Source organism: Lytechinus pictus, chromosome 5, assembly GCF_037042905.1.
Source record: "Lytechinus pictus isolate F3 Inbred chromosome 5, Lp3.0, whole genome shotgun sequence".
In the NCBI taxonomy this organism is placed as follows: domain Eukaryota; kingdom Metazoa; phylum Echinodermata; class Echinoidea; order Temnopleuroida; family Toxopneustidae; genus Lytechinus; species Lytechinus pictus.
In genome coordinates, this window is record NC_087249.1 from 14,543,838 (window position 1) to 14,604,785 (window position 60,948).

General features: G+C 36.3%; 1 protein-coding gene across 2 annotated transcripts; it reads left to right on the forward strand.

Annotated features, from left to right (window-relative positions):
* Nucleotides 1-50,369: 50,369 nt before the first annotated feature.
* Nucleotides 50,370-59,229, forward strand: LOC129262376 (uncharacterized). 2 transcript variants are annotated; one of them, XM_064099869.1, is made up of 3 exons: nucleotides 50,370-50,586; nucleotides 54,408-54,546; nucleotides 55,983-59,229. In XM_064099869.1, exons 1-3 carry the CDS (start codon nucleotides 50,584-50,586, stop codon nucleotides 56,732-56,734), a joined length of 894 nt encoding a protein of 297 aa, XP_063955939.1. In that variant the 5' UTR covers nucleotides 50,370-50,583; the 3' UTR covers nucleotides 56,735-59,229. The 2 variants fall into 2 exon arrangements, with proteins under 2 accessions (XP_063955939.1, XP_063955940.1); XM_064099870.1 differs by having other exon boundaries at nucleotides 50,488-50,887; nucleotides 55,983-57,654.
* The last annotated feature ends 1,719 nt before the right edge of the window (nucleotides 59,230-60,948 follow it).

The window sequence follows — 60,948 nt, forward strand, 5'->3', positions numbered from 1 at the left end:
TGTCCACTGTATTGGAGGTCAAAGATCATGTTTTATCGTCTTGATTAGGGGTGGTTTAAACGGGAATACTGAAATTCCTGTACAAGTATTATGGATCATCCATGGTATAGGACAATAAGTAACATTATGTGAGCAAACTTTGCATTTGATGATATCTGTGCTCTAATGTAAGTATACTGTACTGTATGAGTTCATATTTGAGTTCAAATTGTAATTTATGATAATGATGCGGAATCATGGGCTAGTTTTTATTTTGTAGGCCTATAGATATCCGATTAGGGTTTTGCAAGTGGATATTTCATTGTGTAATAATGTAATACACCAACGTGAAGACGCTCATAATTATGCATCAAGTATTCGCATTTACTCGACTGGAGGTCGTACAACACTTGCACATGTGCTAGCGACCTACATGTACAGAGACCTGTCTTGCGACTGGGTGCGATAATATGATGGGCCATAAGACTGTTGCAAGACCGATCGCAACGGCTTACAACATTGCACTACCGTTGTGTGCGACCGTTCCCCTCGCAATCCCTCGTGCAACACTCGCATGTGATCGCACGAGCACAATAGGATCATAAGCGACTTACTCGTGCAACGGGTTTTAATGGTTGTTTTTGTTGTACGACAGCTGTTGCAACTGTGAAAGCCTCTGTGCGATATTATGAGATGACTGGCGATTGATGCCTGTTGCAGCCTGTCGCACGACCAAAAGGTCGCAAGTGGTCGTACGTCAATTGTGAAAGGGGCTTTAGGTGTGCGGTGACCTTTATGTACCATGTGTTTGTTCACAAACTGGTTCCAACCAGATTTCGCAAATAATGAAATTAGCTTTCAAAATCGGCTCCTACTGTGCAAGCGTACTAGCAGAAATATGACCAATATTGCCCTCTGTTTTTGTACAGTATTCCTATGGGCAAAGCACGGGGGCCGCATAGCAAATATTTTACCCGTTTGGTCTCGGATTGAAAGAAGCAAGAAAAATATTACATTTTATTTATCTATGTAATAATGATTATCGGACTATACAATGCACGTGTGAAAGCAATTGCTAATACATTTTACACTAGACATTTTTTTTACTTATGAGCAACGTTAACACAATCATAACAATGTTTAACCTTAACAAATGCTGTAAATTTGTTGTATTTGAAATCTTCTAAAACTTATTTTTTGGAGCATTTATATTGTGTAATATGAAGATTTCGATTTTATTAATTTTCCATTACCTTGTTTGATTTTTTTATGTGCCTGGCCTCAGTACTACACCCAGAGTTTTTTTTTAAAATGATGAACGACCTTCGAAAAATAATACAAGTTCTGGACCACGATCATGGCTCTAAAAGGGTATAGCTTCTGAACTATTATCGGGGCGAGAAATTTTGTCAATCGGAGAGGAAACATGCGAGGAAGCAAAGCAAGCGAGTTTTCGAAATATCCCTTTACATTCTTCAATACCTAGTTTTAAAGGAGTACTTCAGACTTAAATTAATATGATTTGAACAGATATATATATAAAAAAATCAGACAAACAAAACACTGAAAAAAAAAAAAAATCAGTCAAGGAATAAGAAAAAGTTTTTACATTTTAAAGGTCTTCATTATTTCGCCTTTTACGCTCTTCAAAGAGCAACATTGGGCCACTCAACCCTACCGCCTAGATTCACAACTTTGTCTGGATTGGTGTATACCTTCTTTAAAAGCTCCATATAACAATGTAGTCTTAGCTAAGTGAGGGATGCAAGTTAATTGCGGCAGACGGCATCCTTGTGGGGTTTTTTTGGCATGCAATTACCAGTCCAGTCAATAGTTTTAAATATACACTGTAAAAAAAATGAAGTGCTAATTTAGCACTTACAGTGCTTGTATAGTGACTGCACTACGAGTGCTGATTTTCTAGTTCAAATTTAAACTAGAAAATCAGCACTCGTAGTGCAGTCACTATACAAGCACTGTAAGTGCTAAATTAGCACTTCATTTTTTACAGTGCAAAGTGCCAGTTTGCTCACGAACGTCTATTAATGGGCTTCGAAGCTGGGTGACCGGATGTCCTGGATATTAAGGGATAGCCAGGGCCATGGGAACGATTTTTTCCTACGAGCCTTTTTATCTTTCCGAGTTTTGTAATCAGCAGTAGATATGAACATATCGTATGTGCGTGCGTTTGTCTGCTCGTTGACATGAGGCGGCAACGAAACACCAGTGGTACACTGTAAAAACTGCGGTGTTAAAACTGACACCAGTTGGTGTTAATAGAGGACCACACCCTGAGGTGTTAACATTACACCCTAGAGATTGAACATAACACCAAAGAGTGTAAATGTAACAACCAAAGGTGTTGTAATAACACCTATAGGTGTAAAACTAACGCCACCAATTTAACACCGGTGTAAAATAACTGGTGTGGTCCTCTATGTACATCAGTTAACACCACAGTTTTTGCTGTGTAGCATGGGATAGGTCCATGGTGGTTGTGAAGTGCCTTTCTATTAAGTGTATACTTATTACTTTGGCTTGAAAGCCTTTGTATCTGCATTTGGTATCTAGTGCAAAAACTTTTCACCCCAGCTAAAACTGCACAGGAGCAGAAAGGTTGAGTATGCCCACAAAGTTTAGGTATATTTTCAACTGACCGTGATGCAAACCATAGACCTATCAGCTGGTAGTGTGCATCCGTAGAATTATTGAATTAAAAAAGAAACTATGATTATTTTCAGCATATAGGATCCTCCATTTTGGTTCTTGTTATAGTAATCTATTCTCCTAATATTGCTATTCTTGTCATTCTCTCTGGTTTTTCTCACTTTTACTCGGCCACGTTTCCAAATCTTTTTATGGCAATTTAAATTTGCTTCGCGTGTCATAGCCTAATTACCTCAATGCTAAACATGCTTTATTATGAGTCATGTGGAAAGTAACATCATTTTTTGGGGTCATTGTTGACTTTGGCTATTGTTGACTGCCTAATAGCACAATGTTTTCTAATGAAAATTGACACTTGGCACTTAAAAAAAATCCTGTTTATGGCCTCGTGAGATTGCAGCACTTGCGTCCTGTGGCAAGGCGTTTATCTACATTAAGTACTCTTCACCCAGGTGTAGTAAATGGGTACCCGGTAGGAAGAAATTCCTTGAATGCTCGAGTGCCCGATCAGGGTAGCAGTGCTAAAGCCAGGGTAATATTATGTAGCGCTCAGAAATATTTGTATTAAGCGCTATATAAAATGTTGCATATAATTATAATTATTATCATTCATGACACCATGTTTTGTAGGGCTACTGACATTTTTAACGCTTAAAAGTGGATTTAATGAAATAAGCTGCAACGATGATACAGAAAACCCCCTTTGCCCTACACTTGCCCCCTCCTATTTTAAAAATTATGGTACTACCAGTGACGTATGATAGTTAATATATGGCATCTCCTGTCAGTAGTTCTTCACTTCTTAATCGTACAGCTTTCCCTCTCGGTGGTGGGATTTCATTGGCCGGTTTTCCTAATGACGCCAGGCAGACAACAATCTCGTCGAGAAGAATATAATCATTCGTTGACCTAAAAACTCTCATTACTCACTTCTCAAGTCGTCGACCTCGATTATAATCGGCAATCTAGCTTTTCTCTAAAGACGTTGAATTGTTGATCAGCGCGACGATCCCATCATTTTACCGACCAGATAATTTGTGTAGATTATCGCGTAAATGCACTATCTACACGATTTTCTTAATCTTTACTGTTCCTTTTCCCCGAAGTTTTTACGGTATACAGATTTAGGATTGAATGGTAGCCGAAATGGAGTTGAATACTACCATATCATTTGTTATCGAGATCATTATCACAGCAATCAGTTTACCAGGCAACATCCTTATCATCGCCGTATACAAACGAAAGAGAAGGACATCGTTCTCGGTCTTGGCAATTGGACTCGGAATCATCGATCTCCTGATTTCTTTAACAAGCCCAGTACGATTATATAATTATTTGTTTTTCGGAAAACATACCAGCAAAGCGTATTGTCAGGCATGTGGTGCTATATTTTACCTTGGCTTGAATTCTTCTATTTTCATGGCGGCTCTTATAGCATGCAATCGGTATTTTGCGATTTGTAAGCCGCATGACTACAGGTTTTCCCCTCGAGCCTCAGCAGTGTCGGTCGCCATTAGCTTTGGAGTATCCGTCTTGGCCAGTCTACCACTAAGCGTCATATTTGATGTTGTTACATATCCCAATGACAAATTCGACTGCAACATACCAAAGAGACTTCATCTTATAGCTACAGTTTACATTTGCTTTCTAACGACTTTCCACGTCTTGACGATAGTCGTTACACTTACCATGTATGGTTTCGTCCTGAGGCAAGTTCGACGGTTAAAAAGAGTTGGTTTCAATAGAGCTAACACGAGTGATTTGAAGCATAATCATCGGAGGGGAGGAGGGATTGAAACAAATGAAACTGTTTTAGATGGTCAGGCAGTCAATGGAAAAGAAAAAGATTTTATTTCGTCCCTCCCTGATGTGAGCTACCCTAGAACAGGTAGGCACGTTGTAGCCAATGAAACCACGGCGACTGGTCCTGTATCTAGTGTTCACATCACACAACAAGTTGGCCCATCTATGTCAGAAGGCCCGTCCAACAATGCCTTGTACAACCTGACAATCCCGAAAATACCAACACGGCCAAACAGAAACGGAAACGTTGCTGCCATCGTTCCAAGTCCAACAGCGGACGGAGTTCTGGATATTTCTTGTCGACGAGACGTGCCGAGACTAAACGGTGATTCCCCGAGAGCAGAAGCAACAAGGAAACATTTAATCGTCATCATGCTGCTCTACCTCATAATGTGGATCCCTACCCTTTTCATCTTGATCTTTGGCTACAAACCGGAATTCCGAGACACAAACTACGCAGCATACACTGCCTTCATGGTCGTGTCTAGGTTCCCAGGTCTGAACAGAATCTACCATTTTGGTATTTCGTTTATATTACGGAAATCATTCAGACGAGATTGTAAAGATTTGCTTCTCAGTGTGAAACAAAATTTATTTTGAGATATTTCATGATAGTGAGTTTCGCTTGATTTCACAAAACAATTATGTACATGTCTAAGCAGGGGCCTGTTAAAAAAAAACGTGCGATTATCGTAACTTTGCCATCACAACATGACATTTGAACTTTTGAACATTTGAACGTGACCAAACATTCGTGTAAAATGATCAGTGATATTTGATTATCCTATGTCTAAGTTTGATGCAATAAATTCATTTACATTCAAAGTTACAAAAAAAATTGACAAGCAAAAAAAAAAAAAAAAAGCTATCACCCAAAATATAAGGTCATTTCGTCCAAAATAAATTTGACAAGCAAAAAAAAGGTCTTCACTTTCGGAACAGGGGGGGAGGGGGGACACTTCTGTTTTAACGGCATTTTTACATTACAAATTTTAATTGTGCCTCTGAAAAGGGGGGCCCGGGTCGACTGTGCCCCCCCCCCCTGGATCCGCCAGTGGTCCAAGTTTTACGAACTGGGTCTGTACCGGGTCAGTATACTTCCTAACATGGGCGGAAATCCCAGGGGGACAGGGGAGTCGCGTCTCCCCTACCATTTGGAAGGGGGGACTCGATATTAAATGTCCCCCTAATGTTTGTGGTCTTTTAAGATGGTAAAAAAATACATAATTCAGATACATCATTTTGGACGAAACGACCTTACATTTTGGGTGATAACTTTTTTGTTGGTTGTCAAATTTTCCGGGAGAAAACAACCTTGATCCGCCCCTGCTCCCTCTACCTTTGGGGAGAGATTTCTGCCAATGCTTTTTGAGTTATATTGAAATTTAAAAACACACTAAACCTTGGTTAAGATTTCATTGTTGACTACGAAAGTCACTGTCTGCTATGCAGGCGAGACACACAAAAAAACCAATTTTGATCGGCTGAAGATGGGTTTTGTTACCATAGTACTTACCATAATTACCATAATCGTAAGTCTTCAATGTATGAAAGAGGCCCCTGGCCAATACGTTAATGAGGCAACTGTTATTTGCGTCGCCCACTCTCTATTTCCTCAGCATTTTATGATGTGAAATATGGAATATTGATTTTTTTTTCACTTTCTTTTACCACTTAGCTTTGTTGAGCAGCCATGCCTTAATTAAGGTTTGTATCAAGTGAATAGTTTTTTTAAATTTGTTTCAGGAAATTATTGATCATACGGCACCAAGCTTTAAGTAAACAAAAAAATGTAATTTCTTGCACATCAGCAGATGTGAACTTTCCAGAAAATTATTGGTTATCAACTTCTTTTCAAATACTTTTACTCGCTCGTGTGCGAATATACTAAGTTGCTTTATACAAAGAATTCATCATATGGAATAATCTCATTGTAATTCAGTTATGATAAAACAACTATAATTGCTAAGGTTTTTTTCTGGGAGACAGTGTATAACGAATTTTCGTGATGTGCATCACTGATAGACACGTTCTTACAATACATTTACAGTAAGATTTAAAGTGATTGATATATGTGTGTGTTTTGATTATCTATGTCAATTTGTATTTGTGTTTGATTTGTTGTATTTTGATTCTTTGTCTCTGCTTGTGCTAGTATGTTCATTAATTGCCAGCGGAGGCCTAATTTCCTGAATCTTAAATCCAAGTTGTACTGAATAAACATGTAAATGGGCGGATGTTATACACACACACACACACACACACACACACACACACACCCTCTCACACACCCTCATACACACACACACCCTCACACACACACACACATATATATATATAATATAATATAATTGCAAGGATGCTAATACAGCAAGAAAACATTGAGACGTAGCCTGGTCTTTGTTTCATCAGGTTTAAAACTGTGATGTATATACATGTATATATATCATGTCCTAACTACAACTGTACGATATTTATGCCTAACTATAATATATGAAACCATGATGAATCAACCAACTATTGTCAGAAACCTTTGTAACTTGTAAATAAAGATCACTCCTCATCAGTACCTCAACCAAGTCAGACGTGTATTTTAGCCCCCTTGTTTTCTCGTAGTAGAAACATCACATGGTGACAGAAGTGGTCACAGTTTGAGTGAACCTTTTACAGGTACCTTTATTGAAACATGTAAATTGAATTTGAATTTTGAAGTCGTCCTAGTTTTGATTTTGAGGAGTCGACATGTCGGGATTAAAACTCCCACGACCCCTTCCATTTGCAGGAAATGTGTCTTGAAACTGGAAAGACAGGTTGAGAGCCTTCGAATTTTATGAGATGGCTTCCGAGCTGACAAGGAAACCAGAAAGTGTGAGATACACAACATTTAGTCAGGTTCACTATGTTCATATTTTAGCTTTCGCCGGATTTTTTTTTGGGAGAAATTGAAAACTATTTATTTTCGGAAAGGTTATTGTATGAGTTATCAGAAAAAAATGTTTTCATTTGCACCGCCCCCTCAAAATGGCCGCCGTGAAAGGTTTTTTTTTTCAATATCTCGGCTTTTAAATAACCTAGAATCAAAATTTTTGCACCTAAACCACCATTTATGAGGACAAAGAATCTAGTGGTATAAAAATAATTTACCTTTGTGGAGAAAAAACATAATTTTTAGTCTTTTTTAACAAATTACCAGACTCAAAACTTACGTTAGATGTCATATTATGTGTTGCAAATGATGTCACTTTTCAGTAAGGTTAGTGTTAGACCAGGATGTCGTATACGCTTTCATTAACCATTTAGAGTGTTTTCCGTTCATATGATCAAGTTCAAAGGTCAGTTAGGTCAATAACCTATGACCATGTCGGGGTATTAAATTTTAGCTAGGTTACTATTTTTAATGTCATCTTAACTTCAAAAGTATACATTTCATGAAACTTGGGCATGAAATATCAAGCATTGGTGATCATCTTGTATGAAACTAATAGGTTTCATTACCAAAGTCAAAGATCATTTAGGATCAGTAAAATTTTACCATGTTGGGGGCATCAATGCCATCAACATTAGAATCTTATAATAAAGGTGAAAATTGTAAAATGTCATAGGTTTAAAAGTAATAGAAATAAATGGACATAATGTCATGAAACCATGAAATCAGGACATTCAAGTATCATTGACCAACACTTTCCTTTGAATTAACATGAGAATTGATATATAAAAATTTGTTTCGAAAACATTCCCGATGTTCATTAAGAACGACATATACATTGGGCGAATACATTGAAAGAAAATATACATAAACAATTCAAACATATATTGCAATACAACATAGAAGGGAGATGTCAAATAATTTACCCATTAAAGACAAAGAGTGAGAAACGGCTGAGAGTTAATTAAGAGATAGATGGATCATGGAAGAGACCATGCAAGCAAGAAGAGAAAGAATTAGTTGGATAGAAACAAAAGTGGACACAGTGGAGAAGGAAAGTGAGCGAAGAAGATAGAGGTAAATCATAGCAGAGAGAGACAGAGAGAGATAGAGAGGGAGAGAAAAAAGCTTAAACGGAATGATAATTAGGCATTACAAAATGGCAGCGAAGATGCACAGCTGTATTCATAGTTAAAAGTAATTACATAATAAGAAAGAACACATTAAAAACCGATTTTGAAGTGCTTAACAAGCTGGGAAGGTCAGAGGCAAGAATGGGCTGGAGAGCGATTACAAGTGTGTTCGAATTGAATTGAATTACTTAATAATAATAATATAGGGTAGACAGGCAAAGACGTTGTCAAGGATTGAATGCTGACATGCGTGGTTACAAAAGCCTCAGCGTTTAACTTTGTCATTGTACAAACGATTGTGTGCTCTTGGGTGCATGCACGGAGGCGAATGCCTGAGCGGTTGAATCCAAAGAAACTGTGCAATGGATGTGATGAATCATTCATGATTGTATGTAGTATTTTCATACAAAGTACTGATGGGGGGAAGATCCGAGTGAATCAGTCTTTGTGCGGTTTTCCTGGGTCTTTCGATTTTTTTCAGATTTTTATTTGAGAGATTACCAAAAATGCACAAAAAAATGAAAGTGAGGATACTCTGAATAAGAGATTGGTAGAAAAGAACCAAGATCCTATTATCGACACGAAACTTCTTGAGTTTCCTCAAAAGGTGTAACCTTTGACATGCCTTGCCTGCTACAATTTGTGAGTTCTTGTTCCAGTCCAGTTTATCATCAATAGTGGTTCCAATTAAAAGGTACTTAAATTCAGAAACTTGTTCAATCATTTCATCGTGAATAAGTAATGGTTCATGGGGTTGAGAAGAACGACGAAAATCAAATACCATTTCCTTAGTCTTGTTTACGTTAAGAACTAGGTGATGTTGATCACACCAGTTTACAAATTGATCAACCTCCCTAAGATATGACCTACTGTCTCCTAAGATGAAACCAGTGATGACCGTGTCATCGGCATATTTAATTATTGAACAATTATCGTGGGTGACATTACAATCGCTTGTATAGAGAGAAAAGAGAGTTGGTGAAATTACACAGTCTTGAGGAGCACCTAAACTCAAACATTTTTATTTTGATGACAGAATTCAAATTATTGCACTTAACCCATTGTGGTCTGTCTATAAGGAAATTGTAAATAATTCTGACAAGACAAGGTGAGACATTCATATTAAGTAGCTTATCTATCAGTGTGTGTGAGGTACGATGGTATTAAAGGCGCTTAAAAAATCTATAAAAACAGACCTGACATAAGACTTGTGTATATCTAAATGCTGATACACGCCCTGAAGAAAGACTAACACTGCGTCTTCGACGCCTTTATTGTTCTGATATGCAAACTGAGCTTTATAAAAAATATCATGGTTTCTTAGACGCCTTAACAATAAACGTTCAAAACATTTCATAGGATTGCGTGTAAGAGCAACTGGTCTGTACTGGTTCAATTCACTAGGGTTTTTAATCTTAGGAACTGGGATAATAATCGAAGATTTCCAAAGACGAGGAATCCTACCAGTACTCATGATCAATTGGTAAATACATGTAAAAACAAAAGCAAGTTGTTGACTACACTTGTTTAAAACTTTGTTAGAAGTGTGATCTGGCCCAGATGCATTATTTACATTTGTCTTGACAAATACATTCTGTACTTCATGTTCACTGATACAAATAGCCTCACTTGGGCCAAGCATTACATCAGACAACCTATCTGTAATTGCATTATTCTGAATCGAAAAATCATGTACATCGAATCGGGCGTAAAATTCACTTAGACTATTAACAAAATCCTGATTACAATCTATTAATCTCTTCTTAGTGTCCTTATAACCAGTCATTATCTGCTTTTGTTGCCATGCAGCTCTTGGATTATTTTCATTAAAGTTCCTTTCCATTCTATTTTTGTATATCACTTTGGCTCTCGTAACTTGTTTATTAATTTCCTTCTGTATTGTTTTGACACGTGTCTTCTGTCCAGAAAGAAAAGCTTCCCGTTTCTGTCTCAACAACACCTTCAGTTCCTTCGTAACCCATGGTTTGCTATTTGGATATGACTTAACTTCTTTATGAGGAACCGAAGATTCAAAACAAAAATTGGTATACGCAGATATAACTGTAGCTGCTTCATCTACCGACTCAGATGAGTCGGTAGATGATACCAACAGCCGGAATATGATTTTTGTGCCAATGTAATTTTTATTTTGAGCATGACAATAAATTTTGAATATCTGAATATCTGAGATGAATCTAAAAAGGTGTCCCAATCTGTGCAATCGAAGCTCGCACGTAGTTCCTTGGTAGCGTCGGAGCTCCATACGCGCTGTTTCCTAGCAACTGGTTTGCTCCTTTTCAGCTTTTGGCGATACGATGGTCGAAGCAGTGTGTTGTTATGGTCGGAGTTACCCAGCTGTGGACATGTCTTCGATGTGAAAGCATTCGGAGTATTACAATAGCATTAATCAAGAGTAGCATCATTACGTGTAGGCTGATGAACAAATTGATTATATGCAGGAAGCACTTCATCTAATTTGCATTGATTAAAGTCCCCAAAGAATGATCTTAGCCGAGTCTGGTGACAGTGTCTCAAGTTCGTTGACCTTTGAAGATATTATTCTACTGGCGATATCCACATTAGCATGTATGTTACAAGTACGAAAATCCTATTTATCTCCCTTGGCAAGTAAAAAGGTCTAACTCCAACAACTAGCAACTCGTAGTCGGGTGTACATACTCTCTCTGTCACCGTCCACTTATTATTGACAAACATACAAACACCTCCTCCACGGGATTTACCCGATTCCGAAGTACGGTCACCTCTGACAACCTCGTAATCTCCAATGTCCAAAGCGCTGTCCGGAATGTTCTCATAGAGCCATGTTTCCGTGAAGCATAGTAAGCATGATTCCCTATACTCGTGCAGAAAACGGACATTATTTTGCACGCAGTTCATCTAATTTGTTGGGTATAGGATCTGACATTACCGAAAACGATAGAAGGCAATGGTGGTTTCACTCCTCTTTTCCTCACTCGTTGTCGTACTCCTCGATCCCTTCCTCACTCGTTGTCGTACTCCTCCCTTCCTCACTCGTTGTCGTACTCCTCCCTTCTTGCCTCTCTTCTTGGGTAGAATTTCACGTGGGAAATCAGCGAAGCCCCGTGGTTTGCTACCCGGGGACTGGGCGGTCCGGTAGAAAAACAGTTCGGTACGCGTGTAAGAAATAGATCCTTGAGCATTTTGGGCGTGGCCGTATGAGTACACACTCATAAAGAGTCGTGAAATCAGTAGAATTGTTAAAAAGATCCGGATCAATAATGAAGCAACACACGAAGAAGGCATGATGGTACATTGACAGTGGCGAAAAACGATTAAATATACGATGAAATCAGAGAAATGAAATCCAAAAGATAAGAACAGAAAAAGCCAATGGTGGTCGCCACAGTGCAGCGCCCTCATTCGTCCGGATCTGGATTCATTACTGAATTTATGCTTTAATTTCGCAAATAATAACTCCTGCTTACTCAAGCGTAGATGTATTATCACAATGAAGACACCCTTTATTGAATATAATTATACGCATTCATGATTATTGTTCTTTGATATAAAATCAACAATTTTAGAGGTATATATTATGATATCAATACACCTGCTGAGACAACACAAGCTATATAATATATAGCTTGTGTTGTCTCAGCAGGTGTATTGATATCATGATATACATGTATGATAATGATATACAACACCTATTACAATTTTTCTAAGCACTTTAGCACGGCTACCCTGACTGGACGCTCGAGCATTCAAGGAAACAAGACCTTTGACCTTGACTGAGAAACTTGTTCTTCATTCCATATTATTTGCTATATCAAATAATATAAATGTTCAATTAAGTTTAATAAATATTTTGAAATGATAACAATATATCAATTCTTAACCAAGCGAATTAATCTAAGCTGACCTTTGACCTTGGCCCATGCATTACCCCCCACCCCAATGCTTATCCAATTTTCGATATTTGTTAATTATTACAACAAAGTTTAACATAATTCAAACTTATAATATTGACATTATCTTGAAAATGTTGAATCTTATATTTTGGTTAAGCTCTTGTCAGTGGATATCAGTTTATTGACTCACAAATGATCTTTGAAATTCGCAGGCCTAGAGACCAGAAATTTTATTTATCAGTTTGCTGGTACTAACTAGCAATTATCGTAATGGGACTTATTCAATTTTATCTTGAAACATCATTCGATGTTGATGTCACAAAGTGGTCATAGTCCACTGACCTTAAATGACTTTTGACATTGATCATCTGACCTAAAACTCAGAACAGATGATAAGTGATACTTGATTGTAATCTTCCCAAGCTTAACAATGAAATAGGTTCAATACTTTTTAAGTTTTTACAAAAACCTATCCTTGGTTACGTTTTAAGTGTTAATACCACAGCATTGGTCAAAGTTCATTAACAATAAATAACCTTTAACCTTGATCATGTGATCTGAAACAAAACAAATTACACATAAATGATACCTGATTACTAATATTCCCAGGTTTTATACACCACGTTGGTGATCAAAATTGCAAAGTTATGCTGATATTTCAAAAACCTTTGTCAATTTGTCAATCTTGATACCACAACATGATCAAAGTTCATGGACCCTTAGTGACATTTGACCTTAAGCATGTTAACTGAAACTCATGCCAAATGACCAGTGATACTTGATGTCTAATGGCTAACTTTCATAAAATAGGTTCTTCTACTTTTAGGATTTTGATGTTTAAGTATCTTAACCTCGGTTAAGTGTTTAATGTTGATACCGCAGTATGTCTAGACTCCAATGACCACAAAGACCTTTGAACTTAATCTTGAGACTTCTGATCAGTGATTCTTGATTACCCTACTATGATCTGGGTTTTATATAGGTCCTAATACTTGTAAAGTTATATGTAAAAAAAAATTAACCTTGGTAAAGAATTTTCATTGTTGATAACACAAGGTGGTCGAAGTTCATCGACCCTATTGACCTTTGACCACGATCTTGCTATAGCTGGCACCCATACAGTGATGATTAGCGATACCTGAATTTCCTGATGTGGAGGTTTCATGATAGAGGTTTGTATACTTATAAAGCTATGATACATTTAACATATACTCGACCTTTTAAGATTTCAATGTAATTACCAAAGCATGGTCAGAGTTCATTGACCTAAATGACCTTTAATCCTGATCATGTTACCTGAATTCTATGCAAGGTGATCATTGGTAATGTCCAAATTTCATGACTTAAGTCCCTATACATTTAAAGAGCTATTTTACGTTTAAAAAACTCAACCTCCAATCAATTAAGATTTAAATGCAATTACCACAGCAATAGAGCATGGAAAAGTTTATCGAGTCTAACTGACATTTGACCTCGATCATAATACCTGAAACCCATGCAAAATGATAAGTGATACTGTACATGATTATTTTTATATAAAAGTTTCATAAAATAAATCTGAAGATCAATACCTTTAAAGTTATGCATTTCAAAAGTGTAACTTTGGTTAAGATTTCAAATTGATACCACACCATGCATGGTCAAAGTTCATTGACACTAACTGACCATTTCACCTTGACCATGAGAACAGAAACACATGTTAATGATTAATGAAAACATTAACGACACCCTGATGTAACATTTTCATGACTGAAACGTAAAATTCTGGTCGAATCATTTCCAACACATACTTAAATTTTTTACGTTATTTTGAGTCCGGTAATTCTCAGAAAAGACATAAAATTAAGTTAAAATCTTATTTTTTTTCTCAACAAAAAGTGATTATTTCAATACCACTAGATTCCTTGACCTCATAAACGCTGATTTAAGTGCAAAAATTATGATTCTAGGTTATTTAGAAGCCGGGATATTGCTAAAAACCCCTTTCACTGCGGCCATTTTGAAAAATTCAAAGATGGCGGTCCTATAGGGTTTGGTGCAAATGAAAACATTGTTTTCCTGATTCATTATACAAGAACGTTTCCAAAAATGTATAGTTATAAATTTCTCCACAAAAGTCTGGCGAAATTACATAGTGAAACTAACTAATTTGCCGGACCTACAGCCCAGCAGATTGTTGAAACTTTTCAATTCACATCTGAAGAAGCCGGTCAAGTGAGCGCACTGAAAGCAAAATTATCTGGCTATTGTGAACCGCAAAATAACTTATCTGTGAATGTGATTCGGTATCTTTTTAACTCGCGGAACCAGAAGACAGGAGAGAGTTTCAGAGCATATGTGACCGACCTGAAAGCCTGACTAAGGACTGTGAGTTGGGATGCTCGAGGATGACCTGAGAAAGGACCAGAGACCTGAGAAAGACACGAACTTGAGAGAAAGACTGCTCCAAGTTCAAGACCTGAATATGCAAGAATGCATGGAGATTTGCAGTCTTGCTGAGAACAGCGCAAAACCGCAAAACATATGAAGGAACTCCAAGACGCAAAAGGACTGCCCTCCGATGCCGACGTCAACTATAACTGAGGTAAAAACAAAGTGATCAGAACAGAAATACCAAAGAGAAATGCCCTTATTGCACGTATGCACATCGAGGCAAGAAATGCCCAGCAGAAAATGAAAAGTGTTGGGAGTGCGGAAAGAGGACATTTCTCACGATCGTCGAAGTGCCATCGACACATTGATAAAAAAAATTCTGCTCGAGATTTGCGCTCCCATCGGTTGTTAAAAAACAAGTCCACCCCAACAAAAAGTTAATTTGAATAAAAAGAGAAAAACCAACAAGCACAACACTGAAAATTTCATCAAAATCAGATGTAAAATAAGAAAGTTATGACATTTTAAATGTTTTGCTTGATTTCACAAAAACAGTTATATGCACATCATGTTGGGTATGCAAAAGAGCAGACTGATGACGTCATCCACTCACAATTTCTTTTGTATTTTATTATACAAAATAGGGAATATCCTATTTTTCTCCTCATTGTCAAGTGAAACAACAATTAATTCCTCTCTGAACATGTGGAATGTGCATTGTTTAATACTATATGATTCTGTCAAGTTGGTCCTTATTGTCAAATCTATAAAATATGAAATATTGTATAATTCAAACAATAAAAAACAAAAGAAATAGTGAGTGAGGGACATCATCAACTGTCTCATTTGAGTTGTGCACAATCACTGTTTTGTGAAAAATAAGAAAAACTTTAAAATGTCATAACTTTCTTATTTTACATCCGATTTTGAAGAAATTTTCAGCATTTTGCTAGTTTTATTTTTCTCTATTTATTCAAATCAAAGTTTTTGTGGGGTGGACTTGACCTTTAAATATATAGTAACCCATGCATCCTATTCAGTTATAAAATTGCTTAAAATGTACAGTTTTCAGGCCTTAATATAAAAAAAATTTGCCCTCTAATTAGGCTTATTATATTAATAAATAAGAAAATAATATATCCACGAATTCCTTTAATTTGATTTATTTCCACATTCCAATAACAAAAGTATATACAAGTTTGATATATTTTGGTCAGCATAACATAAACAACAAGCAAATGACATGAATAACATGCATACATACATTCTAACAATCTAATTGAAATATATTTATACCTTATGAATTTCTTTTTTTTTATTATTAATACAAATAGCAGAAAAAATATATATACATATATGGACATAATACATTTTGAAATGTAGGAGACCTACATATTAAGCTTAGAGCTTAAAATTGACAAAGGCGTAGAAAGAAAAGGGGAAAGAAAACCAGACAAACAGTGCAATAAAGAGGCTTATCTTTTATTGCACAAAACATAACGGGAATATTACAAAAAAGTAGATAGAGAAAGAAAAATTCAAATGAGACAGTTATAATCATAATGTTGATAAAAGGGTGCGGGGGGTTATTATCGGTTGGTACGAAACACACAGAAATTGTGGGTATTATATTTTAACAGTGTATTTCTCTTCAAAACAGCTTTGAATTAATAAAGTGTAGAGCATAGCTGAATGTCAAATTATAAATTATTCCATTTAAATCTGCACCGTAATGTCTAATTGATTTGCGTGCTATCATTGGTTTTGGAATTGTCAAATGAAATTTTGCAGACTTTCGTGTGGGATAAGAGTGGATGGTGTTGTTAATTGTGAACATATTTTGAAAGGAAGTGGGAAATATCCCCTTTTTCTATTTGAACATGAAGATTGCAGCTTGAAATGTAATTATATCTGAAATTTGAGCGCCTCTGTCAGTCTCACCTGTATCGCGCGATTCAATATAGCAGCAGTGCTGACTTTGAAAACTACTATCAAATAATTATTCACAAAAAACACCATTCATATACCAGATTCAGATTCATTTATTGTTGATCCATAATAAAATACATAGAAATTTGGCCTCCACTGGTTGTACATACAAATAATATAAATACAAACACAAACGACAAACACAAACGACATATACATTGGGCGAATATATTGAAAGAAAATATACATAAACAATTCAAACATACACTGTTGGTCATAAAGGTGGAATAAAATATTTTTGAATAAAAATCGACAGTTTTGTTGGTATTTGCAAGGCTACGCGTAGACAAAATGGTAATTGAGTGATTACATAATGTTTCCCCATTGCACAGGTGACATTATAACATGAGAAATTTGGATTACGTAATAAATTCTTTTGTTGTAGACTATAAAAGCCTATGCATATGATATTCTGTCCCTTTCCCTGATTTATAGCACAGTGTATAAGTAGGTTGCATTTTTTCGAGTTCCTTGTACCGTTTGAAATAAAAATCGGTAGAGATGTTTCCTGGACTATGCCTGGTCCAACGGCAACAGCAACACGCGAGAGAGTGGTAGCACTGCGACAGGAGGGTTACAAGCAGACTGATATCGCAGAAGTCCTAGGGATATCACACAGTGCAGTCTCTAAGATCCTGAAACGTCAACGTGAGGCGGGGAATGTGCGGCCACGGGAATCTCCAGGACGTCCCAGATTGACCACAAGAAGACATGATCGCCAACTAAACTGAACCAAACTAAACTAAACTAAACCAAAAAAAAATGAATCAGCTAAAAGCATAACAAAACAAGACATGTAAAAGGAAAAGGAAATCGGTAACCAGCACGACATAAAAAGTTTGACTTCTATTAGTACGATTATAAAAATGAACCAGAAATTCCCTGCATTATTTTAACAATGACAGGTTGATTGTGCGTATTTGGGTCTTAAAAGAATTGAGTGTAGTTGCGGTCCGAATATAGGTTGGTAGTTTGTTGTAGATACTGGGGGCTACGAATGAAAATGACCGTTTTTTAAATTCAGTACTGGGTTTTGGTATGAACAGTGGATATAATGTAGAATGGCGGGTGACATAATAGATCCTTGACGTTTTGTAGCAAGACCATTCAAGTAATAGGGTGCTAAGCCATTAAGTATTTTAAAAACAGAAATACAATACTGATAGTTAATTCTACTGTCAACGCTTTGCCATCCGAGACTATTAAGTAGAGTTTATTTGGTAGTTGTGTTGTCTGCGTTAAGAACTAGTCTTGCATATCTGTTCTGGGTGCGTTGCAGTGTTATCAAGTCCGTTTTGTTACATTTTCCCCAAACCACCGAACAATAGTCTATGTGGGGTAGAATAAACGAGTACTACAGCTGTGCAAGGATTTTCTCTGTTAAAAATGACTTTATCCTCCTAATGCACGCTATTGCTCTATTTATCTTTCTAATTGTATTCGATATTTATAATGACCAGTTTAGACTCTGGTCAAGAGTTATACCAAGGTAGTTAGTATGAGTTACATTCTCGAGGTAATCTTCCCCGTGAGAAATTCTGAGAATCTGATTTTTTACTTTACGTTTGGTGCCAAATACCATGACTTTTGTTTTGGTAGCATTTATTTCCATTATATTAATTTTGAACCATTGACGCAATAGATCGTATTCCTTTTGCAGTATAGTTTGGTTGCTAAGAATATTATTAAAAAAATGCCGTGTCATCGGCGTAGAGGGCAATTTTTGTTTCATTTTCAAATTGTAAATTACACATATCATTTATGGATAGACAAAAAAGTAAGGGCCCCAGAATGGACCCTTGTGGGACTCCAGAAGAAACATTCTCAAAATCACTCAGGGCACCTTGGAAAGAAACGCATTGCTGTCTCTTACAAAGGTAAGAAGCAAACCATTCTAATTCAGTTGTTTCATGCGATATAATATCAAAGGCCTTTTTTAAATCTAGAAAAATTGCCCCTGTTATAAGACCAGAATCAAGATTATTTAACAGAAAGTCAGTAATTTCAACTAAACAGGTGGCTGTTGAATGCTTAGGGCGAAAGCCTGATATTCAAATTTGTGTAAGTATTCGTAAAGCTGCATGTGCACCGCCCTTTCGAGAATCTTAGATACACAAGATAATAATGATATTGGACGAAAGTTGTTTAATACACCTGAATCACCACCTTTCGGTACAGGAACAATCTTAGCCTTTTTAAAGTCGCTTGGGAAACATCCCGAATTTAAAGATTTGTTTAAAATATGTGTGAGTGGTTCCGCAATGCACACAGCTGCGGATTTCAGTAGCTTAGGATGCAAGTCATCTAAATCAGCGCCTTTTTAACATCTATTTTTTGCAATTCTTTTTTTAACAAATTCCGTCTTGATTTCTTTAAACTTAAAAGTAGAATTTTCTGGGACAACGTATTCAGGGAATTAAAATTCTTGTGTCCGGAACGAGAAATACAATTTCCAACGTTGACAAACATTTCATTGAATGCTTTCGCGATTTGCGATTTATCTGAAATCATATCAGTGCCTATTTTAATATTCGAATCGATTGTGGCCTTTTTCTTTGGAAGTAAGCCTTTCAATACTTTCCATGAGTTCTGCATGTTGTTGCCACATCGTTTCAATATGATTTTAACATTTCCCTAAAACATTTTCATGATGTTTGACCAAACATTTTTATGATATTTTGTCAATGTTTTTGTGTTAGATGGGCTGATACTTAACTTGTTACAACTTTTGTAAAATTGAAGGACCTTGGCAATTGTCTTCTATCAGGGACTTGACCAGAGGTTAGTGAAAGGTTTAAGATATGGCGCAAATATTCACTACTGAATCATACGCGCCGTATAAGCTAAAACAACAACATATGTGTCAATGGAACGACAATTTCAGATATATTATATCTTTTAAAGTGAGATTTTGACTTCATCATAACCAGGACTTTTGTATTATTCAAATTATATACAATATCAGTGATATCCATTTAGCTACGGGAGTGCACAATATTGAACCAGAATTAGGTGTACCTAGATATTAATGATAATGTTTAGTTGAAGGGGGCTATTTCTGGCAAGGTTAATTCCTATAGACGAAAAATACTCATTAAAAATGTTAGCTATATTTTCAGGATCTCCAATAATATCACCTTTAGACCCAATTTCAGTTATATCGGACTTATTATTGGATTCATTGCTTGTTTAAGAACTTTCCATGTATTTTGAATGTCGTGCTTATACATACACAATTTTTTAGTTAGTGGAGTATCTTTTCTTTGCCAAACGTAGTTAGAGTTAGAATATACTTATTTAGTTATTGCCAGTAAAGTAGGCCCTACCTTTAAGTTTTGAATTATATATAATATAAGTTATTTTTTTCTGCTAATTGAACGTAAAAGTGCTTTAGATATTTAAGGAAGTGTCGGTGATTTTTAATAGTTAGTGTGTCTGTCTTTGACTTCTGGAATATGCTTATTTAACTCACTTAAAATATTCAGAAGGTTATTGAAACATATGTTTACATCATTATCGTTATACAGAGGCGAGCAGTCTCTAACGAAATACCGAGCCTTGCAAGGTTATCGGGGGTCGGTCTCCGCCGAGATGGCTTGGCAGGATTAATACATGAGTGCTTAAGGGTAAAATGTGACATAACGGAATAATTATTTGTCAAATCCGATAATATCATTTCAGAATCAGGAGTCGGCATGAAGTTACAAAATATGTTATCAATAAGGGTTGTAGAATGGTCTGCTATGCAAGTGGGTTTTGATATTAATGGCAAATATGAGAGGAAGAATGTAAATAAGAAAGAGAAAGAAATACAGGGATAGAAGTGAAGAAACAGATAGAAAATATAGAAGAAGAAGGAGTATATAAGAAAAAGCAGAAAAAGATCAAAAAAGGAAAAAAATAAAAAAAAGTTAAGGAAAAAAAGAAGAAAGGTAACAAGAAAGAAAGCGAGAAAGGAGAACAAAATATCCCATTACTAGTATGGGGATATGTGTAGCAATGTAGAATCCTGTGCACATATTTTGGGCAACTGCCAAATTACCTTAATGTACGTGCGATCAAAATGAAGCTTCTTCCTCCGGCCCCATCTCACACGCTTCAGTCTGGAGAGTTTCTTAATTGCGTAGCTCATTAAACACAGAGATGTTGGATTGTTCTCATCGTGTCTTCGCCCCCCCCCTCCGACTCTATCAAGTCAGTCATCAGCCTTTTCAGATTGTATCAATATTACATTGAAATGAAATGCAAAGATGTTACCATTCAACAACCATCTGATTGGTATTTCAGTTTCATCTTAGTGTACGGTGTAGATTTAATCTAAAGATGAAACAGTTTTTGTATTTCACCCAGGCGTTGAAGCTCTCAACTATTTTCCTGAACATATCATGAATGTAGGATTTTCACACCTACATATTTTTCGATATATTACCAACTTACGAATGAGGCATCATGGAGTTGAATATTATCATATCATTTGTTATCGAGATCATTGTTACGGCCATTGCCTTACCAGGCAACATCCTTATCATCGCCGTGTACAAACGGAAGAAAAGGTCATCGTTCTCGGTCTTGGCCATTGGACTCGGAATCATAGATCTTCTTATTTCCTTAGCAAGCCCAGTGCGCTTATATAATTATTGGTTTTTCGGCAGACATACAAGCAGAGCATACTGTAAAATTGGTGGTGGGCTATTTTACCTTGCGCTGAATACTTCTATTTTCATAGCGGCTCTTATATCATTCAATCGGTATTTCGCAATTTGTAAGCCGCATGACTACAGGTTTTCCCCTCGAGCATCAGCAGTGTTGGTAGCAATTTGCTCTGGAATATCGATCTTGGTCAGTCTTCCAGTAAGTGTTATGTTTGACATTGTTTCATATCCAAATAATCAAGTCGACTGTGGTATACCACTCAGGTATCATTTCATAGCTGCGGTTTACGTTTACTCCGTAACAGTGTTACAAATCTTGACGATAGTCGTTACACTCACCATGTATGCCTTCGTATTAAGGCGAATTCGACAGTTAAAAAGAGTTGGTTTGAATAGAACTAACACGAGTGCTCTGAAGCACAACCATCGAAGAAGAGGAAGAGGGATTGAAATAAATGAAACTGTTTTAGATGGCCAGGCAGTCAAGAGAAAAGAAGAAGATGATCCTACTATTTTGGTTCTGGCTGATATGAGCTACCCTAACACGAGTAGGCAATCCATGGATCCTACTAGGACCCTTGCTGTATCCAATGAAACCATGGCAACCTCTCATCCTGTATCCGGTGGTCACAACACTCAACCAGTTGGCCCATCTACGTCCGAAGGTCCGCACACCCTGTCAACCCCGAAAATGTCAACACGGCCAAACAGAAACGGTAACGTTGCTGCCATCGTTCCAAATCCAACAGCGGACGAAGGTCCGGATACTTCTTGTCGACGTGACGCGCCGAGACTAAACGATGATTCCCCGAGAGCTGAAGCAACAAGGAAACATTTAATCGTCATCATGCTGCTCTACCTCATAATGTGGATCCCTAACCTATTTGTAATCATCTTTGGCTACAAACCGGAATTCCGAGACACAAACTACGCAGCATACACCGTCTTCATGGTAATTTCCAGGATCTCATCCCTGAACAGAATCTACCATTTTGTTCTAACATTTATCTTCCTCAAATCATTCAGACGAGACTGTAAAGAATTACTTATTTGTTTGAAAAACACTTTATTTCGAAATTGTTGAGAAGACCGAATACTAATTACGCATTCTCTCTTCCAGAAAGAAATATGTAATAACAAAGTTTACTCACTTCATAGGAAGGAATTTGTATCTATTGTGTAATGCGCACTATTGAGTCAGGTCATATGACATTTCTGCTCTAATCTAGGCTTAAAATTAACATGATCAGTGATAGCAGCACTCGATGTTCATGTAGGAACGTAGTCCATTTTGTGAAATTCGGAGACATCTTGAATTTACAAATATCGCCTTCTTGCCTACCGAAGAAACAATTTTGTAAAGGAAGAGAAAGAATGTTCCATCGGCTCGGTGTAAAAATGGCAGAGGTAAAAATGGCAGAGGTAAATATGGCAGAGGTAAATATGGCAAAATGGCGGAGGTGAAAATGGCAAAGGTAAAAATGGCAGAGGAATAAATAGCAGCGGTAATAATGGCAGAGGTAATACTGGCAGAGATAAAAATGGCTGAGGTAAAAATGATAACACTTGAGTTGGTATTTCTTTTTTTTCTGGACTTACATGCACGACGTACTTCTCATGTCAAATCGCTCTTCCAATTTTCAAATTGGAAGAACACTTTGAATCCAAAATATTGTACTTAATTCATTAAAGGGGAAATTCACACTGACATAAAGTTTATTAAAATGATATTGGTGAGGGTTTTAGGGAATCCATGAAAGATTTAAAAAGCTACTAAAATTTTTACGTTAATGGGGACGTCATTTGCGAGCAGTTGTCCCCATAAATGGTGTAATAAAAAATATCAATGAAATGTCATTTTCTAAAAAAAAATGAAAATGGTTTTAATTGTACCTTAAGTATATTAACATACAAATAATTTCACATCCGCTACTGAAAGATTTTTTATTAGCAATCATGAACCACTGATTAAAAAATGAAAAGAAGACATTTTGGTGCATAAAATACGGGGTAGTTACTAGTATATGACGTCAGAGATAAAAAACTCAAACTTCTAATAACTTTCTTAATCTTTGATGGGTTTTCCGCAAACCTTCACCAATATATTTTTTTTGCTATTTTCACAGTAAACCATTATTTTGTCAGGGTTAATTTCCCCTTCAAAACAGGTCGATAGAATGGTACCTAAGAAACACCTACAAATTTAAATCCCTGATTCGCTACACATTTCAAAATTCATGAGGTAACCTTTACCATAGAAACTAGTTAAGGAACCTGATATCCACTTGGACTAGCTGCAATGAGGTATTACTCTGAAAAAAATGAACACTAGTTGCTATTCTTATATCATTTACATTTAACTATATACGTATCATATCAATATCTATTCGGATCCATTATGATGTTGAAATATGAAAAATTACTTTTATTGCAGAACCTTTTGTTGTTTTTCCGTTAACCAAGTTATGCAGTGGTTCAAAGAAATCCAGAACTCGTCTATTTCAGTGTGTTAATGGTAGCGCACATTGGTGTTTACATTACAATTCGTTTGGTATGTATGTGATGAAGTGCTGTTCTACTATACGAACTGGCCAAGATAAATCCTTTCATCACTCACTAATTGTAATCATTTTGGCATGAAAATATTTGAGTTTAATCATATCAACGATAAAGTAGACCTAAAATGATAAAAAAAAGTCCAAACAATATCTCATCAGTTCATAATACTCATCTTATCGATAGTAGTCCATTCAAGGTCAATAATTATGACTGATATCAACTGGAAAGGCTCTATCTTTTCCTTGCTGATCTAGCATGTCATGATCTTTACCTCTGTAATTTTTGCCTCTGCCATTATTACCTCTGCCATTTTTACCTCTCCCATTATTACCTCTGCCATTATTACCTCTGCCATGTTTACCCGGCACCGTTCCACCAACCGTAATGAGAAACTTACACTGCTTTTGATCGGTCTCAACTGTGCCGATGATAGCGACTTTTCGCAATTGAAACGGAGACGGATTCTACAACATAGTAAATCTATTGAAAACACCTGTCAAATACAATGAACGGATGAAGGTCTTTGTCGAAAATAACTAGGACTGCTGATCTTCGTTGTTTCGGAGCTGACAAAAATAGAAAATATGTCGTTTTCCGGAGTCACGGACGACACTGCTGTTTTGATTCATCGATTTTCAACAAAGACTGCTTTGTCATGAAGGGATTTTGACAACAGATCATCTACGTTCCAGAAAGCATTGCGTAATAGTTGCGAAATCTCCATGAACTCCGATCTTAGTGGACTAAAGTTAATGGAGATATAAAGACCATCGGAAGGAGATGCCGCCACTGAACAATCACCTTGGTTCTTTAGCATTAGCTTATAGAGGACATGTTGATTCAGTTTATTCATTTTGCTTCAGAAAACGCCTAACTTAAAATTGACCGGGGATGGGGCATGCACGTAAAATGGCAGTATGCAGCCATGAAATCTTGCCAGCCTATGCGGCTATTATCATTTTTCACCTTTTTTTATTGGCCCACCCATTCTCGCCCGTCACGCGTCAGTTCTCAAGAACCCCATTTCATTCCAGGTCCAAAGCCACCCCATTTGCAGAGAACCATCTAACTAGTAGTTCTTGAGCCCCCCATTCCATAAGCAACTTCTGGTCTTCAGGGTATGGTTTAAGGTTTTGTGGCCACACATCCCTACCCTTTCCAAATCCGAATGCCCCTCCCCCGGGAATTTATCTTTACGTAAATAATCATTTTGTAGATGGGCTAGATTGAAGAAAGAAGACACCTCGTACATAAACTAACAATTCGAATGATCATCTGTTCTATTTCGACCCAATTTATCAAATGTTTGCTAATTTTGGGGTAACTATTCGACCCCAATAACATTTCCCATCTTAGATTATCCCTTATGTAGAATATTGAGCAAGGTGCGTACATAATCATATATCTACATTCAGAGGAAAAGTGTAAGTAAGTTCCGAAGATTGCATTGATTGAGATCGGTTATATTTTGGCAATACCTTTGAAATTTGCGTAATTTCTTTCTTTTTTTTGTGAGTGGTTGTGTGCGCCTGTTCATATTATTGCTACTTTCATGTATCTTATGTACCATTGATTATAACAACTGTTTTGTTAGTGTATTCGGATACAGGAAGATCACATTGAACGTCTGAAAAGCCTTTATTTTGTTGTAGTAAATCAGCCATTCATATTTTAAAAATATCTGACCACTCTGTTGACTGCAGCCATCATGCAATTGCTATTGAAGTTGATACTTTGTCAATCTTACGATACTTTGTTGAATGCAATTAAAGTAAGTACCCAGTGCTCTCCCCTCCATCTCCACTCCTTTTGTAAAAAGCGCTTAGAGACATGCAACTTTGCTTATGTATTTTGCGCAATACAAAAACGTTTCATTATTATTATTATTAATGCTCCTTTGTTATTATGTTACTATGTGTTTCAGCTCTATACCTTGTTGAAGTACTTGAAGAATCTCCTTTGTAATAAAGTCTGCTTGTCTTGTAGCTGTGTATTTTGTTTAATCCTATGTGGTTGAGTGTCAACTCTAGGATCGTAAATGTGCTCTCATGCGCTTTCAATTCTCTCCACACCCTGCATGTGAATTAAAATAATTTTGGAATCCATATACAATATTATGCAACTTTGAGTCTACTTTTCAGACTTTCAGATTGATATCAGGTGATGTCAATCAGAATCCAGAACCCAGGGACCACTTCTATTGACGAGTGGATACCAGGCGCGACCACAGAAAAGCGTAGAGGGGATTTCTTTTTCAAGATTGGACACGTAACGTACGTAACGTAATACGGGTGTAAAAAACACTAACATACTGAAAAAGGGGTATATTATACAGTAGTATTTCGCTAGGAAAGCTACGTGTTTATGGTTAAATTTGCCCCCCCCCCCATCCGGAATATATCTGACATCGTTACATCAAACCATCAAGAAGATTATTCTCATTCCATTACTTAGCAATTGGCTTGACACCAACCAAACTGCCTGAAGTCGGATTGTGACTCTCGTTATGACTAAAAAGCAGGAAAAGCGAAAAACACATCGTGATAGGCGTAGTAATCATACCCATGTATGTGCCAGGGGCCACGGAGCGGTTTTGAAAGTGGGAAGGGGGAAGGGGGGGGGGGTCTGACGATAATATATGATTGTGATTATTGCATGGTCAGCCGCTGACCATGCAAATAATCACAATCAGATGTTAGATTATGTGTGCTCAACTTTCGTTCGATTGGCAACAAGTCCTTAAATAAGTATTTGCCATGACGTTGTCAAAATTAGATTTTAGGCATATTGGCCACTTCTGATGATGTCGTCATTGACGATCTTTGACCCAGCGGTTACACCTTGTCGTCCTACAGTTTCCAATCGCGGAGGTGGGGGTTGGATTAATGTGCAAGAACGGTCTTAAAGTGGTTAATAATCCACCTACAGGACCGACATATTTGAATAAAAACACGGAACTAATTCAAACAGTTCTTCATGCTTGGAAATTATTGTTGTTACGTACGTCCACCGGTCTGGTAGTCACTTTCTGCTTTTCTTGAAGAGTCAATGTGTTCTGAGCTTCGTGACATAGACAATCTAGGCCTCCAAGCGATCGCTATCACAAGTGATCTGACCATCGATCATTTCGTCAGTACGTCCTCACCGAAAACACAGAAGTTCAATTTTCTCCTTTAGACCTATAGTCATATTGTGTATCTCAATTGGGCACCTATATATACCCTTGACAAAGGTTACTCTTAAAAGGTCATTGTAATGGACACTCTGGTTTGCTCTGGTTTGAAGGTTATTCCCTCAGACCACTCTGCCATCAGCTGCCAACTTTGCGACGTTATGAAAAGCCTTTCCGGACTGACTCAACGCCCACTCAACGTCTACTTGTTGCAACACAGAGGCAATTGACAGAGCAGCGTTGGCCGACGATATTGCCACAGCTGCATCATTATTGTCTCCTGATGCGCGGAAAGTGTAGTCAATGCTGTGTGGCTGTATCATTTATAGCTCGGCAAACTTCTGGATTCTCAAGCTCTTGCAAAGACGAGAACCATATCAGTAGCCGTAACAACTGCCCTAGATTCAATACTGATATCTCCGCAGCTAGGAAACGCAGGTGTACTTAAAACGTAAAATGTCGTTCCAACGGTAATCTAAAGATCGATGTCCAGAGAACTATGGTGTGCGCCTTAAAGAACTTGATTAAGTCCCTAGCTGTTGATGAAGGTCAAGCGCTTTCATTATGTTGGTCTCGTTGAAGACCGTGTCAGCGATTCACACAAGCTCTTTTTTTCTTGCTAATCGTCTTTTGAATCGCAAGCAGTCTACCCCTGTACAGTATCATACTGATAGTCATGGTGACTACTGACTAGGACATTGATCCGGTTCTTCTAAACAAAAGTTCGAACAATTTGCGAGACTCTTCATCCAGATGAATCCTTTCTCCAAACTTTTACATATCCTCTCTTCTGATCTTGGAGAGACTCAGTCAACTCTTAGAAAATATGCCATCTAAATACTCAGACAATAACCCAGCCATTTTGTTGAAGGGTTGTTTCTCTACATTTGCTCCCATCATCTCACAGATAGTTCATGTAAACATTGACCAGGCTGAAGTTCCCACTTGTTTGAAGATTATTCATATCATTCTACTCCTGGAAAAAGTCTCCCTTGATCCAGAGGTATATACGCCTAATGAAAATTAGCGCCTTAAATGTTTCTAATTTACCATTTCATTCAAAATTGTTGAATGGCTTGTTTTAACAAGACTTAATTGCTGATTGTTTTCGGATAACGATTTATTTGATTCCTCTGCACATCGTCCAAACCAAAGAGTGGAACCTTCCTGGTCAATGTGTCCAACTTTATCCTTCAGAAAGTGAAAGAGGAAATATCTCAGCCATGATCGTACTCGTCTTCCGCTTTCTATACTGGAATTTATATACTGTAGGTTTTAGAAGCATTAATGGTCCCTTTTTATCTTGATTTCGTGTACCGCACAGACAGAGCGTCCCACAAAAAAATGAAACCGAGATTTAGCGATGGTTTATCATAACTTAACACAAATACAATAGACAAATGACCTACCATTGTAAGGCTATTAGAATCTCCTCTTTCATCTGAAATTATTTAGATTATTTTTCATTCACGCATGAGTGAGCAAAAACAATTGGAAGAGGGGATACCAAAAAGACACTTGGCGGGCTGTATCTTGGTTTAAAAAAGAAAACCTCATTTTCAAAAGGTTCAATATCTGCTCGTTAATTTGATACCTCAATTACAGAAAATTGTCATGAAATAACTTAGTTCTAGTTGTTTGAAATAAGGCTTGAATTTCAATAATTTCATAAAATGAAGAGGTTTAACAGGCTAGCGTCCAGACTCACTCGACACTTCGTACTGTTGACGATCAGCCATGCATTAAGTCTTTTGTTAACCGTGCAATAGCTCCTGTGGGAAACCAGTGAAAACACGTTTATTTAATGAAATTAGGGAAATAACAAGGCAAGCATTGTTTCGAGAGGACAGAACTTTTTTACTTTTTGACCATTTTCTGTGATTAAGGTATCAAATAAAAGAATAGATATTGACGTTTTTATGCATGTGATTTTCCTTTTGAAATTCAGATACCCCCGCCAAATTAGTTTTTGGTATCATTTCTTCAAATTGTCTTTGCTCACTCATGCGTAACTGATGAATAATCTTAGTAATATTAGATGAAAGGTGAGTTTCTAAGCTTTACGATGGTAGGTCATTTGTCTATTGTATTTGTGATTAGGTTATGATAAATCATCGATAAATCTCGGTTTCGTTTTTTGTGGGACGCACTTTATAATGACTGTAAATCTATCAGTGTTTTGCCTTCCACTCGCGGCGTACCACAGGGTTCTGTTGGCGGGCCCATATTATTACTATCTACTTGACTAGCTAGGTAGGCCCTACATATCTTACGACGCCAACATTTCAATTATTATATTTACGTCAAAGGTATCTGACTCTACCCCTCCTACTATTGATTTATTATTTTAGTTTATTCGGCATTTCAACCAAGATCAATTTACAAGCAATTCACATAAACAAAGACAAAAGAAACATGGATGTTATCAGTACGAGTCCAGGTTGCCTGGGAAAGGAAAAGGTGAATTATATTATAATAACCCTTAGGCTTCGATCTTCCTTCCTATGGACAAGAATATAAGCACATTCATAAGCTTTACATCAAACAATAATAATTCATATATAAAAGGTACGTTAAGAACAAGAAAATAATAGTTGTATAAGAAACAAAATATGGGTCAACTTGAATGAAAAGTGTGAACATTTATTTATTATAGTGAAGATTCAATTCAAACCAGGCTGATGCGAAACAATCAGTCACCTGTCTAAAAATTGTCTATCATGACATTCACTCCAGGCTAAACCATCATTCATTGAAATTAAATCTTTCCAAAACTGAGTTAATTTGGTTCCAATCTGCCATCCATCTCTTTTTCGGGATGTACCATAAACCTGTCCCAGACGCGTAGCTAGCTAGGACTCGTGGCAGATTCTAATTATCATTGTTAAATCTAATCACCAAATCCTGTAGATAATAGGGAGTTGTCGCTTTCATCAAGCACGACGCCTCAAGACCCCCCCAAAAATATGTTGTAAAAATTGACTAAGCGGCTAGTTTTCGTCAAAAATTCGATGAACGAAAACAGCAGGTTTGTCCGTGACTCTGCCATGGACAAACGAAATATTTGCAATTTTTCGTCAGTTCCGAAACTTAGGACTATCTGGACCCTGGTTCACCAGTTTTCGACAAAACCCTCCCGGCTGTTCTATGTGATTTGACAAGCATTTTCAAATATTTACTATGTTCTAGAATACGTCCGCGTTGCAATTGCGAATACTTTCGAGAAATTGCGAAAAACTTTCAACGGTTCTGCTCCACAATACAATATCAATTCGGTTAACAATGATAATTCACTCCTGTCAGACGTTCGTCTGGACAACTCTGGTTCCCTTGTTCTTCCCAAATCTACAAAGGCACGGGGATACGGATTTTTGCTCACATTGGTCCTGTTCTCCAGAATGATCTTCTGGTTATCCGAGAATCCAATTCCACTGATACATTTAAACGTTTAGTTATCTAAAGACGCGTCTGTCCAATGCTTCTATTTAAACGCCAATTAATCCTCAAGTTCTTTAATCTGGAATTGCATAGCCAATGAATACCTTCTTTACATTGCTCCATGTGCACTCCGCAGAGTAGATTTGGCGCATCATGAAGCCAATCAATTATTATTATTATTATCATTATTATTTTTATTATTATTATTACTGTTATTATTATTAGAAGTAATATTATCATTATTACTATTATTATTATTATTATTATCATTACCATTATTATTATTTTTATCATCATTATTGTCATTATTAGTAGTAGTAGCAGTAGAAGTAGTAGCAGTAGTAGTAGCAGTAGTACCTAGTACTACTAGTAGTGATATTATTATTATTACTTATTTACAATTTGAACTTGACACAAACTTATTTTTTTCATAAATGTGTACAACCATTTAGCAAACGGGATATGTTTGAAAACCTTTTCTGATTTTAACCCTATAAGACCATTGTCAACATGGTTATGGTACAATTTGGAATATTAAAGGCTGTCAAATATCCATAGCTATGCTACTGTAATTTTCTGTAAAGGCATATAATGAACATTTGCGACACCTCCTGGTAATGTTAAAAGGATCGAATTGACTTGCATTATTTTACGATTGCTTTTCGTTTCTGGTTGAAGAATCATATTAAATAAAAGTTAATGAACTTCTTAAAATATTGTTTTTCTTTTTGAAATTCAATTAGAAGCCAAGGTGTATAGCCCATTTTAAATTCACTTTATATCTTCTTAAGTTATTTTTACTCCCTCGGGCGCTAAGTAGGCTTAATCAGTTGCTTTGAAAAGGAGTAGAATCTAAGCTATAAAAATATTAATACTCGTGGCTAAGTACTTGTATATGAAACATTATTAAATCTTGTTTCGTTTTTTTTTTGGGACACGCTTTCGTTCCGTGCGCACTAATAATGTAAACGTTCTCCCCATCGCTTATTTGTATGCTGAAAGGATATTGAATCCAAACAATTTTCCCCATCCACATTTCTAATCAAAATAATGGATTTGCGTTGTCCATTCTCCTTCTCTTTGTACGATATTGTGTATGATTACAATTCTCGTGCTAAAAATGTGAAAATATGATTGACTATAGGTTACTTACCTTGGAAAATTTGTTAAATCTTTTTCTTCTACTTCTAATCCTCCTCCTCCTCCTCCTCGTACTACTACTACTACTACTACTACTACTACTACTACTACTACTACTACTACACCAACTTCTGTAGATAATAGGGAGTTGTTGCTTTCATCAAGCACGACGCCTCAAGAGGAAATAAATTATGCTGCAAAAATGACAAAGCGGCTAGTTTTCGTCAAAAATTCTATGAACCAAAACAACAGGTTCGTCCGTGACTCCGCCATGGATGGACAAACGAAATATTTGCAATTTTTCGTCAGCTCTGGTTCTAGTTTACAAATTTTCGACAAACCCTCCCGGCTGTTCAATGTGATTTGATTTACATTTTCAAATGTTAACTATGTTCTAGAATCCGTCCGCTTTGCAATTGCGAATACTTTCGAGAATTTGTCAACGGTTCTGCCCCACAATGCAATATGAATTCGGTTAACAATGTTAATTCACTCTTGTCAGACGTTCGTCCAACTCTGGTTCCCTTGCAGTTCTTCCCAAATCTACAAAGGCATGGGGATTCGGATTTTTGCTCACATTGGTCCTGTTCTCCAGAATGATCTTCTGGTTTTCCGAGAATCCACTTCCACTGATACATTTAAACATATCTAAAGACGCATCTGTCAAGTTCTTTAATCTGGAATCGCATAGCCTATGAATACCTTTCTTACATTGCGGCTCCTTGTGCACTCTGCAGAGTAGTTTTGGAACATCATGAAGCCAATAAATTATCATTATTTTTATTATTATTATTTTTTTTTTAATTATTATTATTGTCATTATTATTACTATTATTATTATTATTACTATTATTATCATTATTATTATCATTACCATTATTATCATTATTATCATCATTATTGTTATTGTTAGTGTTATTATTAGTAGAAGTAGTAGCAGTAGTAGTAGTGGTGGTAGCAGCAGCAGTAGTAGCAGTAGTACCTAGTACTAGTGATATTATTACTTATTTACAATTTAAACTTGACACAAACTTATTTTTTCATAAATTTGTACAACCATTGAGCAAACGAAATATGTTTGAAAACCTTTTCTGATAGGATCATTGTCACCATGGTTATGGTACAATGTGGAATATTAAAGGTCGTCAAAATTTGCATAGTTCTGTTACTGTAATTTTCTGTTAAGGCATATAATGAACATTTGCGACACCTACTGGTAATGTTAAAAGGACCGAATTGAATCGCATTATTTTACGATTGCTTTTCGTTCCTGATTGAAGAATCATATTAAATAACAGATAATGATTCTATAATCACTTTATATCTTCTTAAGGACGTTCCACAGTTATGTTTGTGCGCATCATGATCTGCGCATATTTTACACTCTGCGCGCTGACGTCACAATGGATGAACTGGTGATTAATCAGCTGTAGGTTATGTGAGCTGATTTTTCTCCTTATCTGCAATAACTGCAGATCCGATGTGTTATTTTATGAAGCTAATAAACTGGAATTATTCCATGGACCATTTTTTTTATTCCTCTACAATTTCAAAATAGTTTCTCTGTCGTGCTGCAAAGTATGATGAATACGACCCCGAGTTTGAATAAATGGAAAAGTGGTTCGGAATTTTTCCTCACATAGATAAAAAGCTTTTGGCGCGTTTTCGGGTGTTTTAAGAAGCAAATTGCTCTAATGAGAGTGCTGATAGTTTGAAAACAAGCACATGAACCCATATTGTTTAATGTTTGCACCTCTTAGGTATACCTTCCCCTACAACTTTGCAAAGTTTGGTGAAAATGACATGGATTTTGACTAACGTGCAGCATTTCTTTTACTTCTCAAGTTTGTTATTGATATTTGACATTTTTGAGGTTGAGTATCTTTCCCGCAATTTCTAAGAACTGAGAGTGTTGTTAGACTTCAATGACCAAACAATTGACAGCAATATAAATAAATTATCAATCTTACGGATACAATTATTAATCATATTGCAAAATTTGATGAAATCTTCATGGATTTTGACTGAGTTATAGAGCTTTAAACTCATTGTTGTGATCTCGTGAGGTCTAAAAATGCCAAATTCTTTTGGATGCGCAATTCTTAAGAACATCATCCATTTTGGGTTAACTTTGAAGCTCTATAGCAAAAAATCAAACACATGGACCCATGTTAATTTTTGTATATTTGGAATATTCAGGTGCTTAAGTATCTATGTGCAAAGTATGATGAAAATGACATGGATTTTCAATGTTTAGGAGCAAGACTACGGAACCATTCGCATTTTAGACGGTATTAACAGACTTTTGCTTGTTTTAGAGAGTATGATGAAAATGACATGGATTTTTAATGTTTGGGAGCAGAACTAAGGAACCATTCGTATTTTTAGACATATTATTAGACCTTTACATGTTTTTGGCGCATTTTAGGCGATTTTAAAGCCAATTTGCAACACTTTGGACACCAATAGTTTAAAAACGAGCACATGGACCCCATATTTTTAATATTTTAATGCCTTTAGAATATATTCCTCTACAAATCTAGAGAGTATGATGAAAATGACGTAGATTTTGAATGTTAGGGAGCAAAACTACGGAACCATTCATATTTTAGACGGTATTATTAGACTTTTGCACGTTTTCGGCGCATTTTAGGTGGATTTCAATATTTTCAAGCCAATTCGCAACACTTTGGACAATGATAATTTAAAAACGAGCATATGGACCCCATATTTTTAATACTTTAATGCCTTTAGAATATATTTCTCTACAAATCTAGAGAGTATGGTGAAAATGACATGGATTTTGAATGTTAGGGAGCAAAAACTACGGAACCATTCGCATTTAAGACTGTATTATTAGACTTTTGCACGTTTTCGGCGCATTTTAGGTGGATTTCAATATTTTCAAGCCAACTCGCAACACTTTGGACACTGATAGTTTAAAACAAGCACATAGACCCCATATTTTTAATATTTCAATACTTTTGGAATATATTTCTCTACAAATCTAGAGAGTATGATGAAAATGACATGGATTTTGAATGTTAGGGAGCAAAACTACGGAACCATTCGCATTTTAAAGGGTATTAAGAGACTTTTGCATGCTTTCAGTGCTTTTTAGGCGATTTTCAAGCCAACTTGCAACACTTGGGACACCAATAGTTAAAAAACGAGCACATGGACCCCATATTTTTTAATATTTTAATGTCTTAAAAATATTTTCTTCTACAAATTTAGAGAGTATGATGAAACGACATGGATTTTGAATGTTCGGGGGCAAAACTACGGAACCATTCGCATTTTAGACGGTATAATTAGACTTTTGCACGTTTTGGGCGCATTTTCGGCGATTTTCATGCCAACTCGCATGACTTTGGACACTCATAGTTAAAAAACGAGCACATGGACCCCATATTTTTAACCTCCCTACACCTTTGATATGCATTCCTCTACAATTTAGCCGACTTTGATGAAAATGACATGGATTTTGAAAAAAAGTGCAGCTTACAAAATATTTTTAAATTTTTGAGTAGATTCACGTCTTTGAAGATTTGCTTTTTCCTAGTTTTTGCACCATTCTTGCCAAATGAGGGCGCTGCTGACTCCAAATAGATATAGTTTTACCAATTAAAAGACTTTCTCTTACTTTGGTATACACTTTGTAATATATCTTGAAAATTTGATGAAGTTTGATGCGGTATCCACTCAGTAAAGATGATTTAAACTCATTTGGTGAATTCGTGAGGTCTAAGAGAGGCAGAATTCTCTTGATTGCGCAAGATTGCATATCATTCAAATACGGTGACTTTGAAGACCCGTAGAAAAAAAGTAAGCACATGAACCTATATTATTTTTTGCATTTTAATAATGCATAGATACCAAAGTAACTCTCTGCAAAATTTGGTGAAAATGACATGGACTTCATTTTAACTGTCATGACTGTGGAACGTCCTTAAGTTATTTTTACTCTCTCGGGCGCTCAGTAGGCTTAATAAGTTACTTTGAAAAGGAGTAGATTAAAGCTATAAAAATATTAATAGTCATGGCTAAGTACTCTGGATCATTATTAAATCTTGTTTTCCTTTTTTTCTGGGACATAGTACGCTTTCGTACCGTGCGCCCTAATAATATAAACGTTTTCCCCATTGCTTGTTTGTATGCTGGAAGGATTGAATCCAAACCATTTTTCCCATACACATTTCTCATCAAAATAATTGATTAGTGTTGTCCATTTTTTACCTTTTCTTTGTACGATATTGTGTATAATTACAATTCTTGTGCAAAAATGTGAAAATAGGATTGACTATAGATTACTTACCTTGGAAAATATGTTAAATCTTCTTCTTCTTCTTCTTTTCTTCTTCCTCTTATTCTTCTTCTCCTCCTCCTCCTTCTTCTTCTTCTTCCTCTTCTTCTTTTTCTTCTTCTTTTTCTCCTTCTTCTTCTTCTTCTCCTTCTCCTCCTCCTCCACATTCTCCTTATTCTTCTTCTTCTTCGTCTCCTTCTTCTAATCATCCTCCTCGTCCAACTACTACTACTACTTCTACTACTACTACTACTACTACTACTATACTACTACTACTACTTCTTCTATTATTACTACTACTATACTACTAGCTACTACTATTATACTACTTCTAGTACTTCTACTACTAGCTACTACTACTACTACTACTGCTACTACTACTACTGCTACTACTACTACTGCTGCTACTACTACTACTACTAATACAATTTCTACTATACTACTACTACTAGTACTTCTTCTTCTTCACTACTAGTACTACTACTACTACTACTACTACTATACTACTGCTACTACTACTGCTATACTTCTTATTCTAATATATTACTACTACTTCTACTACACTCTTAAAATTGTTGGGCAACATATACTGTCCACACAAAACTTTATCCAATTCTGGGTAGTTTTAAACCAATAATGTGTGCTTTGGGTGAAAACTACACAGTATCGGTTGAAAACTACTCAGAGTTGGATGAATTTTTTAACCAATAATATTGTTGCGTGGACAGTATGTTGCCCAATAATTTAAGAGTACTGCTTCTACTCCGAATCATACACTACTACTATTATACACTTACTACTACTACTACTACTACTACTACTACTACTACTACTACTACTACTACTACTACTAGTACTTCTTCTTCTTCACTACTAGTACTACTACTACTACTACTATACTACTGCTACTACTATTGCTATACTTCTTATTCTAATATATTACTACTACTTCTACTACACTCTTAAAAATGTTGGGCAACATATACTGTCCACACAAAACTTTATCCAATTCTGGGTAGTTTTAAACCAATAATGTGTGCTTTGGGTGAAAACTACACAGTATTGGTTGAAAACTACTCAGAGTTGGATGATTTTTTTAACCAATAATATTGCGTGGACAGTATGTTGCCCATACTACTACTACTACTACTTCTACTACTACTACTTCTACTAATACTATTACTAAAACTGCTCCTATTGATACTACCCGCACCAATATTAGCGCTGTACACAGTGTTCACATCAGTCCTTTCTTTATTGAATTGAAAAATAATGATCCCTGCGTTTTTGTGTAGACCTACTGACTTTTTCATCAAACTATTCCAATACAAAACTTAATGTTTGTTTCTTATTCTTAATTTTATATAGGTTTTCCCGGCCATATTATATTCATCATCAGAATATAAGTATTTTTTAGATTTCACGCGAAATTGATTGACAATGTGGATCCACATTTAAAAAGCAAATTTTGCTCTTCAATTTGATTTCTCAAGCATGCTATTAACTACAATTCAAATAAAAAATTTCACTAAGATTTTTCAATTAAGTTACCCTAGTTCTGGATAGCATTCAAATTCGTCGAAAAACATCAGTCTAATTAAAATGTGTTATGTCATTGGAGGAAGCTACGTATTCAATTTCACATTTATTGAAATACCCTTTCATAATCGTTTTTCGTTCTTTTTTCATTGTGCATGAGATTGTATATTTTGAAAGATATTAAATAAATGATTTTTTGTCTCACCTGCATAGCAGAGTGAGACTATATGCGCCGCTTTTCCGACGGCGGCGGCGGCGTCAACACCAAATCTTAACCGAAGTTTAAGTTTTTGAAATGACAGCATAACTTAGAAAGTATATGGACCTAGTTCATGAAACTTAACCATAAGATTAATCAAGTATTACTGAACATCCTGCCTGAGTTTCATGTCACATGATCAAGGTCAAAGGTCATTTAGGGTCAATGAACTTAGACCATGCTGGGGGAATCAACATCGAAATCTTAACCTAAGGTTAAGTTTTTGAAATGTCATCATAACTTAGAAAATATATGGACCTAGTTCATGAAACTCTGACATAACTTGGGCCAGTTGCATAAAACTTTTTACCTGAAAAAAACTCAGGTTGTTTTTACCGGAGTTTTTGCCCTGTGTTAAAGTCAATGGCAGAAATCACACTAACCTTAGTTTTTAGTTTTTACCAGAGTTTTCTCAGGTAAAAAACTTTATGCAACAGGCCCAAGGTTAAAAAAGTATTACTGAACATCCTGCATGCGTTTCACGTCACATGACCAAGGTCAAAGATCATTTAGGGTCAATGAACTTTGGCCAAATTGGGGGTATTTGTTGAATTACCATCATAACTTTGAAAGTATATTGGTCTAGTTCATAAAACTTGGACATAAGAGTAATCAAGTATCACTGAGCATCCTGTGCGACTTTCAGGTCACATGATTAAGGTCAAAGGTCATGTAAGGTCAATGAACTTTGGCCATGTTGGTTTTTTTGTTGAATTACCATCATATCTCTGTAAGTGTATTGGTCTAGATCATAAAACATGGACATAAGAGTAACCAAGTATCACTGAACATCTTGTGCGAGTTTCAGGTCACATGACCAAGGTTAAAGGTCAATGGATATTGGCCATGTTGGGGGTATTAGTTGAATTACCATCATAACTCTGTAAGTATTATTGGTCTAGTTCATAAAACTTGGACATAAGAGTCGTCAAGTATCACTGAACATCTCATGCGAGTTTCAGGTCACATGACCAAAGTCAAAGGTCATTTAAGGTCATTGCATGAACTTTGGCCATTTTAGAGGTAATTATTAGATTGCTGTCATAACTTTCAAAGTTTATAGATATAGTGTATAAAATGTGGATATAGGGGTAATCAAGTATCACTGACAAGTTTTAGGTCACATTATTAAGGTCAAATGTCAATGAACGTAGTATTGTATTATATGAATGGTGTTTTTTTAAAATAATTATTAAAAGGTTGTTTTTCAAAGTCAGCACTGCTGCTATATTAAATCGCGTGATGCAGGTGAGACCGCCAGAGGCATTCCACTTGTTTCTTTATTCTTCTTTATTCTAGCTTCGATTGAGCGACATAAACATAATAGCCATTAAGCCGATCCTAATGACTCATTACGGAAAGCCGTCTAAAAATGTTTACATTTCTAAAATACATTAATATATTCAATTATTTTTATCGCAGAAGAGAGACAAGTGAATTTCATAAACGTGGGCATCCTACTTTTCTTTGGCGTATGATATTTTAAGGATTTGTACCGGAAGGATGGGTGACGGTGCATCTTATCAAAGAGGTATACTCCAGGCTGAAAATAATATGACTTGAACAGATAAAGAAAAGTCAGAAAAACAAAACACTAAAATTTGGTGACACGACATTTGCTCCTGCGACATTTGCTTCGGTCTTAATATTTAAGAGGGCATAGATTTAGAGTTAGGATTGTAATAGAGTTTTTGGTTCAGAATAATGTGAAGATATCTATCAAAGTCTATCTAGTTTTGGAATTTAGATTTTATGTTTGGATTAACGTGCAGATTTTCCATCGGAGCAATTGTCGCCGGAGCAAATGTCATGGAACCAAAGATTTGACCAAAATTGAACAAGGAATAAGAAAGTAATGACACATTTAAACATCTACATTATTTCGGTGAAACAGCTCTATGCATGAATTCATGAATATTCAATGAGCAAATTGATGATGTCATATTCCCACTTGTTCTTTTGTAGTTTATTGCATGGAATAATTTTCCTTCAAGAACTAAATAAATGGATTGACAATCGGTTTCAATGCAATAGACATTCATCGCTGTAACTCATTCTGTTATCAGGGAGACATAATCATTCACACATAATGAAAAATATGATTTCATATAATAACATAAGAAAAAGTGGGGATGTGCAATCATCAGCCCACCTAATGAATATTCATGACGAAGTGCATATAACTGTTTTCTCAAAATATTGCTAAATTTTAAAAATTCAATAACTCCGTTATTTTGAATCCGATTTGGATACAATTTTTTAGCATTTTGCTTAGTGAATTTTGCTCTTTTTATTTAGATGTAATTATTTTCAGCCCGGGGTACCCCTTTAAGGGGAATCCCAACCTTCGTAAACCCCCCCCCCCTCCCTGGTTTTTCCGAAAGGGGGCATTGGGAGCGTCTGAAATCGTCGTGTTAACTGGAACCCCATCATTCGTCAGCCCTCCCCCCCCCCCAGTTTTGCCGAAAGGGTGCATTGGGAGCGTCGGAAATCGTCGTGTTAACTGGAACCCCATCATTCGTCAGCCCCCCCCCCCCCCAGTTTTGCCGAAAGGGTGCATTGGGAGCGTCGGAAATCGTCGTGTTAACTGGAACCCCATCATTCGTCAGCCCCCCCCCCCCAGTTTTGCCGAAAGGGTGCATTGGGAGCGTCAGAAATCGTCGTGTTGACTGGAACCCCGTCATTCGTCACCCCGGCCCCCGTTTTGCCGAAAGGGTACATTGAGAGCGTTGGGATCGTCGTGTTGACTGGAACTCCATCATTTGTCACCCCCGGCCCCCGTTTTGCCGAAAGGGTACATTGAGAGCGTTGGGGATCGTCGTGTTGACTGGAACCCCATCATTCATCACCCCCCCCCCCCGTTTTGCCGAAAGGGGGCATTGGGAGCGTTGGGATCGTCGTGTTGACTGGAACCCCATCATTCGTCAACCACCCCCCAGTTTTGCCAAAAGGGGGCATTGGTTGACTGGAACCCCTTCATTAATTTGTCAACCCCCCCCCCCAGTTTTGCCGAAAGGGTGCATAAGAATATTATTTTTAACATTCGTCGTTCTGATTATGGTTTCGCCGAGTTTTTAATTTATATTAAACCTTCAAACAGCCATTTCAAAGAGGCTCCCCCCTAAAATTTTAGTGGGCCCGGTGCTGCGTGTATTATTTTCCATATGCAGCACCCCCAGGTATTCTGGAAGATGTCTTTAAAAATGGAAAAATGTAACCAAAATGACCTTCAATTTGTAGTGAAACCCTTCTTTTTTTAGCTTCAAAATTCTCGGTACCTATTTGATCTCCAGTAGGCCTAGTGAAAACCATATTTTTTTTTTGCTTTTCAACTGTTTCGAAACTTATTGATCTCCATTTTATAGTGAAAACCTTTTTCCCCCCTTATTTTGCTTTTCAAATTTACATCAGCACCCCCAGTAGAAAAAAAATAATCATTTCCAGCCAGGGCCCTGGTCAAAAACGTGACTGTGTAGAATTTTTTTTTCTCAGTGTACATAAGCCTTTTGACACATTTTTTGTATTTTTCAAAGCGCGTTTTATTTTGCTCTATCAAAAGTGCTGATAGTTTAAAACGAAGCCCATGAACCCCCAATGTTTAATAATCACCACCTCTTTAGTATACTTTATTTCTCTTCAAACCGGCTCTTCAATCATGCAACATTTGGTGAACTTGAAAATGACAGGATGGGTCTTAAATGAAGTGCACCATTTTCGCCTAGCAATTTCTTAAATTTGTTAAATAAATTTCATTTTTTTGTTTACATATGTTTTTGTTGTCTTGAAATTGCACCTTATTTTCGAACTGAAGGTGCTGCTACTCTCTAAAGAGCATCCGAATAACAACATGAGTGGTTTCTTTATATTAAGCATGTTAAGTATATAACCCTATTATGGATTTTGACTGAGTAAAGAGGTACTCAATGTTGTGATCTCGTGGGATCTAATGCAAATTCATTTTCATTGCGCATTTCTCGAGACCTTTCAAATTGGTGAACTTTAAAGCTCTAAAGCAAAATATCAAGCACATGAACCCATGTTAATAATATTTTTGCCTACTTGGAATAAGGTGATGAAGTAATTCTGTGCAAAGTTTTGTGAAAATTACCTGTGGATTTTATTTTAACTGTCGAACGACGTCCTTTTTTAAGGTCCACCTCAGAAAAATGTTGATTCGAATCAACAGAGAAAAATCAGACAAGCATAATGCTGAAAATTAAATCAAAATCGGATTTTAAATAAGAAAGTTATATTTTAAAGTTTTGCTTATTCACAAACTTAATTGTACAATTTAGTCACATGCAAATGATAGAATCGATGATGTCCCTCATTGTGCAATATTTCAATTTTTAGAGATTTGACAATTATGACCAACTTGACTGAACCATAAAATGTTAAACAATATGGTAAAACCGCATATTCAGGGAGAAATACAACTTTGTTTCAGAGGACAATGAGGAGAAAATTAGAATAGGCCTAGCTATTTCATAAGTATAATATACTGAATGAGTGATGTCTTAATCACTGGCGTAAATCCCGGGGGGGGGGGGATGGGGGGATATATCCCCCCACTTTTCGAGGAGGGGGGGTGGCCTGTACAAACATCCCCCCACTCTTTACGAAAGAAATGAAAAAAAATCACAAGAGATAATTGTTTTATTGGTGAAAATTCTTCCTAAAATACCGCTTAACAAATAAAACAATATTCTTGAATCATAAAATGCAAATAAAGAGCCAGTTCACCATTTCCAAACGAAATACTTATGTCCTTATTATAACATTGAAGAGAAACCCCCGTTTCTTCCAATTCATCAATGTTGGGGTCTTTGGGAAGGGATTAAGATGGAATGTCAATTTTTTTTAAATGTAATCTCTAATAAAACCATTAAACCATCATGGGGTAAAAAAGATAATAATATTGGAGGGGTATTTGCCATATGGACATACAGTGGCGTAACTACGGGGGGCATGGGGGGCACATCCCCCCCCCCCCCCATCGGCTGACCAAAAAAAAACGGGGAAAGGGGAAAAGGAGAAAAGAGGGAGAAAGGAAGAGAAACGTAGTGGGAAAGAAGAAAATATTATTCATTATAATGTTATATTATATTATGATTATGTTATGTTACATTATATAAGAAACATATGTATCATAACTTTATGAAACATATAATTTGCCCAGGGCCTACGTCTTCATTGTTCCTGGTGCTCGCATTGTCTGTTTAACGTGATATATAATCCTGTTGTACTAAAACATCCCGTTTTCAAGTCAATATAAACCAAATATATTTCCTAGCATTTGAGTTATCATTGTTTTATGTAGTGACATATGCTTCTTTTTCACGACTCAAAAAGTGATTGCCCCATGTTAAGGTCTTCGAATATATGAAACATTTCCTGTCCGTGATTACTTTCGCATTAGTGGATTGGTGAGATATGTCTGCTTTTCATAAATTCCTAAAATCAGTCCTTAAAATGTCCCTTCTGATCTGAATATCAAAAATTTTCAGCTCGCGCTTCGCGCTCGCATCATTTGGGTAATGAAATACGTATGGTCCTAGTTAATTCTTACAAAAAAACCTTAGAATGCCCCACTTCAGGTCTAAATTATCTAAATTTTCAGCTCGCGCTTCGCGCTCGCATTGTTTAGCGAGACAGGTACCTATCATGATTACACAAATTTGATTATAATGTCCCTTTCTAGGTGTGAATATAAAAAAATTTCAGCTCGCGCTTCGCGCTCGCATTATTTGATCAGTGAGATACATATCAGTTTAATGACATTGTCCTTAAAATGTCTCTATTAGGTCAGTATAACTGGCAACTGAGCGCGCTCACTAGCGCAGGCTCACTCAGTGATTCAAAATTTTTGCTGGTGCCCCCCCCCCCATGCCGTGACCCACGGTATGCCACTGTGGACATATCAATGGCAATTCCTTGCATATCTAAAAACATGATTGCAAAAAAAATGCCAAAATATTTCAGTCATCCCCCCCACCCATCAACACAGATTTACGCCAGTGGTCTTAATTCATGTGCATACCATACCGACCGAGATGTGCATGTAACTGTTAAAAAAATTAAGTTAAACTTCAAAATGTCGTAACTTTCTTATTTAACATCCAATTTTGATGACATTTTCGGTGTTATAATCGTTGGATTTTTCTCTTTTTATTCAAATAAACTTTTTATTCAATTAAACTTTTTGTTGGGGTGGTCATGCATACCGTACGGCCACGCCCACATTGACAAATGAAAACGAGGTTTAACGAGAGCCCCTGAGGGGGTCAGGGCATGATACCAAAAATAAATAAATTGTATGGGATGTCTATAAAGATAAGGATAGAAAAAATAGCCAAAACGAAATAAAACAAAAGTGAACTACAAAGTATACAGTCCTCTTCTCAGGATCTCGTTATTTTTATTAATAATTCCAACGAGATTCAACAAATCAAATTGTGATCGAAGTAGTTTCTAGATGTAATCTAGATCTAGATATATATATAGACTGAGCTTGTAAATTGGTATTTTTACAATCAAGAAATTACAAAAAGAAATAGGATAAGGTGGTCTATTTCTATAGCGAAAGACCACCGCTATTTACAATCAAGAACTATAACGTTCGATGATGAGGTTGACGAATAAGATAATGTACGATGTCGTTGATCTCTAAAGTTCGATGATGAGGTTGACGAATAAGATAATGTTCGATGATGAGAAGACAATTACTAAAAGCAGTCGAAGTTCAAGTCAATCACTCAATATGAAACTAGTTCAAAGTAAATAGATCTAAAGCGGTTGGCGAAATAAATAAATGAAATGAAATGAAGTTTGATGATTATTGTTCTCAAAAGTCAAAGCGAGATCAGTGCATTGAGCTAAGCTACCAAGACGACGTAAAATTAATGAACTGAGCTAAGAGCAGAGCCCTTGTTGACCAAACGCTAATTCTCGAACTTCTGGGGATCATTAAAAAATTCCCAACAATCAGCCAAATTTTTTTACCAAACAAGACTTTCGTCCAATCAGATTGGTGTAAAACGCACCAATCAGAAAGCTCAAAAATCCGACCAATCATAGCTAAACAATACAGAAAGGAAAAATGTCCGAGAAGGACTAAAATGTGTTTGCTATATAGTTATCAAAAATCTATCCATATAAAAAGCGGGATAAAAAGACTGTGATTGCTAGCCAGAAATCTATAGAATAAGACTAAGGACAATAAATAAAAAAATCTCTCTATCTAATACAATTTCTTAAAGAAACAAATGGATAACTACGAATTACAAGCATAAAATTACCTCCAAAAGAGCGTGGGAGAATTTTATTGTTTGTAAACAAAAGAAAACACTCCGAATTATATGTAATGCACCAGTTCGTTCTCATACAGATCAACTGTTTCTGGAACATAAAATCATGAAAATAAAAAAATTATATTCATTTCAATTAGGTCAATTCATGTATAAATATAAAAATAATTTGTTGCCACGCATATTTGATTTTATGTTTCCCCAAAACCAATCCCTCCATAACTATCCCACTAGGCAGTCAAATGAATTTCACTTGCCCCTCCTTAGAACGCATCTCGCACAAAATACTTATTTATATACAGGTCCAAGTTTTTGGAATTCCCTTAACGATGAGATTAAAGATGCTCGTTCTTTACTGTCCTTTAAAAACAAACTAAAATTTATGCTCTTAAAATCTTAATTATATTCACTATTCTAAACTAAAATTTTGTATCCTTTTTTTTTTTTTTTTTTTTTTTTTTTTTTTTCTTTTTTCCCCCCCCTAATCTATTATCAATGTTTGTATTGAACCCATAATGCCTTATTTTTTCCAGTTAGACATAAGATTTAAAATTAGTTATAGCTTGTCTATACATTATATTGTACCTTTTATAGTGTATGCGTGTATGTGTGTATGTATGTGTGTGTATGGGTGCGTGTGTACGTGTGTATTTGCATGTGTATATATGTATGTATGCGTGTGTGTATGTGTATGTATATATGTTTATGCATATACATGTATAAATATATGTGTATGTATGTGTAGACATATATATGCAGCAGATTAGCTTTGCATCCCTCTCCCTATCTCTATCTTTCTTTCTATATTCTAGGCAGTTGTCATCGTATTGTCCACCTCATGTACTTGTGTTGTGTTGTGTCGTGTTATTGTCCTTGTCTCTGAATTTCAAAATTCTGTACATAAGATTTTTGTTTTTGTTTTTTCCCCCCCTTTTCGTTACTTATTTTCATGTACTCCTTTACGTATATTTCAATATTCCTTGTAATTAAGTTTTTGAGGGGTCCACATTCTACAAGCTTTGCTTTTTAGTGGACCCCTCCATTCTTCTCATTGATATATACTTATATTGATTTTAATTATATTTAATTATATTGATTATATTGATTTAAAATTGATATACACGTTAATCTATATTTGAATTACTTATTGAATGTTGAATCTTGTTCATGCTTTTGTTTAAATTGAATCAATTATCTTGTACATATTTATATTATGTTGAAGAATGAAAAATAAATTTGAATTGAAATTGAATTGAGCTGAAGGAAAAGATTAAAAGGTCAAAAGAACTAGGTGGTTGCGCTTACGGAATTAAAACAAAAATGAGCCTTATTTACAAGTCTATCTAAACTGCAATATTATTTAAAGGGGAATCTAACCCAAATAAAAACTTGTTTTTATAAGAAAAATCAGACAAGTTGATGGGGGAAAGTTTGAACAATATTGGACAAACAACAAGAAAGTTATGAATTTTTAAAAGTTATAAATATTGGTAATCACTATAACCATGGAGACTTCAAATTGGCCGCATATGGGATGTCATAGTGATGTAAGGCAAGGACTACTCTTCCATGTACTCCAATACATATTATGGCTAAAATGTCATTTTTCCCAAAAGTTTTATTTCAAATTATATTTTTCTTTCATGAGGACATAAAACAATATACTACCTGGGTTATATTTAGATTACTGCACCAGGGGAATGGCATAGGCGGATCCAGCTTTTGGCGAAAGGGGGGGGGGGGGCGCACTGCCTAGCGGAGCACATATTTTTGCACTTCACCGGCGCCATAAAAGAAAATGTTGAAAAAGGGGTAAAGTCTGACCCTGTCAAATGCTCTTTTCAAAATGTAGGATTTCTAGTCATGCCATTTTGCATGACCACACGCAGAAAATATTTCCGGGGGGGGGGGCAAGACTCGAAATTATCTAAAAAAATAAAATAAAAACGATAGAGTAAACGGACCGAGCTCCTCAATGGGGCGATTATTTTTTTTTTACAAGTGTAATAAATGTATTTGGTGCACATCTCACATTTGCAAATTTTTCATAGTTTTCATGAAATGTTAAGGAAAAAAAAAGTGTTTTCACAACAGCTGATCGGGAATTTGCCCCCCCCCCCCATCCCCCTTGCTGCGTACGACCATTTCCTGAAGTCCACTTAAACATATTTCATTATAACAAAAAATATACATCAATTTTAACATATAATCTTTCTAAAACATATATAGAGAGAGATTGAAAAACTTATTAAAGAAAGAAACAAGCAAAAAGTGACACAAATTATGCATGTTATGTGCGATTTTAAAATCTAACCCTTTTATTGCGATGAGGCCAATACTTTTGTATATTAATTGAGATACAAGTTTTTTTTACTATATATATACACAGGGGCGTCGATCCTTTTTTCAGATGGGGGGGGGGGGGGCAAATTCATGAATCAACTTTCCAAAGGCGCTCGATCACACAATACAAACAAACTCACACACATAAACACGCATACACACATATGGATATATATATATATATTTATTTATATGACTCATGAGATAGAGACACATATATCTCACCAACAAATTAATGCGAGCGCGAGCTGAAATTTTTTAGTATACTGACCTGAAAACAGGAAAAATGTGCCTGTTTAGGACTGTTTTAGTAACTCATGAGGAGGATACATATCTCACTACACAGATAATGCGAGTGCCGAGGGCGAGCTGAAATTTCTTTATATTCTGACCAGAAAGCTTGATATTCTAAGCATTTTTGGTACCAATGATTAAGATGGGTATCTAAAAAAAAAAACAATAGTATAAATTTTGCTATTTCGATCTGAAAAAAAAAGACAGTTTAATGGACGTTTTTAATAAAGAACAAGATTATATCCAACAAAAGATTATTGCAAATCGAAGCGGGAGTTCTTTTGAGGTTTAGAACTGAAAACGGGACATTCTATTCACCTATTTAATCATGAAAAGTATGGGGTTTTGCTACAGAAATGATGCGAGCTCGAAGCGCGAGCTGAAAATTTTTAAATTCCAATCTGAAAAGCGGACAATTTGAGCATGATTTTAAATAAAGAACGAGTTGTGTAGCTCAATCTCGCTTGCTGATTTCTGTGTAACATTACCATCTTATTTTATTTTTGCACATGCGGAATCATTGGGGGGGGGGGGGGGGGGGCAAAACGATATGTTTGCCCCCAAATATTTTCATTGGTGGGGCGATCGCCCCCCCCCCCCCAGGATCGACGCCTCTGTATATACAATGATACTACATCATGAATCATTTGGAATACATCACCAATCCAGGTTTATATATTATCATTCAATTTTCATGTACATGATGTATAGGCCTATATACAGAATTTGGTATTTATATATATTGTGATACTTTTTACTAAATATAATGCAATTTGTAATGATGAGTAATTTTTATCTAATTACTTTGATGAAACTGGATATAATGCTTAAGACCTGAATTCAGAAAGAGATCCTGCAAGACAGAGCTTTGGAAATAGTTCTCCAGTTTTACATGTATCGTTAACTTTGTTTTTAACTTCTTCCTGAGTGATCGGATGAATAATATTTAACTTAATGGAAGATGAAAATAAATCAAATTTTGTGGCGTAAACATTTAAACGTTAAAACAAAGGTATTGACAAACTGTATTTATACATTGAAAATGATATTTAGTGGTTTAAGGTCTAACGAATATACGTCAGGTTGCGTAATTATACACTCCCGGTAGGCCTATTAGCAACGGGTTTTAGCAAAGTTTTGGACTAAAATATCGAATCATCTTCATAAAACACTATAGTAGCTGTCTTACACTAAATTCCATAGAGGTGGCACAATGTGTAATGTGTAAAGAAGAAAAGTGACTGACCTTTTTTTATTAAAGCATTGGAAAATAAGATCAAAATTAAAGAATTTGCTCTACACTTTTGTATGATTCTGGGATTTTTTAAATAACAAATTAAAGATTTCATGACATCTGTGTGCAACTGCCCCGCCCCAGTACACTCTGCACATGCTGTAAGGGCATGCGATAAGCTTTGCTATTCGTAATTATGACCATTTAACAATAAAATGTATAACCAGGTGCCGCTGATCATTCTTGACCGGCGCCGATCTAGATTTGGTTGGCAATAGGCCCTAATTCTTCATTGTTCGACCGGCGTCTATTTATTGGAACCAGGTGACGCTGATTATTATTGACCGGCGCCGATTTAAATTATCCTTGATCGGCGCCGGTGAAGAACTCAGGCAGCGCCGATTTTTCTTTACCGGCGCCGATTTATAACCAGATGGCGCTGATTATTCTTGTCCGGCGCCGATTTAGATTTAGGTGGCGGTGATTATTCGATCTTGATGGGCGCCAGTTATATGCAGGCTGATTATTTTCAACCGGCGAAGTTGTTGGGAAAAGGGTAGTTAAAAGAAAAGATAAGGAAGATGATATGATTGTGCTTTGCTGGCGGCGCGGGGGATAGTCTTTCCTTTACTGTTGCTAATATTATAGGCCTATCTGTGTATATTTTTTTAAGCGGCGCCTTTTTTTCTTTCCTTTATTTTCATTGTTTCAAGCGGCGCCTTTTCTTTCTTTTACTTTTCTTCATTTTTTTTTTAGCAGCGCCTTCGCGGCGCCGCTCAAATATTAGGGGGGGCGCGCGCCCCCTGTGCCCCTCCCTGGATCCGACACTGCATGAATGGGTATACTTAGGAGAAAAACACAAATCTCTGATAAGAAAGTACATGGCCTATGGGAAAGTTGTCTGCCCCTTGTCATAATTTACTTACCTAGTTGCCAATGACAATGACAATGATTTTATTTCTTTGACGGCCCTAGCTCCTGGGGGCATAGAAGAAATATAACAACTTACAACAATGGCAATAATAGGCATAAGAAAAAAAATACCAAGGTAACAAAAAAAAATAGATTAATAAAAAGAAAGAAAAAAAGAATCAAACATGATGATAATAAACATATGTACAATACAAGAGCAGTAATATTAATAGAAACGGGCACAGATTAACCCACCCACTCCCGACATGCCAGAGAGTATCTGGAGACCAATTTGAAATCTACATACTATTAGTGATCTCAATTTTAAAGCAGCTATAACTTTCTTATTGCTTGTCCGATTTCTTTCAAACTTTTACCATTCTGTTTAATTTATTTTTCTCCTTCCCAACACAACATTTTATGGCCAAGGCTGGATTCCCCTTTAACAAACAGACCACAGCTAACATGAGCTGCTACATTACAGAGCTAGTCAGAGGCATAAATATGCCAGCGCAGCCAGCGCGCGCAGCGCAGGCTAGGCCATCGCACGGCGTATACCGTACTACTCCACATACGCAGTCGTCGACTTCAAATCCCAGGCCAGTTTTGCGTTCCTTGTTCTAATTGAATAATTCTGAAGACTATTTAATTGATATTTTGAAATCATGGTAAATATTAAAAATATTCGAATTTTCCTAATTGATGATAGAGTTCTTTGTAAGGGAAGATATTTTGACAGCAACATAGAGCTAGTATTTAGTAAAACTAATAGTAGTATCGGGTTCAACGATGGAGGACGGACTACAGACTCAACTGCATGGGCTATGTCGGGACAGGGTCGGCAGACACTCTCGGAGAAGTGTTGCAAGTGGATTGGGTTTCGTCCTACCTCGAGCGATGTAGGGTAGGTGGAGCAGCGTAGTGTAGCGGTAGTGAAGTGCAGTGGAGCCTGCACGAACATCGCTCGAGGTAATGTATTAAAACAATCAGACTGGTTGCAGTGCAGAGACAGTTATTTTAATGTATGGTAGGGGGTCCTAAAGCTACGCGGGTCCTAAAGCTACGCACCACTCCAATGCGCATGCAATTTCAATTGCAAAATGCGCACTCTGTGTGTGGAGCTAGTGACTGCAGTGTGACGAACGATTCCTATTCAGTTTTTGTACAGAGGCTGCAATAAATCGCTAAATACAGAGAAAACCAGCGACTGTTTGGAATTTTGGAGTTATATTCACTCTGATTTCATATTTTCCTATAAGAATATGAACATTATTTAGAAGTTTAGAGACAGGAAATACTTTTTCTTTGCATGATAAATTGAGTGCGTAGCTTTAGGACCCCTCTATATCGGGCGGCGAAATCAAGAGGTGTTCGGAAAACACGGCGGGATTTTCGTATTAGTGAGTTTTGTGATATTTTCTTTTTGGTTATGAATCTTTACAATATTTAACACAAATTTGTGAAAGATGATTTGTTAGAATATTAAAATTGGCATAGTTTTTATCGTTTGTAAACAAAGTGCGTAGCTTTAGGTCCCCCCATCATAAAACACAGGCAGTACATACATGTCTTTATGGTCAGTGAAGTTTATTCTGTGTCATAATTAATGTGGTCCTTTTGCCATGGTCATTGGTAATAAACGTTTAAAAAACGGTAGACCGCTTCGGTCTCTGTAGACAGCTGGCAGCCGTATCTTTCGAGGAGTTTTTAACATTTCAAAAAAAATTCTCCTCGTACACAGACGGCTCGCTATCATGCAGCCACCATTAGGGGGTTAACATGGTTAAGAAATCCCCCCGAGGCTCGACGGGGCTCATCGATTTTTGTCTTTATTTCATAAAAATATATAAAAAGAACTGGACCAAAATAAAGATTATTATTCCGTTTTTGGCCTGAACGCACCAAAACGGAAAAAAATAAACTTAAAAGGGGAAAAACAGTGACTTTCTTCGGCTGTTGTGCAACTCCCACTTCCCTGGTTGATCCAAACTTAATTACATAAACATATGGCCATTGAGCCCCTGTATAGATCGAGTTAGAACTTCGGTCTCTGTAATTGGTGAGTGGAGCCAACGGAGTTCAGCGGAACAATCAACATAACAGAGATCAAAGCTTTTGGTCTAGACCTAATTATATATAAGTAGCAAAACAAGTATTTTCCTCTAATCAAGTTTCTGTAGATCTAGATCTACATCAAAATCTCCTGCAAATCCAAAGACTTCCCTGGTGCTGGTTAGAATATACCCTCCACTCCTCATAATGTGCATCCAAGTTTAATTTAATCTTTGAGATAGGCTGCAGAGCCCTTTGAAGATTATAGCAGAAAAAGGACAAATGAGTGCACTGTTCAATGCAATTTTATTGATGACACGTGTCACAGTGCCAGTGCAAACAACAATCCCCGTTTTCACCTGCAGACTCACTAGCTAGGCAATCAATAGACTTGGGGTTATATTTCATAATGATAGAGTCGCACACAAATGGCCAGTTATGTGTGGTATAATTCTAAGAGTATGCGCATGACTGCGTATTAAACTGAGATTTGTGTTGCATATCTGCGCGTTGGCAATGGAGCATGACTCTAAGCAAAGATACATGTACTACAAGGGGATCGAAGATCGGAGACTTTGGCAATTTTTTTAAACGCTCTATAAATGCTCCTGGTGAAGGGCGCTCAACAGCGTTGAGTAAGTAAACCATCGCACATCGGCAAGCTGCTGTGTATAAAACATATGGGGAAAATGAGAAAGGGGATTTTGGAGAGGGCATAAGGGCGGAGCATGGGGATAATTCCAACTTTTATTACCAAGAAACCTCTGAAATATATTCATCTCAAATTTAAGGGGGAAAAAAATTGAAGAAAAAAATCTTAAAATGTAAAAATCATCTAATCCTTCAACCCTTTACCATTTCTCTCATGTTTTTGTACACAACCATATCGCGATACGCAAAGGTAAAAAAAAGGTTGTTACTGAACGCTGTAGGGCGCTCTTCCCAAGCGTTTCATTATGCGGTCTATGTACTGTCCGATCTTTTCCTTGGAGTATCTTTGCTCTAAGTCACACCTCACTCTTTGTGAAACACCCCCCCCTCGATTGGCGGATGTGGGAAAGTTGGGGATGTCCGCACTAACCTATTGGCTATTATTGAATCTCTGCATTGACTTTATTTCTCAATACATTAGATAAGCTTGCAAATATGATGATTGCTGGGTAAATTAAAGCAATATTAACTGGCCTCGGGGCGATACAACATATATCGCCCAAACTAGATTTATATCGCCCGAGTCGTAGACGATGGTGATATCAATAGTGAGGGCGATACATGTGTATGTAGTTTTGCCCCCATGCCAGTCAGTATTGCTATTATTAACCAAATCAGACATCTATAGCAAAAATCGTTAAAATTTAGGTATTTTAGAGTGTAAGAATGGGAATCTATTTTGTCATGTTGAGCATGGGCCTCTGAACTTCACCATTGTGACGTAAGTGAAATAATGCGTCCATGGCCTCCAGCGTTGTCTCAGCCTCATTAACATTGTGACATATAGCACCGCGCGGTTCAAGGACGCGTACAAAAGCGTGTAGAATACCCGGATGTTAGCTCTGCCTTATTGCTTGCTACATTTCCAAGCATTTTCTCATTGACTTTCCTGAGCGGGCAATAAATTGGGTCCGTGGTTAAACAATTGGAGACTTATTGACCGACCATTTGATAAGCAAGCAATAATGTATAAAAGTTGCCCTGCTCAGATGTCTGATACTGTTAATAATTATATAATATTGACTGGCCTTGAGGAGAACATCAAATATGTCGCCCGCAACAGAATCTTATTGGCCCGAGACTTTAGACGAGGGCAATATGGTTTTTTTAAGGGCGACATATTTGATGTTTCCCGAAAGAAGAGCCAGTCAATATTATTATTATTACCTAAGACTGTACAATGTGTAATTCAAGCTACAATTTGGAACATTTTATATGCCTGTTTAATTGCTTATCACTACTTCTGATTTCATGTTCACGACCTTAGCGAAGTAACCCTTAATAAGCAGTTGTGACGTAATTGTTACCTTGCAGTCGCGCATCATGCATGGCGCGCACATACACTCAACGCGTAGAAATCGTGCGCTTGGGTTACGTTTGTGTATGCTCTGGCCTCGCCGCGCATTATCTACAATGCGTTGGTTCATAAACTGGTTCCAGCCAAAATACTGAAATTAGCGATCGAAATCGGCTCCTACTGCGCAAGCGCATTAGCAGAAATATGGCCAATATTGCCCTCTATTTTGTACAGGATTTCTATGGGCAAAGCCTGGGAGGGCAACATGGCAAGTGTTTACCTGGTTGGTCTCGGATTGAAAGTAGCGAGCGAAATATGACTTTTATTTATCTCCTAAAATGCCTTGTATAATCTAGGTAATAATCACTAATATAGCCCAAACACATCCCATGATAATCATTGACTTTTAATGTGTGTATATGTTTCTAGGATTTTTATCATCTATTGAGGAGGTCTGCGTCACAAGCTAGACGGACTGTACATAGGAATATGGCTACACAAACCAATGCTACTGTGACACAAATTTCCAAACATCTAGAGGTTCACCAGTACCACCCAGATACAATAGGTAATTGTGTCAGTATCTCTATTTTTATAATTGGGATTCTGGGACATTGGTTATAATGTCAACGCAGACTGACTGTTCATATTTCACCATATTGTTCATTGCAATGTTGACTTGGTTAATATTGCTAGAGCCCCGTATGCTGAAGTCCATTTAATTTAGACCGTGGTCTAACTGCTAGAATCATGGGAAGCCAACAATGTGAAAAATTTGTTTCTTATGTTTAGTTTTTTTCTCCCATTATTCAGTGGTGAAGAAAATAAATTCAGTTATTATTTCCATACACATGAATAATTGTGTCAAATGAACTAGTAAATTTAACTTGTACTGTTTGTGATTTTTGTCACAAATTTAAGCCATAGTTTAAGTTAAACCCAAGTTCAGAATACAGGCCAAAGACAAAGGCATGTATTCTGATGTCAGGTTTAACTTAGACCATGGTCTAACTCTGCTAAAATTATGGGGAGCCAAAAATTCAAACATTCTGTTTATATAGTATATTTCTTATTTTAACTTTACTATTTTGTTTCCTTTTGCTTTCATAATGAGGAAAAATACTTCAACATACTTTAGTTATTATTCCCACACAATTATGAACAATTTGGGTGTCATATGACAGCACGCGACACTGGCACTGGTCTGACGGTCCCAGACCGGTAAAAATTAATGTCGGGCCAGTAACTTTTCAGAAATAGCCAGATTTACTGGTCCGACATGACCAGTATAAAAATATATCAAACTGATACAAATTATATTTTCTTCTGGAGTCTCAAGAAATGGCTCTCATGATTCATGTTGTAGTGTTTTTTTAATTTTTTTTTTTTTGGGGGTAACAATATGCAATAAAAGGCAGCAAAATAAACTAAAGTCTCTTAGGTTTTTATTTATTTTGGGGGACCAGTAAATTTTAGGTTTGGACCAGTAAAAATGGAAAAACTGGGTATTTACTGGTCCAACATGAACAGGTTGGACCATTAGAAAAAAATTGTTAGTGTGGAGCCCTGCATATGAGTTAATAAATTGGCTGTATATTGTTAGGGATTTGTGCCCCAATTGACTCTCCATAGTTAAACCACAACTTTAAATCAGGGTTTATTTTAAACCCGAGTTCAGAATACGGGCCAAAGGGTCTACATGTACCATGATATAGGTTGCACCACCAAGGGAGCACGTAATAACGCAGTCCGTAGAGTCAGAGGTCTTTGAAACAACAGTATCCAATGGAGATGAGAGTGATCAATCATTTTACTCCACCCTATTCTGTACTGTGCCTACGACAACGATATAAAAACTTAAGGACTATTTGTAGCTGATCGAAACTAAAGATAGTTTGTGTGATTGGGCTTTATATTTTTAGTTGCTTGAGTCTTTAAGATTCTAAATAAGGCGACTAGTGTCTTTGTGGCATTTTTGAGTGGAGTTTGTTTTTTCTTTGGTAGATTCTAGAGGACCTAGACCAACTGTGGTATTCCTTCCATGGATGAACGCGACCCAATCACAAGCAAATCGCTACCGTGAGCTGTATGCCACCAGAGGCTTCAACGTCCTGACTGTTTGGGGAAGTCTATCATATTTCCTGTGGCCACAGTGGGCAATGCCGCTGGCCACAGAGCTGGCCGACTTCCTCAAGGACGAAACCAGAGGACCGCTTCTTGTTCATAGTATGTCTGTAGGTGCGTACCTCTACGCAGTCACTCTGTCCGTCATTTCAGACAACCCTGACAAGTACAGCAGTCTTGTCTCGAGGGTCAAAGGTCATGTGTACGATAGCATTGTAGTTGGAACTCTTGAAGAGATGGCAAGGGGTGTTGGTTTGATCGTTGCACCGAAGAGCACCATCCTGCAGCAGGCTATTAGCCGATCGTGTCTGCTGTATTTCGCTGCCACCAAGCAACACACTGTCCTACCGTACAACAGGTTCATCGACGTGGTACACAACTCGCCTTTCAAGACTCCCAAGCTGTGTTTCTACTCTCGCAACGATGTGATGTGCCTTCCAGAAGCAATGGAGAGATTGATGAACCATTGGAGGAATGACTATGGTCTTGATGTCACGGCCATGGCTTGGGAAAACTCACCTCATGCCTCGCATCTGAGAACCGATCCAGAAACCTACAATTCACTCCTTAATGAATTCCTCAAAAAGGTGGGCTTAGATAAGCTACCTTTGAATTTATCCTCAAAACTCTGATTCAAAAGGAAATTAAAACCACCCTCTGTTGCTAACTGAAATTGTATTTAGAGAGAAAATCTCACGAACTTTGGTTGTCTTTAACAATTCACAATGTGAATTATTTACATCTCTTATATATACATTTTAGAGCTGATATTGGTTGTGTAAAAGCCTTGATACAATCATTGCCCTTGTGAGGTCATTGTCATTGAGATTGTGATACAACACTTGGGTATATTGTCTTATTTGTCTTCAGAATTAGATTGTCTGTTTATCTGTCTGTTCAGTGTAATCTTCAAATAGTTAATAAGATACCATCGTCCATTTACATTGTTTGTGTTATCAATTTAAAGCCTGTCTAAAGTATTGGTAAAGGGTCAGTTATGTGTTGAGTGTTAATGAACAACAAAAGCGTAGTAGTTTTTGATTTGCATGGTTTTCCCATTGATTTCTAAATACGTCATTTTTCCAACTGTTGGGATTTAATCTAGCGCCCTCCTCTCTTGTTTTTTTAATTTAATCAAAAGTATTTAAAATAGCCATACAAGCACCTTACATATTTACTAATATATTAAAATGTAGTGACAATGGTCATATCCTTAACTTGTCTTATGCCATCAACAGTGCTTTGTATCCTCTGGAAAAAGCACTATATATTGTTATTATTAAATTGTCAGCCCATTTCTTGCTTGAGAAGGTACTTTGTATAATGGAGACAAAACATTGTAGATATTGCATTTCAATTGGGCACTGAGTCAAATTAGATATTGATGTAAAAATCAGGAGATTTATCCAATTAAACATGTGTTTAGTTTATATATCATTCACAGCACAGACCATTCTGGGCCCCGTCTTACAAAGAGTTAAGATTGATCCAATCAATCGTAACTCTGGAAATCCATCAGGGTTATGTTTTCTACAGGTTATTTGCACAATGAAAAAAAAAAAATGTTGAAGTAGATTTTACTGGATGGGGGAAAAAATAGGCCCAACTTTCTGTATCCTTTTTCCCCAAATTGGGCCACGCACAAACCAGTCAATATATGATATATGCTTTTGCATTTTAAACCTGTCACTACCTCAAACTAGCTAATGTAGAATATTTTGATACGGTATGCACAATATTTATTTATGAGACTCATATATGTAGCTCAAGGGCTATTTATTTTGTTCTTTTTCATTCATTTTCTTTCAGGGAAATAATTTGGCAATGAGTTCCATATTTTCAGCAGGGTTTTATTTTTACTTGATCCTCAATTAAAGGTCTCCTCTTCAATTCTGACCCAATGCTGCTGGTGAGGATTGAAAAATAGTGCAATTATTGACAATCATGCTCTCCTGCTTATGAAAAAACCATTTACTCAATAAATTAACATGTGTACCTGTTAATGCTATGATTATTTTATGGCATTGGTTTCAGGAAGTTACCATTGTGTATTCACTGCATTCAATGTGCTAAGGTATTGTTTCGACAGGCTTAATTGGCCCTCCCAAAATATTATTATTCATACTACAAGTTGTATTTAGTGATCCATTTTCCAGGCACCTGCGCGGCTGGCCATGCCAGGTAATTGGATCGCCCACATATTTCTGATAGGAATATTCATGTTTTGGGCGGGACCCAAGTCTTGCCATGATATTAAAAGGCGCTCGTTCCATTATTCATGTATTGAACATAATTCAGAATGAATGTAGTTTGATGATTATTTAAAACTGCATTATTTTCAAAAAAAGTGGTGTGAACAGTGAGCCAAATAATAAATTCATAAACGGCGCCCTATAATTATATGTATGTTATTGTGTAAAGTAGAATGAAGTTTCTATGTTATCTGGTGCGGTTGCGATAATTTCTAAAAGATATACTGTGTACACTATATATCTATATACATGTATATATATATATTTTTATTAGTAGAGTCAGAGCATTATATTTTGCCTTGGTTTAAGATAATAATGTGTATATATTTACAGAGTATCTTCTATCTGAAATTAAATTTAATGAAATACAAATTTGTGCAGACTTTAGAAAACAGCTAGTCGCACACACCCAGGTGAAATTGATATTTGAAATACTTAATTTATCAATTGCATATTTTGCAGTTAATTTTGAATGAGTGACTTATACCTTGGTCACATTTGCTCTACGGCGGCCGTACGGCGAGTCAAAAACAGCCGTTTTATTAATTGTAATTCAAACCATCTATATGCAGCTGTTACAAAAAATTTTAAAACGGCCGTTTTCAACTCGCCGTACGGCCGCCATAGAGCAAATGTGACCAAGGTATTACCGTACTACACCTTTCAGAGGGCCATGTTTCAGTGTTGCTATTGCAGTAATGGATTGATCGTAGTTGAATTCCTCTGTGAATAATGAACTTGATACCTATTAATTGATACAGGCTCTTTTAGACTTAGAGCAGTTAATCTCAGGATAATTTGAATTCAAATTAAAAGGAGTATGAGGTGACAGGGCAATGTTGCATTTCTGATCATTAAACTCAAATTCAATTCTTTGTAACATTCTTATTTATTTGTCTTTATTTATTTATGGAAATGTTTTTTTTTAAATTTTTTATTAATTTATTTATACAATTTATCTTATTTTTATATTATAAAGGTTGATCCAGGGTATCTTTACTACTTCAACAGCTGTTTATCATTGTGGATATTTGAATGTTAATTGAAGAGAGACACAGAAATTAAAGCAATTAACCAAAATCTATTGATTGTATTGATGCCTTTTATTGAAAATAGGACTTGCAGATATACACAGATTTTGTCAAGCACATAGAAATTTGATATTTTCATTTTTTATTTACAATAAACAATATTAATACTATCAGCCTACCATGTAGGCGTCTCCTTAAAAAAGAAAAAAAATCACAACATGGACGGATATTTATCTACATTAACAAAAAAAGACATCTATTCATCTGTTTAGTTGACCAATGTTACCCATTCTAACTGCAATAACACTGCATTTTTAGTGTGTGCACACAATAAGTTTATAATATGACACTCCTCAGTAAAGTTTGAGTTTACAAACATCAATTCTTATGTGAAACAGCATTATTCAGACTGACACTAATTGGTGTTCCATGTTTAAAAATTTACTTTAATTTTTTTTCTGCTTGTGGGAGGTTTACGTTGCTATTTTGTTTAATCCGTTTGTCTTTAAATCACTATTCCTGAGAATTATTTGATCATTGATAGATTTTATATCTCTACATTGATAGGTTCAATGGGCCATGCTTGGTCAAGTGTGTGACAAAAAATAAAGTGTGACTTTAATCGTAATTTAAAAATTTTAGTGATTCATTACTATTTATGAAAATTTTGAAAGTTTAATTTCAATTTGAAATTCTCAGGAATTTCAAAATGAAATCAAACTTTCAAAATTATGCTTCTGTTTGAAGTCACAACTGTGACCCACTTCATTTGACCTCTGACCTTGAACCTGCATATTACAGCAACAAATATTTCCAATTGATAGCTGACTAAACATGTTAATGTTATGTAACTTTCGAATTACTAAATTTCTACAATTTTCAACTAATTAAAGTCTAGATTTGTCATGTTTTTGGACACGCGTGACCAAGACTGGCCCTAATGGAATAAAAGTGTATTGCATAGAAATATGAAATTATTTACAAACACACATGTTAAAGATAACAACCATCACCCATTGCCCCCCAAAAAGATTGATTATCCGTCATTATACGACACCTAGATACATACAACCTTGTCATTTGATTGGTTGTAAAATATTGATCATTCAACCCATTTTACAATGACGCCATCATGCAAATTTGGTTCCATTCATCGTGCAATTTTGAATCCATACATACACAGAAAAACACTTGTCCTTGCAGTGCGAGTGTATTATTGTTAATTTATGTATGTGAATATTCAATGCTCGCTGGACTGCATGCACTTCTGCATCCAAATTCATAAATGTCAAATGAAAAGGATATATTTTCAGGTGTCGTATAAAACAAATAATGCAATGTAAATGAGTGCAATGGACAGAATACTTCCATTTGGCGAAAGATGAGTTAACAAAAAAATATCAATATCACATTTTTTAAAATTTATATCTCAATGCCTGATGTGATTTGTCCTAAAATCAAGTATGTTGACTTAAAAAATGGCTTTAACATCAACATCAAAAAGTCAACACCAAACTTTAAAAACAAAAGTTTTAAAAACGGTACAATGTACTCTACATTATA

Bases quoted from the DNA above. Each gene is read 5' to 3' on its own strand.
- LOC129262376 (XM_064099869.1), top strand. The intron at 54,547-55,982 runs GTAATTGTGTCA...TTTCTTTGGTAG, and splicing joins GTACCACCCAGATACAATAG to ATTCTAGAGGACCTAGACCA.